Raw genomic sequence first — 72089 nt, 5'->3', positions numbered from 1 at the left:
ACGGCGGAAAAGATCTTAAGGAATACTCTTCCTCCTATCCAGGAGATCGCAAAAAGCGCTGCCTGACCAGGGCTCAGAAAATTTGCAAAGACTCCTCCCACCCCCACCAAGGACTGTTTTCACTGCTGGACTCTAGAAAGAGGTTCCGCAGCCTCCGAAGCAGAACCTCCAGCTTCTGTAACAGCTTCTTCCCTCAGGCCGTAAGACTCTTGAACGCATTATAATTAAATTATCCCCTCAACTCCCCTCGAAATGGATTAACTCGCTGGAATAAAAAAAAAACAATATAACATACACCCATAAACGTGGGCGCATGTGGAAAAAGTGCAATATATTTATCTGCACAGTAATCTTTTTATTTATTTATATATATTTAAGTATATTTATTTTAGGTATGTATTTATATATTTATATTTATTATTTATATATGCACCTTATTGCTTTTTTATCCTGCACTACCATGAGTTTATGTAACGACATTTTATCTGTGCTGTAAAGTTCAAATTTGAATGACAATAAAAAGAAAGTCTAAGTCTTTACTAGAATAATGGTCTTTTGTAAGGTTTGCAAAGACGCAAGTTAGTTGTTTTTTTTACTCAATATGACAGTATAACTGTCATACTAAATATGAAAGTTGTAAAAACATAACTCCAAAACCAAACCGGCAATCCGTCTAAAAATGCATGTAATATTGAATCTATGTGAGTTTTACCAGAATTAGGTATTTTGGTAAGGTTTACAATTACGAAAATTAGGTTTTACTAATGATAGTATACCTGCCACATTCAATTTGACATTTATTTAAACATAACTTCTAAACCACACATGCAAAATGGCTAATAATGCCTGTTGAAATGTATCTTTGTGAGTTTTACTGGGAAAAAATATATTTTGTAAGGTTTGTTAAGACACAAGTTAGTTTTTTTTACTCAATATAACAGTATAGCTGTCATACTATATATGAAAGTTATATAAACATTACTCCAAAACCAAACATGCATTATGTCTAAAAATGCCTGCAATATTGTATCTGTGTGAGTTTTACTAGAATCAGTTGTTTTTGAAAGGTTTGCAAATACAAAATGTAGGTTTTACTCACCAAGACAGTTATTTAAACATAACTCCTAAACAACAAATGCAAAATAGCTAATAATGCTTGGAGAGATGTATCTTTGTTATAGAGAGCCTGCTGACCAACAGCATCTCTGTCTGGACTGGAGCCTGCAGTGCCTCAGACTGGAAGTATCTCCAGAGAGTGGTGAGGACGGCGGAAAAGATCATCAGGACTCCTCTTCCTCCTATCCAGGAGATCGCAAAAAGTGCTGCCTGACCAGGGCTCAGAAAATTTGCAAAGACTCCTCCCACCCCCACCAAGGACAGTTTTCACTGCTGGACTCTAGAAAGAGGTTCCGCAGCCTCCGAAACAGAACCTCCAGCTTCTGTAACAGCTTCTTCCCTCAGGCCGTAAGACTCTTGAACGCATCATAATTAAATCATCTCCTCAACTCCCCTCAAAATGAATTATTTCGCTGGAATAAAAAAAACATAACATACACCCATAAACGTGGGAGCATGTGGAAAAAGTGCAATATATTTATCTGCACAGTAATCTATTTATCTATTTATATATATTTATATAAATAAATAAATGATAAATGGGTTGTACTTGTATAGCGCTTTTCTACCTTCAAGGTACTCAAAGCGCTTTGACACTACTTCCACATTTACCCATTCACACACACATTCACACACTATATATGTATTTATTATATATATATTATTTATATGTATTTATTTATATATGCACCTTATTGCTTTTTTATCCTGCACTACCATGAGCTTATGTAACGAAATTTTGTTATCTGTGCTGTAAAGTTCAAATTTAAATGACAATAAAAAGAAAGTCTAGGTCTTTATCAGAATAATGATCTTTTGTAAGGTTTGCAAAGACAAAAGTTAGTTTTTTTTTTACTCAATATGACAGTATAACAGTCATACTAAATATGAAAGTTGTAAAAACATAACTACAAAACCAAACCGTCTAAAAATGCATGTAATATTGAATCTATGTGAGTTTTACCAGATTCAGGTACTTTGGTAAGGTTTACAATTACAACAATTAGGTTTTACTCATGACAGTATACCTGCCACATTCAATTTGACATTTATTTAAACATAACTCCTAAACCACACATGCACAATGGCTAATAATGCCCGGAGAAATGTCTCTTTGTGAGTTTTACTGGAAAAATTTTTTTTCGTAATGTTTGTACCGACACAAGTTAGTTTTTTTTACTCAATATGACAATGTTACTGTCATACTAAATATGAAAGTTATATAAACATAACTCCAAAACCAAACATGCATTATCTCTAAAAATGCCTGTAATTTTGTATCCATGTGAGTTTTACTAGAATCAGTTGATTTTGTAAGGTTTGCAAATACAAAATATGGGTTTTACTCACAGTATACTGTCACACTCAATCTGTCAGTTATTTAAACATAACTCCTAAACCACACATGCAAAATGGCTAATAATGCCTGGAGAAATGTCTCTTTGTGAGTTTTGCAGGAAAAAAAATATTTTGTAAGGTTTGTAAAGACACAAGTTAGTTTTTATTACTCAATATGACAGTATTACTGTAATACTAAATATGAAAGTTATACAAACACAACTTCAAAATCAAACATGCATTATGTCTAAAAATAACTGCAATATTGTATCCATGTGAGTTTTACTAGAATCAGTTGTTTTTGTAAGGTTTGCAAATACAAAAATTAGGTTTTACTCACTATGACAGTTATTTAAACATAACTCCTAAACAACAAATGCAAAATGGCTAATAATGCTTGGAGACTGTTAGATTTACTAAAACAATGATCTTTTGTATGGTTTGCAAAGACACAAGTTTGTTTTTTGTACTCAATATGATAGTTGTATAAACATAACCCCAAAACCAAACACGTAATCTGTCTAAAAATACCTGTAATATTGAATCTTTGTGAGTTTTACCAGAATCAGGTATTTTGGTAAGGTTTAAAATTACAAAAATTAGGTCATAATGACAGTATTAATGCCACATTCAATATGACAGTTATTTAATTATAACTCCTAAACCACACATGTAAAATGGCTAATAATGCCTGTAGATATGTATTTTTATGAGTTTTACTAGAAAAAATATATTTTGTAAGGTGTGCAAAGACACAAGTTAGTTTTTTTTTACTTAATATGACAGTATAACTGTCATACTAAATCCATCCATTTTCTTCCGCTTATCCGAGGTCAGGTTGCAGGGGCAGCAGCCTAAGCAGAGAAGCCCGGACTTCGCTCTCCCCAACCACTTCGTCCAGCTCTTCTCGGGGGATCCCGAGGCGTTCCCAGCCCAGCCGGGAGACATAGTCTTCCCAATGTGTCCTGGGTCTTCCCCGCGGCCTCCTGCCCGTCGGACTTGCCCTAATGAAAAAAGCAATAAAAATGTATTCAAACACAACTCTAAACCAAACATGTAAAATGTCTAAAAATGCTTGTAATATTGAATCTATGTGAGTTTTACCAGAATCAGGTATTGTGGTAAGGTTAACATTTACAAAAATTAGGTTTTACTCATAATAACAGTATAACTGCCACATTCAATTTGACATTTATTTAAACATAACTCCTAAACCACATGTGCACAATGGCTAATAATGCCTGGAGAAATGTCTCTTTGTGAGTTTTACTGGAAAAAAATATTGTTTAAGGTTTGTACAGATACAAGTTAGTTTTTTTTATTCAATATGACAGTATTACTGTCATACTAAATATGAAAGTTATATAAACATTACTCCAAAACCAAACATGCATTATGTCTAAAATGCCTGTGATATTGTATCCATGTGAGTTTTAGTAGAATCATTTGTTTTCATAAGGTTTGCAATTACAAAGTATGGGTTTTACTCACTATGACAGTATATTGTCACACTCAATCTGACGGTTATTTAAACATATGTCCTAAACCACACATGCAAAATGGCTAATAATGCCTTGAGTTATGTATCTTTGTGAGTTTTACTAGAAAAAATATATTTTGTAATGTTTGCAAAGACACAAGTTAGTTTTTTACTTAATATGACAGTATAACTGTCATACTAAATCCATCCATTTTCTTCCTGCTTAACCGAGGTCAGGTTGCGGGGGCAGCAGCCTAAGCAGAGAAGCCCAGACTTTCTTCTCCCCAGCCACTTCGTCCAGCTCTTCTCGGGGGATCCCAGGCGTTTTCAGGCCAGCCAGGAGACATAAATAGATAGATAGATAGATAGATAGATAGATAGATAGATAAATAGATAGATAGATAGATAGATAGATAGATAGATAGATAGATAGATAGTACTTAATTGATTCCTTCAGGAGAGTTCCCTCAGGAAAATTTAAATTCCAGCAGTAGTGTACAAAATTTTAAAAAGTGAAAAGTAAATAATGGGGTTATACATTGAAACAAAATAGAAACATATTACAATAGAATAAAAAGAAAAAGCAACAATGAGAATAAAAATATATAACAGTAAAATAAGAATATAACATGAGAAACTAGGCAGTAGTGACCATGTTTTGAAAAAATATTGCACTCTTATTGATTTGCATCCCCTGTCATCCTAGTAGCCCCCTCCCCCCAGAGGAGAGTTGTACAGTCTAATGGCGTGTGGGACAAAGGACAACCGCCTCAGGAAGTACAGCTCTGTCCTTTCCTGTACAAGTGGTCTGTGTTAACAGTCCAGTCCAGCTTATTGTCCACCCACATCCCAAGGTACTTGAATGATAGTCTTCCCAATGTGTCCTGGGTCTTCCCCCTGGTCTCATGCCGGTCGGCCTTGCCCTAACAAAAATAGCAATACAAAATGTATTCAAACACAACTCCTAAACCAAACATGTAAAATGTCTAAAAATGCCTGTAAAATTGAATCTATGTTTTACTAGAATCAGTTGTTTTTATAAGGTTTGCAAATACAAAATTAGGTTTTACACATAATGACAGTATAACTGCCACACTCAATATGACAGTTATTTAAACATAACTCCTAAACCACACATGAAAAATGTCTAATAATGCGTGAAGAAATGTATCTTTGTGATTTTTATTAGAAACGTTTTCTTTTGTGAGGTTTGCAAAGACACAAGTTAGTTTTTTTACTCAATATGACAGTGTAACTGCCACACTCACTATGACAGTTATTTAAACATAACTCCTAAACTCATACTTGCCAACAATGAGACCTCCGATTTCAGGAGGTGGGGGTGGGGAAGGCGTGGTCGGGGGTGGGGTGGGGAAGTGGTTGGGGGTGTGGTTAAGAAGGGAGGAGTATATTTAGAGCTAAAATTCACCAAGTCAAGTATTTCATATATATATACATATATATATATATATATATATATATATATATATATATATATATATATATATATATATATATATATATATATATAAATATATATATATATATATATATATATATATATTAAATATATATATATATATATATATATATATATATATATATATATAAAAATATATATATATATATATACACACATATATAAGAAAAACTTGACTTTCAGTGAATTCTAGCTATATATATATATATATATATATATATATATATATATATACATATATATATATATATATATATATATATATATATATATATATATATATATATATATATATATATATATATATATATATATATATATATATATAAAATAAATACTTGAATTTCAGTTTTCATTTATTTACACATATACACACACATAACACTCACTTAACTCATTGTTGAGTTAAGGGTTGAATTGTCCATCCTTGTTCTATTCTCTGTCACTATTTTTCTAACCATGCTGAACACCCTCTCTGATGATGCATTGCTGTGTGGCACGCACAAAAGTGCTTTCATCAAATGCACGAGAGTCTGGAATTTTCCACCCCTCCTGAGCATGGCCAAAAACCGGTCAATCTTTGCTTCCTGAGGAAGATCTTCACTGCCAAGCACTTGGTACTCCACTACTTCTTCCCGGAGGCTATCCAGGTCCAATCGCAGCTGCGGCTTGGAACTTATAAGTGTGTTTCTTCATCTTACTCGTCGTCGGCGTCGCCATGGCTGTATCTTCCGCGTTCTTCTGCTCCGTCTCCTTGTTGTGTGCGCAGTTGTGCACTGCACTCTCTAAAAGCCCTGGATGTTATTGTCACATATGCATGTACAGTAGATTGCAGTATTGCCCTGTTTAAAGAGTGTCACAACATTGCTGTTTACGGCAGACAAACTGCTTTACGGTCGACGAAAACGTGATTGCTGTTGTTTAGTGTTGTTACCGCGCTGGGAGGACGTTAATGAAACTACCTAACAATAAACCCACATAAGAAACCAAGAACTCGCCCTCGATCATTCTACAGTTATAACGTGATTGGGCAGGCATGCTGTTTATATCGTGGGAAAGCAGACGTGAATACAGGCTGTCCTCACTCAGGTCAGCCTGAATTTCGGGAGATTTTCGGGAGAAAATTTGTCCCGGGAGGTTTTCGGGAGAGGCGCTGAATTTCGGGAGTCTCCTGGAAAATCCAGGAGGCTTGGCAAGTATACCTAAACTACACATAAAAAATGGCTAATAATGCCTGAAATAAGGCATTCTTGTGAGTTTTACTCGAAACATATGCTTTTTTAAGGCTTGCAAACACAAAAAGTATTTGTTTTCCTCAGTATGACAGTAAAGATCTTAAAATCCTGATATAATGCGAAATAAGCAATAACAATGTATTCCATCATAATTCCTACACCAAATAAGCAAAATGTCTAAAAATGCCTGTAAAATTGAATCTGTGTGAGTTTTACTAAAATCAGTTGTTTTGGTAAGGTTTACAAATACAAAAATGAGGTTTTACTCTTTATGACAGTTATTTAAACATAACTCCATCCATCCATCCATCCATTTTCTTCCGCTTATCCGAGGTCGGGTCGCGGGGGCTACAGCCTAAGCAGGGAAGCCCAGACTTTCTTCTCCCCAGCCACTTCGTCCAGCTCCTCCCGGGGGATCCCGGGGCGTTCCCAGGCCAGCCGGGAGAGATAAGCTTCCCGTTTCCTGGGTCTTCCTGGGCCTCCTACCGGTCGGACGTGCCCGAAACACCTCCCTAGGGAGGCGTTCGGGTGGCATCCTGACCAGATGCCCGAACCACCTCATCTGGCTCCTCTCAAAATGGAGGAGCAATGGCTTTACTTTGAGCTCCTCCCAGATGACAGAGCTTCTCACCCTATCTCTAAGGGAGAGCCCCGCCACCCGGCGGAGGAATCTCATTTCGGCCGCTTGTACCCGTGATTTTGTCCTTTCGGCCATGACACAAAGCTCATGACCATAGGTGAGGATGGGAACGTAGATCGACCGGTAAATCGAGAGCTTTGCCTTCCGGCTCAGCTCCTTCTTCACCACAACGGATCAATACAGCGTCCGCATTACTGAAGACGCCGCACCGTTCCGCCTGTCGATCTCACGATCCACCCGTCCCTCACTCGTGAAGAAGACTCTGAGGTCCTTGAACTCCTCCACTTGGGGCAAGATCTCCTCCCCAACCCGGAGATGGCACTCCACCCTTTTCCGGGCGAGAACCATGGACTCGGACTTGGAGGTGCTGATTCACATCCCAGTCACTTCACACTCGTCTGCGAACCGATCCAGTGAGGGCTGAAGATCTTGGCCAGATGAAGCCATCAGGACCACATCATCTGCAAATAGCAGAGACCTAATCCTGCAGACACCAAACCGGATCCCCTCAACGCCCTGACTGCGCCTAGAAATTCTGTCCATAAAGGTTATGAACAGAATCGGTGACAAAGGGCAGCCTTGGCGGAGTCCAACCCTCACTGGAAACGGGTCCGACTTACTGCCGGCAATGCGGACCAAGCTCTGACTCTTGCAAAGGGAGCGAACCGCCACAATAAGACAGTCGTTACCCCATACTCTCTGAGCACTCCCCACAGGACTTCCCGGGGTAAATGGTCGAATGCCTTCTCCAAGTCCATAAAGCACATGTAGACTGGTTGGGCAAACTCCCATGCACCCTCAAGGACCCTGCCGAGAGTATAAAGCTGGTCCGCAGTTCCACGACCAGGACGTAAACCACACTGTTCCTCCTGAATCTGAGGTTTGACTATCCGGCGTAGCCTCTTCTCCAGTACACATGAATAGACCTTACCGGGAAGACTGAGGAGTGTGATCTCACGATAGTTGAAACACACCCTCTGGTTCCCCTTCTTAAAGAGAAGAACCACCACCCCGGTCTCCCAATCCAGAAGTACCGCCCCCGATGTCCACGCGATGTTGCAGAGTCTTGTCAACCAAGACAGCCCCACAGCATCCAGAGCCTTAAGGAACTCCGGACGGATCTCATCCACCCCCAGGGCGTTGCCATTGAGGAGCTTTTTGACCTCAGCCCCAGAAATAGGAGAGCCCACCACAGATTCCCCAGGCACTGCTTCCTCATAGGAAGACATGTTGGTGGGAATAAGGAGGTCTTCGAAGTATTCCCTCCACCGATCAATAACAGCTGCAGTAGAGGTCAGCAGCGCACCATCCTCACCATACACGGTGTTACAGTGCACTGCTCCCCCCCCTTGAGCCGGCGGATGGTGGTCCAGAATCGCTTCGAAGCCGTCTGGAAGTCGTTTTCCATGGCTTCTCCAAACTCCTCCCATGTCCGAGTTTTTGCCTCTGCGACCGCTGAAGCCGCACTTCGCTTAGTCTGTCGGCTGCCTCTGGAGTCCCATGAGCCAAAAGGTCCCGATAGGCTCTTTCTTCAGCTTGACGGCATCCCTCACTGCTGGTGTCCACCAGCGGGTTCTAGGATTAGCGCCACGACAGGCACCAAACTCCTTGCGGCCACAGCTCCAATCAGCCGGCTCGACAAGAGAGGCACGGAACATGGTCCACTCAGACGCAATGTCCAGCGCCTCCCTCGTGACATGTTCAAAGTTCTTCCGGAGGCGTTCCCAGCAAACCCTCACAATGCGTTTGGGCCTGCCAGGTCTGTCAGGCATCCTCCCCCACCATCACAGCCAACTCACCACCATGTGGTGATCGGTAGAAAGCTCCGCCCCTCTCTTCACCCGAGTGTCCAAAACATGAGACCGCAAAGCCGATGGCACAACTACAAAATCGATCATGGAACTGCGGCCTAGGGTGTCCTGGTGCCAAGTGCACATATGGACACCCTTATGTTTGAACTTGGTGTTTGTTATTGACAATCTGTGACGAGCACAAAAGTCCAATAACAAAACACCACTCGGGTTCAGATCCGGGCGGCCATTCTTCCCAATCATGCCTCTCCAGGTTTCACTGTTGTTGCCAAGATGAGCGTTGAAGGCCCCCAGTAGAACGAGGGAATCACCCGGTGGAGCACTTTCCAGTACTCCCTCGAGTGAATCCAAAAAGGGTGGGTACTCTGAGCTGCCGTTTGGCGCGTAAGGCCAAACAACAGTCAGGACCCGTCCCCCCACCCGAATGCGGAGGAAAGCTACCCACTGGTCCACTGGGTTGAACTCCAATGTGCAGGCTTTGAGCCGGGGGGCAACAAGAATTGCCACCCGAGCCCGTCGCCTCTCAACGCAAGCATTATAACTCCAAAACAACAAATGCTAATAATGCTTGGAAAAATGTATCTTTGTTAGTTTTACTAGAATTATAATCTATTGTAAGGTTTGCAGACACAAGTTGTTTTTTTTTACTCAATATGACAGTATAACTGTCATACTAAATATGAAAGTTGTATAAACATATCTCCAAAACCAAACATGCAATCCATCTAAAAATGCCTATAATATTGAATCTATGAAAAATAGTTTTTTTACTCAATATGACAGTATAACTGTCATACTAAATCCATCCATTTTCTTCCGCTTATCCGAGGTTGGGTTGCGGGGGCAGCAGCCTAAGCAGAGAAGCCCAGACTTCCCTCTCCCCAGCCACTTTGTCCAGCTCTTCTCGGGGGATCCCGAGGCGTTCCCAGGCCAGCCTGAGACATACCGTATTTTCCGCACTATAAGGCGCACCTAAAAACCACAAATTTTCTCAAAAGCTAACAGTGCGCCTTATAACCCGGTGCGCTTTATTACGATTAATTTTCATAAAGTTTCGATCTCGCAACTTCGGTAAACAGCCGCCATCTTTTTTCCCGGTAGAACAGGAAGCGCTTCTTCTTCTACGCAAGCAACCGCCAAGGAAAGCACCCGCCCCCATAGAACAGGAAGCGCTTTAAGCAACCACCCGCCCCCGGAAGAAGAAGAAAAAACGCGCGGATATCACCGTACGTTTCATTTCCTGTTTACATCTGTAAAGACCACAAAATGGCTCCTACAAAGGACAAGGATCCGGTTCATAAAAAGACGCAATCTCTCCATCCGCACACGGATTACTACCGTATTTCACAGCAACTGATATTCCTGTGAACTGCACTGTGGAACGGGAGCACGTACGGTGAATAGTCGCACCACAGGGAATGAGAAGTCGTCCTTCACTGTGGTTCTAGCTTGCCATGCTAATGGCCAGAAACTTCCTCCCATGGTGATATTCAAAAGGAAGACCTTGCCAAAAGAGACCTTTCCAGCCGGCGTCATCATAAAAGCTAACTCGAAGGGATGGATGGATGAAGAAAAGATGAGCGAGTGGTTAAGGGAAGTTTACGCGAAGAGGCCGGGTGGCTTTTTTCACACAGCTCCGAAGGCGAACACACCTTCACTAAGACGGGCAGATAGCGCCGGTCGACATACGCCAACATCTGCCAGTGGATCGTAAATGCCTGGGCAGATAGTTTCGGTCACAACTGTGGTCCGAGCTTTCCGGAAGGCAGGATTCACAGAACTGCTGCACAACAACAGCGACACTGAATCCGATGACTTCGACGAGGCGGAGCCGGCCATTTTTGGATCCCACGCTTGCGCAACTTTTCAATTCGGACACCGAAGACGAAGAATTCGAAGGATTTACGAATGAAGAATAACTTCAGAAGGTGAGCGCTATGTTTATTTTGTGTGTTGTGACATTAACGTTCGAGCAACATTATGTTGCTATTTATTGCTCTACACCATTTTGAATTTTACTATGTTTGTGATTGCACATTTGCGTACATTTTGGGACAGAGTTGTTAGAACGCTGGTTTTCAATATATTATTAAAGTTTGACTGAACTATCTGACTGTTTTTTTGACATTCACTTTAGCGCAGCGTTTTTTTGACATTCACTTTAGCGCAGCGTAGGCGCGGCTTTTAGTCCGGGGCGGCTTATTGGTGGACAAAATTATGAAATATGTAATTCATAGAAGGTGCGGCTAATAATCCGGTGCGCCTTATAGTGCGGAAAATACGGTAGTCTTCCAAAATGTGTCCTGGGTCTTCCCCGTGGCCTCCTGCCGAGCGGACTTGCCCTAACGAAAAAAGCAATAAAAATGTATTCAAACATGTGAAATGTCTAAAAATGCCTGAAATATTGAATCTATGTGAGTTTTACTAGAATCAGTTGTTTTTGTAAGGTTTGCAAATACAAAAATTTGGTTTTACACATAATAACTGTATAACTGCCACATTCAATATGACAGTTATGTAAACATATTTCCTAAACCACACATGAAAAATGTCTAATAATGCCTGGAAAAAATTATTTTTGTGAGTTTTACGGGAAAAACATTGTTTGTAATGTTTGTAAAGACACAAGTTAATTTTACTCAAGATGACAGTATAACTGTCACAATACATATGAAAGTTATATAAACATAATTCCAAAACCAAACATGCATTATGTCTAAAAATATCTGTAAAATTGTATCCATGTGAGTTTTACTAGAATCATTTTTTTTTGTCGTTACTAAATCCATCCATTTTCTTCCGCTTAACCGAGGTCGGGTTGCGGGGGCAGCAGCCTAAACAGAGAAGCCCAAACTTTCCTCTCCCCAGCCACTTCTTCCAGCTCTTCTCGGGGGATCCTGAGGCGTTCCCAGGCCAGCCGGGAGACATAATCTTCCCAATGTGTCCTGGGTCTTCCCCGTGGCCTCCTGCCGGTCAGACTTGCCCTAAACTTCCTTTGGGAGGCGTTCGGGTGGCATCCTGAGCAGATGCCCGAACCACCTCACCTGGCTCCTCTCAATGTGGAGGAGCAGCGCTTTACTCTGAGTTCCTCCCGGGTGACAGAGCTTCTTATCCTATCTCTAAGGGAGAGACCCGCCACCGGCGGAGGAAACTCAATTTGGCCGCTTGTAGCCGTGATCTTGTCTTTTCGGTCAAAACCATGACCATGGGTGCAGGATGGGAATGTAGATCGACCGGTAAATTTAGAGCTTTTAATTCTGGCTCAGCTCCTTCTTCACCACAATGGATCGATATAGCGTCCTCATTACTGAAGACGCCGCACCGATCCGCCTGTGGATCTCATGATCCACTCTTCCCTCACTCGTGAACAAGACTCCTAGGTACTTGAACTCCTCCACTTGGGGCCATCTATGTATGTGCCATCGCCTCCTCAACCTGGAAATGGCACCCCACCCTTTACCGGGCGAGAACCATGGACTCGGACTTGGAGGTGCTGATTCTCATCCCAGTCGCTTCATACTCGGCCATCCAATGAGAGCTGGAGATCCTGGCCAGTTGAAGCCATCAGGACCACATCATCTGCAAAAAGCAGAGACCTAATCCTGCAACCCTCAAACCGGATCCCCTCAACGCCATGACTGCGCCTAGGAATTCTGTCCATAAAAGTGAACAACAGAATCGGTGACAAAGGGCAGCCTTGGCGGACCAAGGCTGCCCTTTGTGTGGTTTAGTCCAACCCTCACTGGAAAGAGGTCCGACTTACTGCCGGCAATGCGGACCAAGCTCTGACACTGATCATACAGGGAGCGACCCGCCACAATCAGACAGTCCGATACCCCATACTCTTGTCTTTGAGCCGGGGGGACAACAAGAATTGCCACCCCAGCCTCTCATTGCTTGCAACGCCATAGTGGAAGAGAGTCCAGCCCCTCTCGAGAGAACAGGTTCCTGTGCGTCGAAGTGAGTCCAACTATATCTAGCCGGAACTTCTCCACCTCGCACACCAGCTCAGGCTCCTTCCCTCCCAGCGAGGTGACATTTCACGTCAGAAGAGCTAGCTTATGTAGCCGAAGATCGGACCGCCAAGTGCCCTGCCTTCGGCTGCCGCTCAGCTCACACTGCACCCGACCTCTATAACCCAGCCCATGAGTGGTGAGCCCATTGGAGGAGGGAACCACGTTGCTTCATTGAGCTGAGCCAGCCAACAGGCCCTCGCCATCGTGCCCCACCTCTGGGCCTGGCTCCACAGGGGAGCCACGGTGACCCGCGTCCGGGCGAGGCAAAATCTAGGACCTCGATTTGTACTTTTTATAAAGGTCTTTGAGCTGCTCTTTGTCTGATCCCTCACCTAGGACCTATTTGTCTTGGGAGAGCCTACGAGGGGGCATAGAAGCCCACAGACAGCATAGCTCCTAGGATCAGTGGGACACGCAAACTCCTCTACCACGATAAGGTGGCGGCTCAGAAAGGAGGTTATATAAACATAACTCCTAAACCAAACGTGCATTATGTCTAAAAATGCCTAAAATATTGTATCTGTGTGACTTTTACTAGAATCGGTTGTTTTTGTAAGGTTTGTAAATACAAACATTTGGTTTTACTCATTATGGTAAATGGGTTATACTTGCATAGCGCTTTTCTACCTTCAAGGTACACAAAGCGCTTTGACACTATTTTTACATTCATCCATTCACACACACATTCACACACTGACGGCGGGAGCTGGCATGCAAGGCCCTAACCACAACCCATCAGGAGCAAGGGTAAATTGTCTCCCTCAAGGACACAACGGACGTGACGAGGTTGGTAGAAGGTGGGGATCGAACCAAGAACCCTCAAGTTGCTGGAACGGCCACTCTCCCAAATGCGTAAGGTTTGCAAAGACACAAGTCATACTAAATATGAAAAGTTATAAACCTAACTCCAAAACCAAACCTGCATTATGTCTAAAAATGCCTGTAATTTTGTATATTTGTGAATTTTACTAGAATCAGGAGGTTTATAAGGTTTAAAAATACAAAAATTAGGTTTACTCATAATGACAGTATAACTGCCACACGCAATATGACAGTTATTTAAAAACTCCTAATCCACACAAGCAAAATGGCTATTGATGCCTGAAATAATGCATCCTTGGGAGTTTTACTCAAAACATATGCTTTTTTAAATCTTGCAAACACAAAAAGTAGTTTTTTACTCAATATGACAGTAATGTTCTTAAAATCCTGAGATAATACGAAAAAAGCAAAAAAAAATGTATTCCATTATAATTCCTAAACCAAACATGCAAAATGTGTAACAATGCCTGTAATATTGAATCAATGTATGTTTTACTAGAATCAGTTGTTTTTGAAAGGTTTGCAAATAGAAAAATTAGGTTTTTTTCACCATGACAAAGTACACTCAATATGACAGTAAATTAAACATAACACCTAAACTACACATAAAAATGAGCTAATATTGCCTGAAATAATGCATTCTTGTGAGTTTTACTCGAAACATATGCTTTTTTAAGGCTTGCAAACACAAAAAGTAGTTTTTTACTCAATATGACAGTAATGTTCTTAAAATCCTGAGATAATGCGAAAAAAGCAATACAAATGTATTCCAACATAATTCCTAAACCAACAATGCAAAATGTCTAAAAATGCCTGTAATATTAAATCCATGTACGTTTTACTAGAATCAGTTGTTTTAGTAAGGTTTGCATTTACAAAAATTAGGTTTTACTCTGTCAAACTCAATATGACAGTTAATTTAATCATAACTCCTAAACTACACATGCAAAACGGCTAATAATGCTTGAAATAATGTACTTGGGAGTTTTCCTCGAAACCTATGCTTTTTTAAGGCTTGCAAACACAAAAAAATCAGAATCAGTTGTTTTTGTAAGGTTTGCAAATACAAAATTTAAGTTTTACTCATTATGACAGTATACTTTCACACTCAATATGACAGTTATTTAAAAATAACTCCTAACTACTTCTGCAAAAAGGCTAATGATGCCTCAAATAATGCATTCTACGGAGTTTTTCTCCAAACATGCTTTTTTAAATCTTGCAAACACAAAAAGTAGTTTTTTACTCAATATGTCAGTTATATTCCTAAAATCCTGAGATAATGCGAAAAAAGCAATAAAAATTTATTCAATCATATTTCCTAAATCAAACATGCAATATGTGTAAAAATGTCTGTACTATTGAATCCATGTGAGTTTTACTAGAATCAGTTGTTTTTGTAGGTTTTGCAAATACAAAAAATAGGTTTTACTCTATATGAGAGTATACTGTTACATTTAATATGACATTTTTTTAAACATAACTCCTAAACTACAAATGCTAAATGGCTAATGATGCCTGAAATAATGCATCCTTCGGAGTTTTCCTCGTAACATATGCTTTTTTAAGGCTTGCAAACAAAAAAAGTAGTTTTTTACTCAATATGACAGTAATATTCCTAAAATCCTGAGATAATGCGAAAGAAGCAATAAAAATGTCTTCCATCATAATTTCTAAACCAAACAGGCAAAATGTCTAAAAATAACTGTAATATTGAATGCATGTGAGTTTTACTAGAATCAGTTGTTTTTGTAAGGTTTGCAAATACAAAAAATAGGTTTTACTCTATATGAGAGTATACTGTTACATTTAATATGACATTTTTTTAAACATAACTCCTAAACTACAAATGCTAAATGGCTAATGATGCCTGAAATAATGCATCCTTGGGAGTTTTCCTCGAAACATATGCTTTTTTAAGGCTTGCAAACACAAAAAGTGTTTTTTTTACTCAATATGACGGTAATGTTGTTAAAATCCTGAGATAATGCGAAAAAAGCAATAAAAATGTATTTCATCATAATTTCTAAACTAAACATGCAAAATGTGTAAAAATGCCTGTATTATTGAATCCATGTGAGTTTTACTAGAATCAATTGTTTTTGTAAGGTTTGCAAATACAAAAATTAAGTTTTACTCCATGACAGTATACTTTCACACTCAACATGACAGTTATTTAAAAATAACTCCTAACTACTTATGTAAAATGGCTAATGATGCCTCAAATAATGCATTCTACGGAGTTTTACTCTAAACACATCCTTTTTTAAATCTTGCAAACACAAAAAGTGTTTTTTACTCAATATGACGATCATCTTCTTAAAATCCTGAGATAATGCGAAAAAAGCAATAAAAATGTATTCCATCATAATTTCTAAACTAAACATGCAAAATGTGTAAAAATGCCTGTATTATTGAATCCATGTGAGTTTTACTAGAATCAATTGTTTTTGTAAGGTTTGCAAATACAAAAATTAAGTTTTACTCCATGACAGTATACTTTCACACTCAACATGACAGTTATTTAAAAATAACTCCTAACTACTTATGTAAAATGGCTAATGATGCCTCAAATAATGCATTCTACGGAGTTTTACTCTAAACACATCCTTTTTTAAATCTTGCAAACACAAAAAGTGTTTTTTACTCAATATGACGATAATCTTCTTAAAATCCTGAGATAATGCGAAAAAAGCAATAAAAATGTATTCCATCATAATTTCTAAACTAAACATGCAAAATGTGTAAAAATGCCTGTAATATTGAATCCATGTGAGTTTTACTAGATTCAGTTGTTTTTGTAAGGTTTGCAAATAAAAAGAATAGTTTTTTTTCACAATGACAATGTACACTCAATATGACAGTAAATTAAACATTACTCCTAAACTACACATAAAAATGAGCTAATATTGCCTGAAATAATGCATTCTTATGAATTTTACTCGAAACATATGCTTTTTTAAGGCTTGCAAACATAAAAAGTAGTTTTTTTACTCAATATGACAGTAATGTTCTTAAAATCCTGAGATAATGCGAAAAAAGCAATCCAAATGTATTCCAACATAATTCCTTAACCAACAATGCACATTGTCTAAAAATGCCTGTAATATTAAATCCATGTGAGTTTCACTAGAATCAGTTTCTTTTGTAAGGTTTGCAAATACAAAAATTAAGTTTTACTCTATGACAGTATACTTTCACACTCCAATATGACAGTTATTTAAAAATAACTCCTAACTACTTATGCAAAATGGCTAATGATGCCTCAAATAATGCATTCTACAGAGTTTTACGCTAAACACATCCTTTTTTAAATCTTGCAAACACAAAAAGTGTTTTTTACTCAATATGACGGTAATCTACTTAAAATCCTGAGATAATGCGAAAAAAGCAATAAAAATGTATTCCATCATAATTTCTAAACTAAACATGCAAAAAGTGTAAAAATGCCTGTATTATTGAATCCATGTGAGTTTTACTAGAATCAGTTGTTTTTTCAAGGTTTGCAAATAAAAAAAATAGTTTTTTTCACCATGACAATGTACACTCAATACGACAGTAAATTAAACATAACTCCTAAACTACACATAAAAATGAGCTGATATTACCTGAAATAACTTATTCTTGTGAGTTTTACTCGAAACATATGCTTTTTTAAGGCTTGCAAACACAAAAAGTAGTTTTTTTAGTCAATATGACAGTAATGTTCTTAAAATCCTGAGATAATGCGAAAAAAGCAATACAAACGTTTTCCAACAAAATTCCTAAACCAACAATGCAAAATGTCTAAGAATACCTGTAATATTAAATCCATGTGAGTTTTACAAAAATCAATTGTTTTTGTAAGGTTTACAAATACAAAAATTAAGTTTTACTCACTATGACAGTATACTGTCACACTCAATATGACAGTTATTTAAAAATAACTCCTAACAACAGATGCAAAAAGGCTAATGATGCCTCAAATAATGCATTCTACGGAGTTTTACTCTAAACACATGCTTTTTTAAATCTTGCAAACACAAAAAGTAGTTTTTTACTCAATGGACAGTTATATTCCTAATGAGATAATGCGAAAAAAGCAATAAAAATGTATTCAATCATATTTTCTAAATCAAACATGCAATATGTGTAAAAATGCCTGTAATATTGAATCCATGTGAGTTTTACTAGAATCAGCTGTGTTTGAAATTTTTGCAAATGAAAAGAATAGTTTTTTTTCACCATGACAATGTACACTCAATATGACAGTAAATTAAACATTACTCCTAAACTACACATAAAATTGAGCTAATATTGCCTGAAAAAATGCATTCTTATGAGTTTTACTCGAAACATATGCTTTTTTAAGGCTTGCAAACACAAAAAGTAGTTTTTTTACTCAATATGACAGTAATGTTCTTAAAATCCTGAGATAATGCGAAAAAAGCAATAAAAATGTATTTCAACATAATTCCTAAACCAACAATGCAAATTGTCTAAAAATGCCTGTAATATTAAATCCATGTGAGTTTTACTAGAATCAGTTGTTTTTGAAAGGTTTGCAAATACAAAAATTAAGTTTTACTCTATGACAGTATACTTTCACACTCAATATGACAGTTATTTAAAAATAACTCCTAACTTCTTATGCAAAATGGCTAATGATGCCTCAAATAATGCATTCTACGGAGTTTTACTCTAAACACATCCTTTTTTAAATCTTGCAAACACAAAAAGTGTTTTTTACTCAATATGACGATAATCTTCTTAAGATCCTGAGATAATGCGAAAAAAGCAATAAAAATGTATTCCATCATAATTTCTAAACCAAACATGCAAAATGTGTAAAAATGCCTGTATCATTGAATCCATGTGAGTTTTACTAGATTCAGTTGTTTTTGTAAGGTTTGCAAATAAAAAAAATTGGTTTTTTTTCACCATGACAATGTACACTCAATATGACAGTAAATTAAACATAACACCTAAACTACACATAAAAAAGAGCTAATATTGCCTGAAATAATGCATTCTTGTGAGTTTTACTCGAAACATATGCTTTTTTAAGGCTTGCAAACACAAAAAGTAGTTTTTTACTCAATATGACAGTAATGTTCTTAAAATCCCGAGCTAATGCGAAACAAGCAATAAAAATGTATTCCAACATTATTCCAAAACCAACTATGCACAATGTCTAAAAATGCCTGTAATATTAAATCAATGTAAGTTTTACTAGAATCAGTTGTTTTAGTAAGGTTTGCAAATACAAAAATTAGGTTTTACTCTGTCAAACTCAATATGACAGTTATTTAATCATAACTCCTAAATTACACATGCAATATGGCTAATATTGCTTGAAATAATGCATCCTTGGGAGTTTTCCTCGAAACCTATGCTTTTTAAGGCTTGAAAACACAAAAAGTGTTTTTTACTCAATATGACCGTAATCTTCTTAAAATCCTGAGATAATGCAAAAAAGCAATAAAAATGTATTCCATCATAATTTCTAAACTAAACATGCAAAATGTGTAAAAATGCCTGTATTATTGAATCCATGTGAGTTTTACTAGATTCAGTTGTTTTTGTAAGGTTTGCAAATAAAAAAAATATTTTTTTTCCACCATGACAATGTACACTCAATATGACAGTAAATTAAACATTACTCCTAAACTACACATAAAAATGAGCTGATATTACCTGAAATAACGCATTCTTGTGAGTTTTACTCGAAACATATGCTTTTTTAAGGCTTGCAAACACAAAAAGTAGTTTTTTACTCAATATGACAGTAATGTTCTTAAAATCCTGAGCTAATGCGAAAAAAGCAATACAAATGTATTCCAACATAATTCCTAAACCAACAATGCAAAATGTCTAAAAATGCCTGTAATATTAAATCCATGTACGTTTTACTAGAATCAGTTGTTTTAGTAAGGTTTGCAAATACAAAAATTAGGTTTTACTCTGTCAAACTCAATATGACAGTTATTTAATCATAACTCCTAAATTACACATGCAAAACGGCTAATAATGCTTGAAATAATGTACTTGGGAGTTTTCCTCGAAACCTATGCTTTTTTAAGGCTTGCAAACACAAAAAAATCAGAATCAGTTGTTTTTGTAAGGTTTGCAAATACAAAATTTAAGTTTTACTCATTATGACAGTATACTTTCACACTCAATATGACAGTTATTGATTAACTCCTAACTACTTCTGCAAAAAGGCTAATGATGCCTCAAATAATGCATTCTACCGAGTTTTTCTCCAAACATGCTTTTTTAAATCTTGCAAACACAAAAAGTAGTTTTTTACTCAATATGTCAGTTATATTCCTAAAATCCTGAGATAATGCGAAAAAAGCAATAAAAATTTATTCAATCATATTTCCTAAATCAAACATGCAATATGTGTAAAAATGTCTGTACTATTGAATCCATGTGAGTTTTACTAGAATCAGTTGTTTTTGTAGGTTTTGCAAATACAAAAAATAGGTTTTACTCTATATGAGAGTATACTGTTACATTTAATATGACATTTTTTTAAACATAACTCCTAAACTACAAATGCTAAATGGCTAATGATGCCTGAAATAATGCATCCTTCGGAGTTTTCCTCGAAACATATGCTTTTTTAAGGCTTGCAAACAAAAAAAGTAGTTTTCTACTCAATATGACAGTAATATTCCTAAAATCCTGAGATAATGCGAAAGAAGCAATAAAAATGTCTTCCATCATAATTTCTAAACCAAACAGGCAAAATGTCTAAAAATAACTGTAATATTGAATGCATGTGAGTTTTACTAGAATCAGTTGTTTTTGTAAGGTTTGCAAATACAAAAAATAGGTTTTACTCTATATGAGAGTATACTGTTACATTTAATATGACATTTTTTTAAACATAACTCCTAAACTACAAATGCTAAAGGCTAATGATGCCTGAAATAATGCACCCTTGGGAGTTTTCCTCGAAACATATGCTTTTTTAAGGCTTGCAAACACAAAAAGTGTTTTTTTTACTCAATATGACGGTAATGTTGTTAAAATCCTGAGATAATGCGAAAAAAGCAATAAAAATGTATTTCATCATAATTTATAAACTAAACATGCAAAATGTGTAAAAATGCCTGTATTATTGAATCCATGTGAGTTTTACTAGAATCAGTTGTTTTTGTAAGGTTTGCAAATAAAATAATTATGTTTTTTTCAACATGACACCGTACACTCAATATGACAGTAAATTAAACATAACTCCTAAAATACACATAAAAATGAGCTAATATTGCCTGAAATAATGCATTCTTGTGAGTTTTACTCGAAACATATGCTTTTTTAAGGCTTGCAAACACAAAAAGTAGTTTTTTACTCAATATGACAGTAATGTTCTTAAAATCCTGAGATAATGCGAAAAAAGCAATAAAAATGTATTCCAACATAATTCCTAAACCAAACAGGCAAAATGTGTAAAAATGCCTGTATTATTGAAGCCATGTGAGTTTTACTAGAATCAGTTGTTTTTGTAAGGTTTGCAAATACAAAAAATAGGTTTTACTCTATATGAGAGTATACTGTTACATTTAATATGACATTTTTTTAAACATAACTCCTAAACTACAAATGCTAAATGGCTAATGATGCCTGAAATAATGCATCCTTGGGAGTTTTCCTCGAAACATATGCTTTTTTAAGAATTGCAAACACAAAAAGTGTTTTTTTTACTCAATATGACGGTAATGTTCTTAAAATCCTGAGATAATGCGAAAAAAGCAATAAAAATGTATTCCATCATAATTTATAAACTAAACATGCAAAATGTGTAAAAATGCCTGTATTATTGAATCCATGTGAGTTTTACTAGAATCAGTTGTTTTTGTAAGGTTTGCAAATAAAAAAATTATGTTTTTTTCACCATGACAATGTACACTCAATATGACAGTAAATTAAACATAACTCCTAAACTACACATAAAAATAAGCTAATATTGCCTGAAATAATGCATTCTTGTGAGTTTTACTCGAAACATATGCTTTTTTAAGGCTTGCAAACACAAAAAGTAGTTTTTTACTCAATATGACAGTAATGTTCTTAAAATCCTGAGATAATGCGAAAAAAGCAATAAAAATGTATTCCAACATAATTCCTAAACCAACAATGCAAAATGTCAAAAAATGCCTGTAATATTAAATCCATGTAAGTTTTACTAGAATCAGTTGTTTTAGTAAGGTTTGCAAATACAAAAATTAGGTTTTACTCTGTCAAACTCAATATGACAGTTATTTAATCATAACTCCTAAATTACACATGCAATATGGCTAATAATGCTTGAAATAATGCATCCTTGGGAGTTTTTCTCGAAACCTATGCTTTTTTAAGGCTTGAAAACACAAAAAGTGTTTTTTACTCAATATGACGGTAATGTTCTTAAAATCCTGAGATAATGCGAAAAAAGCAATAAAAATGTATTCCATCATAATTTATAAACTAAACATGCAAAATGTGTAAAAATGCCTGTATTATTGAATCCATGTGAGTTTTACTAGAATCAGTTGTTTTTGTAAGGTTTGCAAATACAAAAATTAAGCTTTACTCCATGACAGTATACTTTCACACTCAACATGACAGTTATTTAAAAATAACTCCTAACTACTTATGTAAAATGGCTAATGATGCCTCAAATAATGCATTCTACGGAGTTTTACTCTAAACACATCCTTTTTTAAATCTTGCAAACACAAAAAGTGTTTTTTACTCAATATGACGATAATCTTCTTAAAATCCTGAGATAATGCGAAAAAAGCAATAAAAATGTATTCCATCATAATTTCTAAACTAAACATGCAAAATGTGTAGAAATGCCTGTAATATTGAATCTATGTGAGTTTTACTAGATTCAGTTGTTTTTGTAAGGTTTGCAAATAAAAAAAATAGTTTTTTTCACAATGACAATGTACACTCAATATGACAGTAAATTAAACATTACTCCTAAACTACACATAAAAATGAGCTAATATTGCCTGAAATAATGCATTCTTATGAGTTTTACTCGAAACATATGCTTTTTTAAGGCTTGCAAACACAAAAAGTAGTTTTTTTACTCAATATGACAGTAATGTTCTTAAAATCCTGAGATAATGCGAAAAAAGCAATACAAATGTATTCCAACATAATTCCTTAACCAACAATGCACATTGTCTAAAAATGCCTGTAATATTAAATCCATGTGAGTTTCACTAGAATCAGTTTCTTTTGTAAGGTTTGCAAATACAAAAATTAAGTTTTACTCTATGACAGTATACTTTCACACTCAATATGACAGTTATTTAAAAATAACTCCTAACTACAGATGCAAAAAGGCTAATGATGCCTCAAATAATGCATTCTACGGAGTTTTACTCTAAACACATGCTTTTTTTAAATCTTGCAAACACAAAAAGTAGTTTTTTACTCAATGGACAGTTATTCCTAATATCCTGAGATAATGCAAAAAAAGCAATAAAAATGTATTCAATCATATTTTCTAAATCAAACATGCAATATGTGTAAAAATGCCTGTAATATTGAATCCATGTGAGTTTTACTAGAATCAGCTGTGTTTGAAATGTTTGCAAATACAAAAATTAGTTTTTTTTCACCATGACAATGTACACTCAATATGACAGTAAATTAAACATTACTCCTAAACTACACATAAAAATGAGCTAAATATTGCTTGAAATAATGCATTCTTATGAGTTTTACTCGAAACATATGCTTTTTTAAGGCTTGCAAACACAAAAAGTAGTTTTTTTACTCAATATGACAGTAATGTTCTTAAAATCCTGAGATAATGCGAAAAAAGCAATACAAATGTATTCCAACATAATTCCTTAACCAACAATGCACATTGTCTAAAAATGCCTGTAATATTAAATCCATGTGAGTTTCACTAGAATCAGTTTCTTTTGTAAGGTTTGCAAATACAAAAATTAAGTTTTACTCTATGACAGTATACTTTCACACTCCAATATGACAGTTATTTAAAAATAACTCAACTACTTATGCAAAATGGCTAATGATGCCTCAAATAATGCATTCTATAGAGTTTTACGATAAACACATCCTTTTTTAAATCTTGCAAACACAAAAAGTGTTTTTTACTCAATATGACGGTAATCTACTTAAAATCCTGAGATAATGCGAAAAAAGCAATAAAAATGTATTCCATCATAATTTCTAAACTAAACATGCAAAAAGTGTAAAAATGCCTGTATTATTGAATCCATGTGAGTTTTACTAGAATCAGTTGTTTTTTCAAGGTTTGCAAATAAAAAAAAAATAGTTTTTTTCACCATGACAATGTACACTCAATATGACAGTAAATTAAACATAACTCCTAAACTACACATAAAAATGAGCTGCTATTACATGAAATAACGCATTCTTGTGAGTTTTACTCGAAACATATGCTTTTTTAAGGCTTGCAAACACAAAAAGTAGTTTTTTTAGTCAATATGACAGTAATGTTCTTAAAATCCTGAGATAATGCGAAAAAAGCAATACAAACGTTTTCCAACATAATTCCTAAACCAACAATGCAAAATGTCTAAAAATACCTGTAATATTAAATCCACGTGAGTTTTACAAAAATCAATTGTTTTTGTAAGGTTTACAAATACAAAAATTAAGTTTTACTCACTATGACAGTATACTGTCACACTCAATATGACAGTTATTTAAAAATAACTCCTAACTACAGATGCAAAAAGGCTAATGATGCCTCAAATAATGCATTCTACGGAGTTTTGCTCTAAACACATGCTTTTTTAAATCTTGCAAACACAAAAAGTAGTTTTTTACTCAATGGACAGTTATATTCCTAATATCCTGAGATAATGCGAAAAAAGCAATAAAAATGTATTCATCATATTTTCTAAATCAAACATGCAATATGTGTAAAAATGCCTGTAATATTGAATCCATGTGAGTTTTACTAGAATCAGCTGTGTTTGAAATTTTTGCAAATACAAAAATTAGTTTTTTTTCACCATGACAATGTACACTCAATATGACAGTAAATTAAACATTACTCCTAAACTACACATACAATTGAGCTAATATTGCCTGAAATAATGCATTCTTATGAGTTTTACTTGAAACATATGCTTTTTTAAGGCTTGCAAACACAAAAAGTAGTTTTTTTACTCAATATGACAGTAATGTTCTTAAAATCCTGAGATAATGCGAAAAAAGCAATAAAAATGTATTTCAACATAATTCCTAAACCAACAATGCAAATTGTCTAAAAATGCCTGTAATATTAAATCCATGTGAGTTTTACTAGAATCAGTTGTTTTTGTAAGGTTTGCAAATACAAAAATTAAGTTTTACTCTATGACAGTATACTTTCACACTCAATATGACAGTTATTTAAAAATAACTCCTAACTACTTATGCAAAATGGCTAATGATGCCTCAAATAATGCATTCTACGGAGTTTTACTCTAAACACATCCTTTTTTAAATCTTGCAAACACAAAAAGTGTTTTTTACTCAATATGACGATAATCTTCTTAAGATCCTGAGATAATGCGAAAAAAGCAATAAAAATGTATTCCATCATAATTTCTAAACCAAACATGCAAAATGTGTAAAAATGCCTGTATTATTGAATCCATGTGAGTTTTACTAGATTCAGTTGTTTTTGTAAGGTTTGCAAATAAAAAAAATATTTTTTTTTCACCATGACAATGTACACTCAATATGACAGTAAATTAAACATTACTCCTAAACTACACATAAAAATGAGCTAATATTGCCTGAAATAATGCATTCTTATGAGTTTTACTCGAAACATATGCTTTTTTAAGGCTTGCAAACACAAAAAGTAGTTTTTTACTCAAAATGACAGTAATGTTCTTAAAATCCTGAGTTAATACGAAAAAAGCAAAAAGAAATTTATTCCATTATAATTCCTAAACCAAACATGCAAAATGTGTAAAAATGCCTGTAATATTGAATCAATGTATGTTTTACTAGAATCAGTTGTGTTTGAAAGGTTTGCAAATAGAAAAATTGGGTTTTTTTCACCATGACAATGTACACTCAATATGACAGTAAATTAAACATAACACCTAAACTACACATAAAAATGAGCTAATATTGCCTGAAATAATGCATTCTTGTGAGTTTTACTCGAAACATATGCTTTTTTAAGGCTTGCAAACACAAAAAGTAGTTTTTTACTCAATATGACAGTAATGTTCTTAAAATCCTGAGCTAATGCGAAAAAAGCAATAAAAATGTATTCCAACATTATTCCAAAACCAACTATGCACAATGTCTAAAAATGCCTGTAATATTAAATCCATGTAAGTTTTACTAGAATCAGTTGTTTTAGTAAGGTTTGCAAATACAAAAATTAGGTTTTACTCTGTCAAACTCAATATGACAGTTATTTAATCATAACTCCTAAATTACACATGCAATATGGCTAATATTGCTTGAAATAATGCATCCTTGGGAGTTTTCCTCGAAACCTATGCTTTTTTAAGGCTTGAAAACACAAAAAGTGTTTTTTACTCAATATGACCGTAATCTTCTTAAAATCCTGAGATAATGCAAAAAAGCAATAAAAATGTATTCCATCATAATTTCTAAACTAAACATGCAAAATGTGTAAAAATGCCTGTATTATTGAATCCATGTGAGTTTTACTAGATTCAGTTGTTTTTGTAAGGTTTGCAAATAAAAAAAATGTTTTTTTTCCACCATGACAATGTACACTCAATATGACAGTAAATTAAACATTACTCCTAAACTACACATAAAAATGAGCTAATATTGCCTGAAATAATGCTTTCTTGTGAGTTTTACTCGAAACATATGCTTTTTTAAGGCTTGCAAACACAAAAGTAGTTTTACTCAATATGACGGTTTAATTCCTAAAATCCTGAGATAATGTGAAAAAAGCAATAAAAAATGTATTCCATCATAATTTCTAAACCAAACAGGCAAATTGTCTAAAAATATCTGTAATATTGAATGCACGTGAGTTTTACTAGAATCAGTTGTTTTTGTAAGGTTTGCAAATACAAAAAATAGGTTTTACTTACTATGACAGTTATTTAAACTATCGTTGTGAGTTTTACTAGAAAAAATATATTTTGAATGTTTACAAAAACAAAAGTTTTTTTTTTTTTACTCAATATGGTAGTATAACTGTCATACTAAATCCATCCATTTTCTTCCGCTTATCCGAGGTCGTGTTGCGGGGGCTGCAGCCTAAACAGAGAAGCCCAGACTTCCCTATCCCCAGCTACTTCGTACAGCTCTTTTCGGGGGAGCCCGAGGCGTTCCCAGGCCAGCCAGCTGATATAATCTTCCCAATGTGTCCTGTATCTTCCCTGTGGCCTCCTGCCGTTTGGACTTGCCTTAACAAAAAAAGCAATACAAATGTATTCAAACACAACTCCTAAACAAAACATGTAAAATGTCTAAAATGCCTTTAGTATTGTAATATAGTAAAACGAGTTTTACTAGAATCAGTTGTTTTTGTAAGGTTTGCAAATACAAAAATTGGGTTTTACACTTAACTTTATAACTCAATATGTGTGGCAGTTATAATACCACACTCAATATGACAGTTATTTAAACATAACTCCTCAACTACACATGACCATTTTCTAATAATGCATGAAGAAATGTATCTTTATGAGTTTTACTAGTAACATTTTCTTTTGTAGGGTTTGCAAAGACACAAGTTAGTTTTTTTTTACTCAATATAACAGTATAACTGTCATACTATATATGAAAGTTATATAAACATAACTTCAAAACTACACATGAACATTTTCTAATAATGCATGAAGAAATGTATCTCTGTGAGTTTTACTCGTAACATTTTCTTTTGTAAGGTTTGCAAAGACACAAGTTAGTTTTTTTTACTCACTTTGACAGTATACTGTCACACTCAATATCAGTTATTTAAACATAACTCCTAAACCAAACATGCAAAATGGCTAATAATGCCTGTAAAAATGTATCTCTGTGAGTTTTACTGGGAAAACATATTTTGTAAGGTTTGTAAAGACACAAGTTAGTTGTTTTTTTTTACTGAATAAGACAGTATTACTGTAATACTAAATATGAAAGTTGTATAAACACAACTCCAAAACCAAACATGCATTATATCTAAAAATGCCTGTGATATTGTATCTGTGAGTTTTACTAAAATCAATTGTTTTTGTAAGATTTGCAAATACAAAATTTAGGTTTAACTCACTATGACAGTTATTTAAACATAAATCCTAAACAACAAATGCAAATAGCTAATAATGCTTGGAGAACTGTATCTTTGTTATAGAGAGCCTGCTGACCAACCATCTCTGTCTGGACTGGAGCCTGCAGTGCCTCAGACTGGAAGTCTCTCCAGAGAGTGGTGAGGACGGCGGAAAAGATATTCAGGAATCCTCTTCCTCCTATCCAGGAGATCGCAAAAAGCACTGCCTGACCAGGGCTCAGAAAATTTGCAAAGACTCCTCCCACCCCCACCGAGGACTGTTTTTTTTCACTGCTGGACTCTAGAAAGAGGTTCCGCAGCCTCCGAAGCAGAACCTCCAGCTTCTGTAACAGCTTCTTCCCTCAGGCCGTAAGACTCTTGAACGCACTATAATTAAATTATCCCCTCAATTCCCCTCAAAATGGATTAACTCGCTGGAATAAAACAAAACACAATATAACATACACCCATAAACGTGGGCGCATGTGGAAAAAGTGCAATATATTTATCTGCACAGTAATCTTTTTATTTATTTATTTATATATATTTAAGTATATTTATTTATTTTATATATATATTTATATTTATTTATTTATATATGCACCTTATTGCTTTTTTATCCTGCACTACCATGAGCTTATGTAACGAAATTTTGTTATCTGTGCTGTAAAGTTAAAATTGGAATGACAATAAAAAGAAAGTCTAAGTCTTTACCAGAATAATGATCTTTTGTAAGGTTTGCAAAGACACGTTAGTTGTTTTTTTTCTACCCAATGTGACAGTATAACTGTCATACTAAATATGAAAGTTGTAAAAACATAACTCCAAAACCAAACAAGCAATCCGTCTAAAAATGCATGTAATATTGAATCTATGTGATTTTTACCAGAATCAGGTATTTTGGTAAGGTTTACAATTACAAAAATTAGGTTTTACTCCTGACAGTATAACTGCCACATTCAATTTGACATTTATTTAAACATAACTCCTAAACCACACATGCACAATAGCTAATAATACCTGGGGAAATGTCTCTTTGTGAGTTTTACTAAAAAATATATATTTTATAAGGTTTTTAAAGACACGAGTTAGTTTTAGTATAGCTGTCATACTATATATGAAAGTTATATAAACATTACTCCAAAACCAAACATGTATTATGTCTAAAAATGCCTGTAATATTGTATCTGTGTGAGTTTTACTATAATCAGTTGTTTTTGTAAGGTTTTCAAATACCAAAATTAGGTTTTATTTACTTTGACAGTTATTTGAACATAACTCCTAAACAACAAATGCAAAATGGCTAATAATGCTTGGAGAAATGTATATTTGTTTGTTTTACTAGAATGATTATATTTTGTAAAGTTTGCAAAGACATAAGTTAGTTTTTTTTACTTAATATGACAGTATAACTGTCATCCTAAATCCATCAATTTTCTTCCGCTTATCCGAGGTCGGGTTGCGGGGGAAGCAGCCTAAGCAGAGAAGCCCAGACTTCCCTCTCCCAAGCCACTTCGTCCAGCTCTTCTCGGGGGATCCTGAGGCGTTCCCAGGCCAACTGGCTTACATAGTCTTCCCAATGTGTCCTCTGTCTTCCCCGTGGCCTCCTGCCGGTCGAACTTGCCCTAACGAAAAAAGCAATAAAAATGGATTCAAACACAACTCCTAAACCAAATATGTATAATGTCTAAAATGCCTGTAATATTGAATCAATGTGAGTTTTACTAGAATCAGTTGTTTTTGTAAGGTTTGCAAAAACAAAAATTAGGTTTAACACTTAATGACTGTATGACTGCCACACTCAATATGACAGTTATTTAAACATAACTCCTAAACTACACATGAACATTTTCTAATAATGCATGAAGAAATGTATCTTTGTGAGTTTTACTAGTAACATTTTCTTTTGTAAGGTTTGCAAAGACACAAGTTAGTTTGTTTTACTCACTATGACTTTACGGTCACACTCCATATGACAGTTATTTAAACATAACTTCTAAACCACACATGCAAAATGGCTAATAATGCCTGTTGAAAAGTATCTTTGAGAGTTTTACTGGGAAAAAATATTTTGTAAGGTTTGTAAAGACACAAGTTAGTTTTTTTTATTAAATATAACAGTATAGCTGTCATACATATGAAAGTTATAAAAACATAACTCCAAAACCAAACATGCATTATGTTTAAAAATGCCTGCAATATTGTATCTGTGTGAGTTTTACTACAATCAGTTGTTTTTGAAAGGTTTGCAAATACAAAATTTAGGTTTAAATCACTATGACAGTTATTTAAACATAACTCCTAAACAACAAATGCAAAATAGCTAATAATGCTTGGAGAGATGTATCTTTGTTATAGAGAGCCTGCTGACCAACAGCATCTCTGTCTGGACTGGAGCCTGCAGTGCCTCAGACTGGAAGTATCTCCAGAGAGTGGTGAGGCCGGCGGATAAGATCATCAGGACTCCTCTTCCTCCTATCCAGGAGATCGCAAAAAGTGCTGCCTGACCAGGGCTCAGAAAATTTGCAAAGACTCCTCCCACCCCCACCAAGGACCGTTTTCACTGCTGGACTCTAGAAAGAGGTTCCGCAGCTTCCGAAGCAGAACCTCCATGTTCTGTAACAGCTTCTCCCTCAGGCCGTAAGACTCTTGAACGCATCATAATTAAATCATCTCCTCAACTCCCCTCAAAATGAATTAACTCGCTGGAATGAAAAAGACAAGATAACATACATCCATAAACGTGGGTGCATGTAAAAAAGGGCAATATATTTATCTGCACAGTAATCTATTTATCTATTTATATATATTTATTATATATATATATATATATATATATATATATATATATATATATATATATATATATATATATATAGTATTTATATATTATTTATATATATTTATTTATCGAAATTTGCACCTTATTGCTTTTTTATCCTGCACTACATTTCGTTCTTATCTGTGCTGTAAAGTTCAAATTTGAATCACAATAAAAAGAAAGTCGAAGTCGAAGTCTAAGTCTTTACTAGAATAACGATCTTTTGTAAGGTTTGCAAAGACACAAGTTAGGTTTTTTTTACTCAATGGTAATAAACAGTATAACTGTCATACTAAATATGAAAGTTGTATAAACATAACTCTAAAACCAAACATGCAATCCGTCTAAAAATGCATGTAATATTGAAACTATGTGAGTTTTACCAGAATCAGATATTTTGGTAAGGTTTACAATTACAAAAATTAGGTTTCACTTATAATGACAGTATAACTGCAACATTCAATTTGACATTTATTTAAACATAACTCCTAAACCACACATGCACAATGGCTAATAATGCCCGGAGAAATGTCTCTTTGTGAGTTTTACTGGAAAAAAATTTTTTCGTAAAGTGTGTACCGACACAAGTTAGTTTTTTTTACTCAATATGACAGTGTTACTGTCATACTAAATATGAAAGTTATATAAACATAACTCCAAAACCAAACATGCATTATCTCTAAAAATGCCTGTAATTTTGTATCTATGTGAGTTTTACTAGAATCAGTTGATTTTGTAAGGTTTGCAAATACAAAATATGGGTTTTACTCACAGTATACTGTCACACTCAATCTGTCAGTTATTTAAACATAACTCCTAAACCACACATGCAAAATGGCTAATAATGCCTGGAGAAATGTCTCTTTGTGAGTTTTGCAGGGAAAAAAAATATTTTGTAAGGTTTGTAAAGACACAAGTTAGTTTTTATTACTCAATATGACAGTATTACTGTAATACTAAATATGAAAGTTAAACAAACACAACTCCAAAATCAAACATGCATTATGTCTAAAAATGCCTGCAATATTGTATCCATGTGAGTTTTACTAGAATCAGTTGTTTTTGTAAGGTTTGCAAATACAAAAATTAGGTTTTACTCACTATGACAGTTATTTAAACATAACTCCTAAACAACAAATGCAAAATGGCTAATAATGCTTGGAGACTTTGTTAGATTTACTAAAACAATGATCTTTTGTATGGTTTGCAAAGACACAAGTTTGTTTTTTGTACTCAATATGATAGTTGTATAAACATAACCCCAAATCCAAACATGTAATCTGTCTAAAAATGCCTGTAATATTGAATCTTTGTGAGTTTTACCAGAATCAGGTATTTTGGTAAGGTTTAAAATTACAAAAATTAGGTCATAATGACAGTATTATACTGCCACATTCAATATGACAGTTATTTCATTATAACTCCTAAACCACACATGTAAAATGGCTAATAATGACTGTAGATATGTATCTTTATGAGTTTTACTAGAAAAAATATATTTTGTAAGGTGTGCAAAGACACAAGTTAGTTTTTTTTACTTAATATGACAGTATAACTGTCATACTAAATCCATCCATTTTCTTCCGCTTATCCGAGGTCGGGTTGCAGGGGCAGCAGCCTAAGCAGAGAAGCCCGGACTTCGCTCTCCCCAACCACTTCGTCCAGCTCTTCTCGGGGGATCCCGAGGCGTTCCCAGCCCAGCCGGGAGACAAAGTCTTCCCAATGTGTCCTGGGTCTTCCCCGCGGCCTCCTGCCCGTTGGACTTGCCCTAATGAAAAAAGCAATAAAAATGTATTCAAACACAACTCTAAACCAAACATGTAAAATGTCTAACAATGCCTGTAATATTGAATCTATGTGAGTTTTACCAGAATCAGGTATTGTGGTAAGGTTAACATTTACAAAAATTAGGTTTTACTCATAATAACAGTATAACTGCCACATTCAATTTGACATTTATTTAAACATAACTCCTAAACCATATGTGCACAATGGCTAATAATGCCTGGAGAAATGTCTCTTTGTGAGTTTTACTGGAAAAAAATATTGTTTAAGGTTTGTACGGATACAAGTTAGTTTTTTTTATTCAATATGACAGTATTTTTCATACTAAATATGAAAGTTATATAAACATTACTCCAAAACCAAACATGCATTTTGTCTAAAATGCCTGTGATATTGTATCCATGTGAGTTTTAGTAGATTCATTTGTTTTCATAAGGTTTGCAATTACAAAATATGGGTTTTACTCACTATGACAGTATATTGTCACACTCAATCTGACGGTTATTTAAACATATGTCCTAAACCACACATGCAAAATGGCTAATAATGCCTTGAGTTATGTATCTTTGTGAGTTTTACTAGAAAAAAATATATTTTGTAATGTTTGCAAAGACACAAGTTAGTTTTTTACTTAATATGACAGTATAACTGTCATACTAAATCCATCCATTTTCTTCCTGCTTATCCGAGGTCAGGTTGCGGGGGCAGCAGCCTAAGCAGAGAAGCCCAGACTTTCTTCTCCCCAGCTACTTCGTCCAGCTCTTCTCGGGGGATCCCAGGCGTTTTCAGGCCAGCCAGGAGACATAAATAGATAGATAGATAGATTGATAGAAAGATAGATAGATAGATAGATAGATAGATAGATAGATAGATAGATAGATAGATAGATAGATAGATAGATAGATAGTACTTAATTGATTCCTTCAAGAGAGTTCCCTCAGGAAAATTTTAATTCCAGCAGTAGTGTACAAAATTTTAAAAAGTGAAAAGTAAATAATGGGGGTATAAATTGAAACAAAATAGAAACATATTACAATAGAATAAAAATAAAAAGCAACAATGAGAATAAAAATATAACAGTAAAATAAGAATATAACATGAGAAACTAGGCAGTAGTGACCATGTTTTGAAAAAATATTGCACTCTTATTGATTTGCATCCCCTGTCATCCTAGTAGCCCCCTCCCCCCAGAGGAGAGTTGTACAGTCTAATGGCGTGTGGGACAAAGGACAGCCGCCTCAGGAAGTACAGCTCTGTCCTTTCCTGTACAAGTGGTCTGTGTTAACAGTCCAGTCCAGCTTATTGTCCACCCACATCCCAAGGTACTTGAATGATAGTCTTCCCAATGTGTCCTGGGTCTTCCCCCTGGTCTCCTGCCGGTCGGCCTTGCCCTAACGAAAATAGCAATACAAAATGTGTTCAAACACAACTCCTAAACCAAACATGTAAAATGTCTAAAAATGCCTGTAAAATTGAATCTATGTTTTACTAGAATCAGTTGTTTTTATAAGGTTTGCAAATACAAAATTAGGTTTTCCACATAATGACAGTATAACTGCCACACTCAATATGACAGTTATTTAAACATAACTCCTAAACCACACATGAAAAATGTCTAATAATGCGTGAAGAAATGTATCTTTGTGATTTTTATTAGAAACGTTTTCTTTTGTGAGGTTTGCAAAGACACAAGTTAGTTTTTTTTACTCAATATGACAGTGTAACTGCCACACTCACTATGACAGTTATTTAAACATAACTCCTAAACTCATACTTGCCAACAATGAGACCTCCGATTTCAGGAGGTGGGGGTGGGGAAGGCGTGGTCGGGGGTGGGGTGGGGTCGTGGTTGTGGGTGTGGTTAAGAGGGGAGGAGTATATTTAGAGCTAAAATTCACCAAGTCAAGTATTTCATATATATATACATATATATATATATATATATATATATATATATATATATATATATATATATATATAAAAAAAAAAATATATATATATATATATATATTTATATATATATATATATATATATATATATATATATATATATATATATATATATATATATATATATACACACATATATAAGAAAAACTTGACTTTCAGTGAATTCTAGCTATACATATATATATATATATATATATATATATATATATATATATATATATATATATATATATATATATATATATATATATATATATAAATAAAATAAATACTTGAATTTCAGTTTTCATTTATTTACACATATACACACACATAACACTCATCTACTCATTGTTGAGTTAAGGGTTGAATTGTCCATCCTTGTTCTATTGTCTGTCACTATTTTTCTAACCATGCTGAACACCCTCTCTGATGATGCATTGCTGTGTGGCACGCACAAAAGTGCTTTCATCAAATGCACGAGAGTCTGGAATTTTCCACCCCTCCTGAGCATGGCCAAAAACCGGTCAATCTTTGCTTCCTGAGGAAGATCTTCACTGCCAAGCACTTGGTACTCCACTACTTCTTCCCGGAGGCTATCCAGGTCCAATCGCAGCTGCGGCTTGGAACTTATAAGCGTGTTTCTTCATCTTACTCGTCGTCGGCGTCGCCATGGCTGTATCTTCCGCGTTCTTCTGCTCCGTCTAAAAGCCCTGGATGTTATTGTCACATATGCATGTACAGTAGATGGCAGTATTGCCCTGTTTAAAGAGTGTCACAACATTGCTGTTTACGGCAGACAAACTGCTTTACGGTCGACGAAAACGTGACTGCTGTTGTTTAGTGTTGTTACCGCGCTGGGAGGACGTTAATGAACCTACCTAACAATAAACCCACATAAGAAACCAAGAACTCGCCCTCAGTTATAACGTGATTGGGCAGGCATGCTGTTTATATCGTGGGAAAGCAGATGTGAATACAGGCTGTCCTCACTCAGGTCAGCCTGAATTTCGGGAGATTTTCGGGAGAAAATTTGTCCCGGGAGGTTTTCGGGAGAGGCGCTGAATTTCGGGAGTCTCCTGGAAAATCCAGGAGGCTTGGCAAGTATGCCTAAACTACACATAAAAAATGGCTAATAATGCCTGAAATAAGGCATTCTTGTGAGTTTTACTCGAAACATATGCTTTTTTAAGGCTTGCAAACACAAAAAGTATTTGTTTTCCTCAGTATGACAGTAAAGATCTTAAAATCCTGATATAATACGAAATAAGCAATAACAATGTATTCCATCATAATTCCTACACCAAATAAGCAAAATGTCTAAAAATGCCTGTAATATTGAATCTGTGTGAGTTTTACTAAAATCAGTTGTTTTGGTAAGGTTTACAAATACAAAAATGAGGTTTTACTCTTTATGACAGTTATTTAAACATAACTCCATCCATCCATCCATCTATTTTCTTCCGCTTATCCGAGGTCGGGTCGCGGGGGCTGCAGCCTAAGCAGGGAAGCCCAGACTTTCTTCTCCCCAGCCACTTCGTCCAGCTCCTCCCGGGGGATCCCGGGGCGTTCCCAGGCCAGCCGGGAGAGATAAGCTTCCCGTTTCCTGGGTCTTCCTGGGCCTCCTACCGGTCGGACGTGCCCGAAACACCTCCCTAGGGAGGCGTTCGGGTGGCATCCTGACCAGATGCCCGAACCACCTCATCTGGCTCCTCTCGAAATGGAGGAGCAATGGCGGAGGAATCTCATTTCGGCCGCTTGTACCCGTGATTTTGTCCTTTCGGCCATGACACAAAGCTCATGACCATAGGTGAGGATGGGAACGTAGATCGACCGGTAAATTGAGAGCTTTGCCTTCCGGCTCAGCTCCTTCTTCACCACAACGGATCAATACAGCGTCCGCATTACTGAAGACGCCGCACCATTCCGCCTGTCAATCTCACGATCCACCCTTCCCTCACTCGTGAAGAAGACTCTGAGGTCCTTGAACTCCTCCACTTGGGGCAAGATCTCCTCCCCAACCCGGAGATGGCACTCCACCCTTTTCCGGGCGAGAACCATGGACTCGGACTTGGAGGTGCTGATTCACATCCCAGTCACTTCACACTCGTCTGCGAACCGATCCAGTGAGGGCTGAAGATCTTGGCCAGATGAAGCCATCAGGACCACATCATCTGCAAATAGCATAGACCTAATCCTGCAGATACCAAACCGGATCCCCTCAACGCCCTGACTGCGCCTAGAAATTCTGTCCATAAAGGTTATGAACAGAATCGGTGACAAAGGGCAGCCTTGGCGGAGTCCAACCCTCACTGGAAACGGGTCCGACTTACTGCCGGCAATGCGGACCAAGCTCTGACTCTTGCAAAGGGAGCGAACCGCCACAATAAGACAGTCGTTACCCCATACTCTCTGAGCACTCCCCACAGGACTTCCCGGGGTAAATGGTCGAATGCCTTCTCCAAGTTCATAAAGCACATGTAGACTGGTTGGGCAAACTCCCATGCACCCTCAAGGACCCTGCCGAGAGTATAAAGCTGGTCCGCAGTTCCACGACCAGGACGTATACCACACTGTTCCTCCTGAATCTGAGGTTCGACTATCCGGCGTAGCCTCTTCTCCAGTACACATGAATAGACCTTACCGGGAAGACTGAGGAGTGTGATCTCACGATAGTTGAAACACACCCTCTGGTTCCCCTTCTTAAAAAAAAGAACCACCACCCCGGTCCCCCAATCCAGAAGTACCGCCCCCGATGTCCACGCGATGTTGCAGAGTCTTGTCAACCAAGACAGCCCCACAGCATCCAGAGCCTTAAGGAACTCCGGACGGATCTCATCCACCCCCAGGGCGTTGCCATTGAGGAGCTTTTTGACCTCAGCCCCAGAAATAGGAGAGCCCACCACAGATTCCCCAGGCACTGCTTCCTCATAGGAAGACATGTTGGTGGGAATAAGGAGGTCTTCGAAGTATTCCCTCCACCGATCAATAACAGCTGCAGTAGAGGTCAGCAGCGCACCATCCTCACCATACACGGTGTTACAGTGCACTGCTCCCCCCCCTTGAGCCGGCGGATGGTGGTCCAGAATCGCTTCGAAGCCGTCTGGAAGTCGTTTTCCATGGCTTCTCCAAACTCCTCCCATGTCCGAGTTTTTGCCTCTGCGACCGCTGAAGCCGCACTTCGATTGGTCTGTCGGCTGCCTCTGGAGTCCCATGAGCCAAAAGGACCCGATAGGCTCTTTCTTCAGCTTGACGGCATCCCTCACTGCTGGTGTCCACCAGCGGGTTCTAGGATTACCGCCACGACAGGCACCAAACTCCTTGCGGCCACAGCTCCAATCAGCCGGCTCGACAAGACAGGCACGGAACATGGTCCACTCAGAGTCAATGTCCAGCGCCTCCCTCGTGACATGTTCAAAGTTCTTCCGGAGGCGTTCCCAGGAAACCCTCACAATGCGTTTGGGCCTGCCAGGTCTGTCAGGCATCCTCCCCCACCATCGCAGCCAACTCACCACCATGTGGTGATCGGTAGAAAGCTCCGCCCCTCTCTTCACCCGAGTGTCCAAAACATGAGACCGCAAATCCGATGGCACAACTACAAAATCGATCATGGAACTGCGGCCTAGGGTGTCCTGGTGCCAAGTGCACATATGGACACCCTTATGTTTGAACTTGGTGTTTGTTATTGACAATCTGTGACGAGCACAAAAGTCCAATAACAAAACACCACTCGGGTTCAGATCCGGGCGGCCATTCTTCCCAATCATGCCTCTCGAGGTTTCACTGTTGTTGCCAAGATGAGCGTTGAAGGCCCCCAGTAGAACGAGGGAATCACCCGGTGGAGCACTTTCCAGTACTCCCTCGAGTGAATCCAAAAAGGGTGGGTACTCTGAGCTGCTGTTTGGCGCGTAAGGCCAAACAACAGTCAGGACCCGTCCCCCCACCCGAAGGCGGAGGAAAGCTACCCGCTGGTCCACTGGGTTGAACTCCAACGTGCAGGCTTTGAGCCGGGGGGCAACAAGAATTGCCACCCGAGCCCGTCGCCTCTCAACGCAAGCATTATAACTCCAAAACAACAAATGCTAATAATGCTTGGAAAAATGTATCTTTGTTAGTTTTACTAGAATAATAATCTATTGTAAGGTTTGCAGACACAAGTTTGTTTTTTTTACTCAATATGACAGTATAACTGTCATACTAAATCCATCCATTTTCTTCCGCTTATCCGAGGTTGGGTTGCGGGGGCAGCAGCCTAAGCAGAGAAGCCCAGACTTCCCTCTCCCCAGCCACTTTGTCCAGCTCTTCTTGGGGGATCCCGAGGCGTTCCCAGGCCAGCCTGAGACATAGTCTTCCCAATGTGTCCTGGGTCTTCCCCGTGGCCTCCTGCCGAGCGGACTTGCCCTAACGAAAAAAGCAATAAAAATGTATTCAAACATGTGAAATGTCTAAAAATGCCTGAAATATTGAATCTATGTGAGTTTTACTAGAATCAGTTGTTTTTGCAAGGTTTGCAAATACAAAAATTTGCTTTTACACATAATAACTGTATAACTGCCACATTCAATATGACAGTTATGTAAACATATTTCCTAAACCACACATGAAAAATGTCTAATAATGCCTGGAAAAAATTATTTTTGTGAGTTTCACTGGAAAAACATAGTTTGTAATGTTTGTAAAGACACAAGTTAGTTTTACTCAAGATGACAGTATAACTGTCACAATACATATGAAAGTTATATAAACATAATTCCAAAACCAAACATGCATTATGTCTAAAAATACCTGTAAAATTGTATCCATGTGAGTTTTACTAGAATCATTTTTTTTTGTCGTTACTAAATCCACCTATTTTCTTCCGCTTAACCGAGGTCGGGTTGCGGGGGCAGCAGCCTAAACAGAGAAGCCCAGACTTTCCTCTCCCCAGCCACTTCTTCCAGCTCTTCTCGGGGGATCCTGAGGCGTTCCCAGGCCAGCCGGGAGACATAATCTTCCCAATGTGTCCTGGGTCTTCCCCGTGGCCTCCTGCCGGTCAGACTTGCCTTAAACTTCCTTTGGGAGGCGTTCGGGTGGCATCCTGAGCAGATGCCCGAACCACCTCACCTGGCTCCTCTCAATGTGGAGGAGCAGCGCTTTACTCTGAGTTCCTCCCGGGTGACAGAGCTTCTTATCCTATCTCTAAGGGAGGGACCCGCCACCCGGCGGAGGAAACTCAATTTGGCCGCTTGTAGCCGTGATCTTGTCTTTTCGGTCAAAACCATGACCATGGGTAGATCGACCGGTAAATTTAGAGCTTTTAATTCTGGCTCAGCTCTTTCTTCACCACAATGGATCGATATAGCGTCCTCATTACTGAAGACGCCGCACCGATCCGCCTGTGGATCTCATGATCCACTCTTCCCTCACTCGTGAACAAGACTCCTAGGTACTTGAACTCCTCCACTTGGGGCCATCTATGTATGTGCCATCGCCTCCTCAACCTGGAAATGGCACCCCACCCCCACGGGCGAGAACCATGGACTCGGACTTGGAGGTGCTGATTCTCATCCCAGTCGCTTCATACTCGGCCATCCAATGAGAGCTGGAGATCCTGGCCAGTTGAAGCCATCAGGACCACATCATCTGCAAAAAGCAGAGACCTAATCCTGCAACCCTCAAACCGGATCCCCTCAACGCCATGACTGCGCCTAGAATTCTGTCCATAAAAGTTAACAACAGAATCGGTGACAAAGGGCAGCATTGGTCCGCCAAGGCTGCCCTTTGTGTGGTTTAGTCCAACCCTCACTGGAAAGAGGTCCGACTTACTGCCGGCAATGCGGACCAAGCTCTGACACTGATCATACAGGGAGCGACCCGCCACAATCAGACAGTCCGATACCCCATACTCTTGTCTTTGAGCCGGGGGGACAACAAGAATTGCCACCCCAGCCTCTCATTGCTTGCAACGCCATAGTGGAAGAGAGTCCAGCCCCTCTCGAGAGAACAGGTTCCTGTGCGTCGAAGTGAGTCCAACTATATCTAGCCGGAACTTCTCCACCTCGCACACCAGCTCAGGCTCCTTCCCTCCCAGCGAGGTGACATTTCACGTCAGAAGAGCTAGCTTATGTAGCCGATGATCGGACCGCCAAGTGCCCTGCCTTCGGCTGCCGCTCAGCTCACACTGCACCCGACCTCTATAACCCAGCCCATGAGTGGTGAGCCCATTGAAGGAGGGAACCACGTTGCTTCATTGAGCTGAGCCAGCCAACAGGCCCTCGCCATCGTGCCCCACCTCTGGGCCTGGCTCCACAGGGGAGCCACGGTGACCCGTGTCCGGGCGAGGAAAAATCTAGGACCTCGATTTGTACTTTTTATAAAGGTCTTTGAGCTGCTCTTTGTCTGATCCCGCACCTAGGACCTATTTGTCTTGGGAGAGCCTACGAGGGGGCATAGAAGCCCACAGACAGCATAGCTCCTAGGATCAGTGGGACACGCAAACTCCTCTACCACGATAAGGTGGCGGCTCAGAAAGGAGGTTATATAAACATAACTCCAAAACCAAACATGCATTATGTCTAAAAATCCCTAAAATATTGTATCTGTGTGACTTTTACTAGAATCGGTTGTTTTTGTAAGGTTTGTAAATACAAACATTTGGTTTTACTCACTATGGTAAATGGGTTATACTTGCATAGCGCTTTTCTACCTTCAAGGTACACAAAGCGCTTTGACACTATTTTTACATTCATCCATTCACACACACATTCACACACTGATGGCGGGAGCTGGCATGCAAGGCCCTAACCACAACCCATCAGGAGCAAGGGAAAAGTGTCTCCCTCAAGGACACAACGGACGTGACGAGGTTGGTAGAAGGTGGGGATCGAACCAAGAACCCTCAAGTTGCTGGAACGGCCACTCTCCCAACTGCGCCACGCCTTCCCCATGTATACTGTCTCTGTCTCTGTATCTGACAGTTATTTAAAGATAACTCCGAAACCACACATGCAAAATGCCTAATAAGAGAAATTTTTCTTTGTGAGTTTTACTGGAAAAAAATATGTTGTAAGGTTTGCAAAAACACAAGTCATACTAAATATGAAAAGTTATAAACCTAACTCCAAAACCAAATCTGCATTATGTCTAAAAATGCCTGTAATATTGTATCTTTGTGAATTTTACTAGAATCAGGAGGTTTATAAGGTTTAAAAATACAAAAATTAGGTTTACTCATAATGACAGTATAACTACCACACGCAATATGACAGTTATTTAAAAACTCCTAATCCACACAAGCAAAATAATGCATCTTTGGGAGTTTTATTTAAAACATATGCTTTTTTAAATCTTGCAAACACAAAAAGTAGTTTTTTACTCAATATGACAGTCATGTTCCTAAAATCCTGAGATAATACGAAAAAAGCAAAAAAAAAAATGTATTCCATTATAATTCCTAAACCAAACATGCAAAATGTGTTAAAATGCCTGTAATATTGAATCAATGTATGTTTTACTAGAATCAGTTGTGTTTGAAAGGTTTGCAAATAGAAAAATTAAGGTTTTTTTCACCATGACAAAGTACACTCAATATGACAGTAAATTAAACATAACACCTAAACTACACATAAAAAAGAGCTAATATTGCCTGAAATAATGCATTCTTGTGAGTTTTACTCGAAACCTATGCTTTTTTAAGGCTTGCAAACACAAAAAGTAGTTTTTTACTCAATATGACAGTAATGTTCTTAAAATCCTGAGATAATGCGAAAAAAGCAATAAAAAAAATTTCCAACAAAATTCCTAAACCAACAATGCAAAATGTCTAAAAATACCTGTAATATTAAATCCATGTGAGTTTTACAAAAATCAATTGTTTTTGTAAGGCTTACAAATACAAAAATTAAGTTTTACTCACTATGACAGTATACTGTCACACTCAATATGACAGTTATTTAAAAATAACTCCTAACTACACTTGCAAAAAGGCTAATGATGCCTCAAATAATGCATTCTACGGAGTTTTACTCTAAACACATGCTTTTTTAAATCTTGCAAACACAACAAATAGTGTTTTACTCAATGGACAGTTATATTCCTAATATCCTGAGATAATGCGAAAAAAGCAATAAAAATGTATTCAATCATATATCCTAAATAAAACATGCAATATGTGTAAAAATGCCTGTAATATTGAATCCATGTGAGTTTTACTAGAATCAGCTGTGTTTGAAATTTTTGCAAATACAACAATTAGTTTTTTTTCACCATAACAATGTACACTCAATATGACAGTAAAATAAACATTACTCCTAAACTACACAGAAAAATCAGCTAATATTGCCTGAAATAATGCATTCTTATGAGTTTTACTCGAAACATATGCTTTTGTAATGCTTGCAAACACAAAAAGTAGTTTTTTACTCAATATGACAGTAATGTTCTTAAAATCCTGAGATAATGCGAAAAAAAGCAATAAAAATGTATTCCAACATAATTCCTAAACCAACAATGCAAATTGTCTAAAAATACCTGTAATATTAAATCCATGTGAGTCTTACTAGAATCAGTTGTTTTTGTAAGGTTTGCAAATACAAAAATTAAGTTTAACTCTATGACAGTATACTTTCACACTCAATATGACAGTTATTTAAAAATAACTCCTAACTACAGATGCAAAAAGGCTAATGATGCCTCAAATAATGCATTCTACGGAGTTTTACTCTAAACACATCCTTTTTTAAATCTTGCGAACACAAAAAGGGTTTTTTTCTCAATATGACGGTAATCTTCTTAAAATCCTGAGATAATGCGAAAAAAGCAATAAAAATGTATTCCATCATAATTTCTAAACTAAACATGCAAAATGTTTAGTTTTGCATGTTCGGGGGATCCCGAGGCGTTCCCAGTTTTACTAGAATCAGTTGTTTTTGTAAGGTTTGCAAATAAAAAAAATAGTTTTTTTTCACCATGACAATGTACACTCAATATGACAGTAAATTAAACATAACTCCTAAACTACACATACAAATGAGCTGATATTGCCTGAAATAATGCATTCTTGTGAGTTTTACTCGAAACATATGCTTTTTTAAGGCTTGCAAACACAAAAAGTAGTTTTTTACTCAATATGACAGTAATGTTCTTAAAATCCTGAGATAATGCGAAACAAGCAATAAAAATGTATTCTAACATAATTCCTTAACCAACAATGCAAAATGTCTAAAAATGCCTGTAATAATAAATCCATGTGAGTTTTACTAGAATCAGTTGTTTTTGTAAGGTTTTCAAATACAAAAATTAAGTTTTACTCACTATGACAGTATACTGTCACACTCAATATGACAGTTATTTAAAAATAACTCCTAACTACACTTGCAAAAAGGCTAATGATGCCTCAAATAATGCATTCTACGGAGTTTTACTCTAAACACATGCTTTTTTAAATCTTGCAAACACAAAAAGTAGTTTTTTACTCAATGGACAGTTATATTCCTAATATCCTGAGATAATGCGAAAAAAGCAATAAAAATGTATTCAATCATATTTCCTAAATCAAACATGCAATATGTGTAAAAATGCCTGTAATATTGAATCCATGTGAGTTTTACTAGAATCAACTGTGTTTGAAATTTTTGCAAATACCAAAATTAGTTTTTTTTCACCATGACAATGTACACTCAATATGACAGTAAATTAAACATTACTCCTAAACTACACATAAAAATGAGCTAATATTGCCTGAAATAATGCATTCTTGTGAGTTTTACTCGAAACAAAAGCTTTTTAAGGCTTGCAAACACAAAAAGTAGTTTTACTCAATATGACAGTTTAATTCCTAAAATCCTGAGATAATGTGAAAAAAGCAATAAAAAAATGTATTCCATCATAATTTCTAAACCAAACAGGCAAATTGTCTAAAAATAACTGTAATATTGAATGCATGTGAGTTTTACTAGAATCAGTTGTTTTTGTAAGGTTTGCAAATACAAAAAATAGGTTTTACTTACAATGGCAGTTATTTAAACTATATGTATCGTTGTGAGTTTTACTAGAAAAAATATATTTTGAATGTTTACAAAAACAAAAGTTAGTTTTTTTTTACTCAATATGGTAGTATAACTGTCATACTAAATCCATCCATTTTCTTCCGCTTATCCGAGGTTGTGTTGCGGGGGCTGCAGCCTAAGCAGAGAAGCCCAGACTTCCCTATCCCCAGCTACTTCGTCCAGCTCTTCTCGGGGGATCCCGAGGCGTTCCCAGGCCAGCCAGCTGATATAATCTTCCCAATGTGTCCTGTGTCTTCCCAGTGGCTTCCTGCCGTTTGGACTTGCCTTAACAAAAAAAGCAATACAAATGTATTCAAACACAACTCCTAAACAAAACATGTAAAATGTCTAAAATGCCTTTAATATTGAATCTATGTGAGTTTTACTAGAATCAGTTGTTTTTGTAAGGTTTGCAAATACAAAAATTAGGTTTTACACTTAACTTTATAACTCAATATGTGTGGCAGTTATACTACCACACTCAATATGACAGTTATTTAAACATAACTCCTCAACTACACATGACCATTTTCTAATAATGCATGAAGAAATGTATCTTTATGAGTTTTACTAGTAACATTTTCTTTTGTATGGTTTGCAAAGACACAAGTTAGTTTTTTTTACTCACTTTGACAGTATACTGTCACACTCAATTTCAGTTATTTAAACATAACTCCTAAACCACACATACAAAATGGCTAATAATGCCTGTAGAAATGTATCTTTGTGAGTTTTAATGGAAAACAATATTTTGTAAGGTTTGTAAAGACACAAGTTAGTTTTTTTTACTCAATATAACAGTATAACTGTCATACTATATATGAAAGTTATATAAACATAACTTCAAAACTACACATGAACATTTTCTAATAATGCATGAAGAAATGTATCTCTGTGAGTTTTACTCGTAACATTTTCTTTTGTAAGGTTTGCAAACACACAAGTTAGTTTTTTTTACTCACTTTGACAGTATACTGTCACACTCAATATCAGTTATTTAAACATAACTCCTAAACCAAACATGCAAAATGGCTAATAATGCCTGTAAAAATGTATCTCTGTGAGTTTTACTGGGAAAACATATTTTGTAAAGTTTGTAAAGACACAAGTTAGTTGTTTTTTTTTACTGAATAAGACAGTATTACTGTAATACTAAATATGAAAGTTGTATAAACACAACTCCAAAACCAAACATGCATTATGTCTAAAAATGCCTGTGATATTGTATCTGTAAGTTTTACCAGAATCAGGTATTTTGGTAAGGTTTACAATTACAAAAATTAGGTTTTACTCATGACAGTATACCTGCCACATTCAATTTGACATTTATTTAAACATAACTCCTAAACCACACATGCACAATGGCTAATAATACCTGGGGAAATGTCTCTTTGTGAGTTTTACTAGAAAAAATATATTTTGTAAGGTTTGTAAAGACACGTTAGTTTTTTTTTACTCATTATATCTAAAAATGCCAGCAATATCTGTGTGAGTTTTACTAGAATCAGTTGTTTTTGAAAGGTTTGAAATTACAAAATGTAGGTTTTACTCACTATGACAGTTATTTAAACATAACTCCTAAACAACAAATGCAAAATATCTAATAATGCTTGGAGAGATGTATCTTTGTTATTTGCTGACCAACAGCATCTCTGTCTGGACTGGAGCCTGCAGTGCCTCAGACTGGAAGTATCTCCAGAGAGTGGTGTGGACGGCAGAAAAGATCATCAGGACTCCTCTTCCTCCTATCCAGGAGATCGCAAAAAGTGTTGCCTGACCAGGGCTCAGAAAATGTGCAAAGACTCCTCCCACCCCCACCAAGGACAGTTTTCACTGCTGGACTCTAGAAAGAGGTTCCGCAGCCTCCGAAGCAGAACCTCCAGCTTCTGTTACAGCTTCTTCCCTCAGGCCGTTAGACTCTTGAACGCATCATAATTAAATTATCTCCTCAACTCCCCTCAAAATGAATTAACTCGCTGGAATGAAAAAAAACAATGTAACATACACCCATAAAAGTGGGCGCATGTGGAAAAAGTGCAATATATTTATCTGCACAGTAATCTATTTATCTATTTATATCTATTTATATTTATTTATTTATTATATATATATATATTTATATATTATTTATATTTATTTATTTATATATGCACCTTAATGCTTTTTTATCCTGCACTACCATGAGCTTATGTAACGACATTTTGTTATCTGTGCTGTAAAGTTCAAATTTGAATTAAATAAAAAGAAAGTCTAAGTCTTTACCAGAATAATGATCTTTTGTAAGGTTTGCAAAGACACAAGTTAGTTTTTTTTTACTCAATATGACAGTATAACTGTCATACTAAATATGAAAGTTGTAAAAACATAACTCCAAAACCAAACAAGCAATCCGTCTAAAAATGCATGTAATATTGAATTTATATGAGTTTTACCAGAATCAGGTATTTTGGTAAGGTTTACAATTACAAAAATTAGGTTTTACTCATGACAGTATACCTGCCACATTCAATTTGACATTTATTTAAACATAACTCCTAAACCACACATGCACAATAGCTAATATTACCTGGGGAAATGTCTCTTTGTGAGTTTTACTAGAAAAAATATATTTTATAAGGTTTTTAAAGACACAAGTTAGTTTTTTTTACTCAATATAACAGTATAGCTGTCATACTATATATGAAAGTTATATAAACATTACTCCAAAGCCAAACATGTATTATGTCTAAAAATGCCTGTAATATTGTATCTGTGTGAGTTTTACTAGAATCAGTTGTTTTTGTAAGGTTTTCAAATACCAAAATTATTTAAACATAACTCCTAAACAACAAATGCAAAACAGCTAATAATGCTTGGAGAGATGTATCTTTGTTATAGAGAGCCTGCTGACCAACAGCATCTCTGTCTGGACTGGAGCCTGCAGTGCCTCAGACTGGAAGTATCTCCAGAGAGTGGTGAGGACGGTGGAAAAGATCATCAGGACTCCTCTTCCTCCTATCCAGGAGATCGCAAAAAGTGCTGCCTGACCAGGGCTCAGAAAATTTGCAAAGACTCCTCCCACCCCCACCAAGGACAGTTTTCACTGCTGGACTCAAGAAAGAGGTTCCGCAGCTTCCGAAGCAGAACCTCCAGGTTCTGTAACAGCTTCTCCCTCAGGCCGTAAGACTCTTGAACGCATCATAATTAAATTATCTCCTCAACTCCCCTCAAAATGAATTAACTCGCTGGAATAAAAAAAAACAAGACAACATTCATCCATAAACTTGGGTGCATGTAAAAAAGTGCAATATATTTATTTGCACAGTAATCTATTTATCTATTTATATATATGTATTATATATATATATATATCTATATATATATATATATATATATATATATATATATATATATATATATATATATAGATATATATATATTATTTATATATTATTTATATATATTTATTTATCGAAATATGCACCTTATTGCTTTTTTATCCTGCACTACGACATTTCGTTCTTATCTGTGCTGTAAAGTTCAAATTTGAATGACAATAAAAAGAAAGTCGAAGTCTTTACTAGAATAACGATCTTTTGTAAGGTTTGCAAAGACACAAGTTAGTTTTTTTTTTACTCAATGGTAATATACAGTATAACTGTCATACTAAATATGAAAGTTGTATAAACATAACTCCAAAACCAAACATGCAATCCGTCTAAAAATGCATGTAATATTGAATCTATGTGAGTTTTACCAGAATCAGGTATTTTGGTAAGGTTTACAATTACAAAAAACTCATAATGACAGTATAACTGCCACATTCAATTTGACATTTATTTAAACATAACTCCTAAACCACACATGCACAATGGCTAATAATGCCTGGAAAAATGTCTCTGTGTGAGTTTTACTGGAAAAAAAATATTTCGTAATGTTTGTACCGACACAAGTTAGTTTTTTTAACTCAATATGACAGTGTTACTGTCATACTAAATATGAAAGTTATATAAACATAACTCCAAAACCAGAGGTGGGTAGTAACGCACTACATTTACTCCGTTACATCTACTTGTGTAACTTTTGGGATAAATTGTACTTCTAAGAGTAGTTTTAATGCAACATACTTTTACTTTTACTTGAGTATATTTATAGAGAAGAAACGCTACTTTTACTCCGCTACTTTTATCTACATTCAGCTCGCTACTCGCTACTAATTTTAATCGATCTGTTAATGCACGCTTTGTTTGTTTTGGTCTGTCATAGTGCCTGCGTTTCAACAAATACAGTCACTGGTGATGTTCACTCCGTTCCACCAATCAGATGCAGTCACTGGTGACGTTGGACCAATCAAACAGAGCCAGGTGGTCACATGACCTGACTTAAACAAGTTGAAAAACTTATTGGGGTGTTACCATTTAGTGGTCAATTGTACGGAATATATACTGTACTGTGCAATCTACTAATAAAAGTTTCAATCAATCAATCAAAAGTGTGAAGGAAAAAAGACCCTTTTTTATTTCAACCGTATATCTCGTCAAAAGCCTAAAGACTGACTGCACAGTTACTGTCTTCACAATAAAAGTGCCGCTCCATCACGCCTGCGCTTTCAAAACAAGAGTCTCCGAAAGCCAGCGCAAACAAGCTAGCAAGCTACGGAGTTTGCCGCCAATGTATTTCTTGTAAAGTGTATAAAAACGAATATGGAAGCTGGACAAATAAGATGCCAAAAACCAACCACTTTCATGTGGTATTAGACAGCAAGGAGGAACTTTATTTCTCCTCCATTTGAAAACGTGGACGCTATCAGCACTACTGTCTGATTACAGTCAATGCAAGTCATCAGAATCAGGTAATACACCAACTTATATTCTTGTCTTCATGAAAGAAAGGAATCTATATGTGTTAAACATGCATGTATATTCATTAAAACACCTTTAACATGTAAACAAAAACGGCAAAATAAATAAATATAAATTATATACTGTATGTATATATATATATATATATATATATATATATATATATATATATATATATATATATATATATATATATATATATATATATGTGTATATATATATATATATATATATATATATATTATAAATGTATGACCCTGGATTTCAGGAAACAGAGTGGACCGACACCAGCAGATGACATGGCACCCCAAACCATCACCCAACCATGCAAATTTTGCATTTCCTTTGGAAATCGAGGTCCCAGAGTCTGGAGGAAGACAGGAGAGGCACAGGATCCACGTTGCCTGAAGTCTAGTGTAAAGTTTCCACCATCAGTGATGGTTTGGGGTGCCATGTCATCTGCTGGTGTCGGTCCACTCTGTTTCCTGAGATCCAGGGTCAACGCAGCCGTCTACCAGCAAGTTTTAGAGCACTTCATGCTTCCTGCTGCTGACCTGCTCTATGGAGATGGAGATTTCAAGTTCCAACACGACTTGGCGCCTGCACACAGCGCAAAATCTACCCGTGCCTGGTTTAAGGACCATGGTATTTCTGTTCTAAATTGGCCCGCCAACTCCCCTGACCTTAGCCCCATAGAAAATCTGTGGGGTATTGTGAAAAGGAAGATGCAGAATGCCAGACCCAAAAACGCAGAAGAGTTGAAGGCCACTATCAGAGCAACCTGGGCTCTCATAACACCTGAGCAGTGCCAGAAACTCATCGACTCCATGCCACGCCGCATTAACGCAGTAATTGAGGCAAAAGGAGCTCCAACCAAGTATTGAGTATTGTACAAGCTCATATTTTTCATTTTCATACTTTTCAGTTGGCCAACATTTCTAAAAATCCCTTTTTTGTATTAGCCTTAAGTAATATTCTAATTTTGTGACACACGGAATTTTGGATTTTCATTTGTTGCCACTTCAAATCATCAAAATTAAATGAATTAAACATTTGAATGCATCAGTCTGTGTGCAATGAATAAATATAATGTACAAGTTACACCTTTTGAATGCAATTACTGAAATAAATCAAGTTTTTCAAAATATTCTAATTTACTGGCTTTTACCTGTATGTGTGTATGTATATATATATATATATATATATATATATATATATATATATGTGTGTGTGTGTGTGTGTGTGTGTGTGTGTGTGTGTGTGTGTGTGTGTGTATATATATATATATATATATATATATATATATATATATATATATATATATATATATATATATATATATATATGATATGTGTGTGTATGTTACTCATCAGTTACTCAGTACTTGAGTAGTTTTTTCACAACATACTTTTTACTTTTACTCAAGTAAATATTTGGGTGACTACTCCTTACTTTTACTTGAGTAATAAATCTCTAAAGTAACAGTACTCTTACTTGAGTACAATTTCTGGCTACTCTACCCACCTCTGTCCAAAACCAAACATGCATTATCTCTAAAAATGCCTGTAATTTTGTATCCATGTGAGTTTTGCTAGAATCAGTTGTTTTTGTAAGGTTTGCAAATACAAAATATGGGTTTTACTCACAGTATACTGTCACAGTCAATCAGACACTTATTTAAACATAACTCCTAAACCACACATGCAAAATGGCTAATAATGCCTGGAGAAATATCTCTTCGTGAGTTTTGCAGGAAAAAAAATATTTTGTAAGGTTTGTAAAGACACAAGTTAGTTTTTATTACTCAATATGACAGTATTACTGTAATACTAAATATAAAAGTTATATAAACACAACTCCACAATCAAAGATGCATTATGTCTAAAAATGCCTGCAATATTATATCCATGTGAGTTTTACTAGAATCAGTTGTTTTTGTAAGGTTTGCAAATACAAAAAATAGGTTTTACTCACTATGACAGTTATTTAAACATAACTCCTAAACAACAAATGCAAAATGGCTAATAATGCTTAGAGAAATGTATCTTTGTTAGATTTACTAAAACAATGATCTTTTGTATGGTTTGCAAAGACACAAGTTTGTTTTTTGTACTCAATATGATAGTATAACTGTTATACTAAATATGAAAGTTGTATAAACATAACCCCAAAACCAAACATGTAATCTGTCTAAAAATGCCTGTAATATTGAATCTTTGTGAGTTTTACCAGAATCAGGTATTTTGGTAAGGTTTACAATTACAAAAATTAGGTCATAATGACAGTTTTACTGCCACATTCAATATGACAGTTATTTAAACATAACTCCTAAACCACACATGTAAAATGGCTAATAATGCCTGTAGATATGTATCTTTATGAGTTTTACTAGAAACAATATATTTTGTAAGGTGTGCAAAGACACAAGATAGTTTTTTTTACTTAATATTACAGTATAACTGTCATACTAAATCCATCCATTTTCTTCCGCTTATCCGAGGTTGGGTTGCGGGGGCAGCAGCCTAAGCAGAGAAGCCCGGACTTCGCTCTCCCCAACCACTTCGTCCAGCTCTTCTCGGGGGATCCCGAGGCGTTCCCAGCCCAGCCGGAAGACATAGTCTTCCCAATGTGTCCTGGGTCTTCCCCGCGGCCTCCTGCCCGTCGGACATGCCCTAATGAAAAAAGCAATAAAAATTTATTCAAACACAACTCTAAACCAAACATGTAAAATGTCTAAAAATGCCTGTAATATTGAATCTATGTGAGTTTTACCAGAATCAGGTATTGTGGTAAGGTTAACATTTACAAAAAATAGGTTTTACTCATAATAACAGTATAACTGCCACATTCAATTTGACATTTATTTAAACATAACTCCTAAACCACATGTGCACAATGGCTAATAATGCCTGGAGAAATGTCTCTTTGTGAGTTTTACTGGAAAAATATATTTTTTAAGGTTTTTTTTATTCAATATGACAGTATTACTGTCATACTAAATATGAAAGTTATATAAACATTACTCCAAAACCAAACATGCATTATGTCTAAAATGCCTGTGATATTGTATCAATGTGAGTTTTAGTAGAATCATTTGTTTTCATAAGGTTTGCAATTACAAAATATGGGTTTTACTCACTCTGACAGTATACTGTCAAACTCAATCTGACGGTTATTTAAACATAAGTCCTAAACCACACATCCAAATGGCTAATAATGCCTTAGTTATGTATCTTTGTTAGCTTTACTAGAAAAAATATATTTTTTAATGTTTGCAATGACACAAGTTAGTTTTTTACTTAATATGACAGTATAACTGGCATACTAAATCCATCCATTTTCTTCCTGCTTATCCGAGGTCAGGTTGCAGAGGCAGCAGCCTAAGCAGAGAAGCCCAGACTTTCCTCTCCCCAGCCACTTTGTCCAGCTCTTCTCGGGGGATCCCAAGGCGTTTTCAGGCCAGCCAGGAGACATAAATAGATAGATAGATAGATAGATAGATAGATAGATAGTACTTTATTGATTCCTTCAGGAGAGTTTCTCAGGAAAATTTAAATTCCAGCAGTAGTGTACAAAATTGTAAAAAGTGAAAAGTAAATAATGGGGGTATAAATTTAAACAAAATAGAAACATATTACAATATAATAAAAATAAAAAGCAACAATGAGAATAAAAATATAACAGTAAAATAAGAATATAACAAGAGAAACTAGGCAGTAGTGACCATGTTTTGAAAAAATATTGCACTCTTATTGATTTGCATCCCCTGTCATCCTAGTAGCCCCCCTCCCCCCAGAGAAGAGTTGTACAGTCTACTGGCGTGTGGGACAAAGGACAGCCGCCTCAGGAAGTACAGCCTGTCCTTTCCTGTACAAGTGGTCTGTGTTAACAGTCCAGTCCAGCTTATTGTCCACCCACACCCCAAGGTACTTGAATGATCGTCTTCCCAATGTGTCCTGGGTCTTCCCCGTGGCCTCCTGCCGGTCGGCCTTGCCCTAACGAAAATAGCAATAAAAAATTTATTCAAACACAACTCCTAAACCAAACATGTAAAATGTCTAAAAATGCCTGTAAAATTGAATCTATGTTTTACTAGAATGAGTTGTTTTTATAAGGTTTGCAAATACAAAATTAGGTTTTACACATAATGACAGTATAACTGCCACACTCAATATGACAGTTATTTAAACATAACTCCTAAACCACACATGAAAAATGTCTAATAATGCGTGAAGAAATGTATCTTTGTGATTTTTATTAGAAACGGTTTTTTTTGTGAGGTTTGCAAAGACACAAGTTAGTTTTTTTTACTCAATATCTGTGACGAGCACAAAAGTCCAATAACAAAACACCACTCGGGTTCAGATCCGGGCGGCCATTCTTCCCAATCACCCCTCTCCAGGTTTCACTGTTGTTGCCAAGATGAGCGTTGAAGGTCCCCAGTAGAACGAGGGAATCACCCGGTGGAGCACTTTCCAGTACTCCCTCCAGTGAATCCAAAAAGGGTGGGTACTCTGAGCTGCCGTTTGGTGCGTAAGGCCAAACAACAGTCAGGACCCGTCCCCCCACCCGAAGGCGGAGGAAAGCTACCCACTGGTCCACTGGGTTGAACTCCAACGTGCAGGCTTTGAGCCGGGGGGCAACAAGAATTGCCACCCAAGCCCGTCGCCTCTCAACGCAAGCATTATAACTCCAAAACAAGAAATGCTAATAATGCTTGGAAAAATGTATCTTTGTTAGTTTTACTAGAATAATAATCTTTTGTAAGGTTTGCAGACACAAGTTGTTTTTTTTTAACTCAATATGACAGTATAACTGTCATACTAAATATGAAAGTTGTATAAACATATCTCCAAAACCAAACATGCAATCCATCTAAAGATGCCTGTAATATTGAATCTATGAAAAATAGTTTTTTTTACTCATTATGACAGTATAACTGTCATACTAAATCCATCCATTTTCTTCCGCTTATCCGAGGTCGGGTTGCGGGGGCAGCAGCCTAAGCAGAGAAGCCCAGACTTCCCTCTCCCCAACCACTTTGTCCAGCTCTTTTCGGGGGATCCCGAGGTGTTCCCAGGCCAGCCTGAGACATAGTCTTCCCAATGTGTCCTGGGTCTTCCCCGTGGCCTCCTGCCGATCGGACTTGCCGTAACGAAAAAAGCAATAAAAATGTATTCAAACATGTGAAATGGCTAAAAATGCCTGTAATATTGAATCGATGTGAGTTTTACTAGAATCAGTTGTTTTTGTAAGGTTTGCAAATACAAAAATTTGGTTTTACACATAATAACAGTGCAACTGCCACAATCAATATGACAGTTATTTAAACATATTTCCTAAACCACACATGAAAAATGTCTAATAATGCCTGGAAAAAATTATTTTTGTGAGTTTTACTGGAAAAACATAGTTTGTAATGTTTGTAAAGACACAAGTTAGTTGTACTCAAGATGACAGTATAACTGTCATAATACATATGAAATACCTGTAAAATTGTATCCATGTGAGTTTTACTAGAATAATTTTTTTTTTGTCGTTACTAAATCCATCCATTTTCTTCCGCTTAACCGAGGTCGGGTTGCGGGGGCAGCAGCCTAAACAGAGAAGCCCAGACTTTCCTCTCCCCAGCCACTTCTTCCAGCTCTTCTTGGGGGATCCTGAGGCGTTCCCAGGCCAGCCGGGAGACATAATCTTCCCAATGTGTCCTGGGTCTTCCCCGTGGCCTCCTGCCGGTCGGACTTGCCCTAAACACCTCCCTCGGGAGGCGTTCGGGTGGCATCCTGAGCAGATGCCCGAACCACCTCATCTGGCTCCTCTCAATGTGGAGGAGCAGCGCTTTACTTTGAGTTCCTCCCGGATGACAGAGCTTCTTATCCTATCTCTAAGGGAGAGACCCGCCACCCGGCGGAGGAAACTCAATTTGGCCGCTTGTACCCGTGATCTTGTATTTTCGGTCAAAACCATGACCATGGGTGCAGGATGGGAATGTAGATCGACCGGTAAATTTAGAGCTTTTAATTCTGGCTCAGCTCCTTCTTCACCACAATGGATCGATATAGCGTCCTCATTACTGAAGACGCCGCACCGATCCGCCTCACTCGTGAACATGACTCCTAGGTACTTGAACTCCTCCACTTGGGGCCATCTAGTATGTGCCATCGCCTCCTCAACCTGGAAATGGCACCCCACCCGAGAACCATGGAGGTGCTGATTCTCATCCCAGTCGCTTCATACTCGGCCATCCAATGAGAGCTGGAGATCCTGGCCACTTAAGCCATCAGGACCACATCAACTGCAAAAAGCAGAGACCTAATCCTGCAACCACCAAACCGGATCCCCTCAACGCCATGACTGCAATTCTGTCCATAAAAGTTAATAACAGAATCGGTGACAAAGGGCAGCCTTGGTCCGCCAAGGCTGCCCTTTGTGTGGTTTAGTCCAACCCTCACTGGAAAGAGGTCCGACTTACTGCCGGCAATGCGGACCAAGCTCTGACACTGATCATACAGAGAGCGACCCGCCACAATCAGACAGTCCGATACCCCATACTCTTGTCTTTGAGCCGGGGGGACAACAAGAATTGCCACCCCAGCCTCTCATTGCTTGCAACGCCATAGTGGAAGAGAGTCCAGCCCCTCTCGAGAGAACAGGTTCCTGTGCGTCGAAGTGAGTCCAACTTTATCGAGCCGGAACTTCTCCACCTCGCACACCAGCGCAGGCTCCTTTCCTCCCAGCGAGGTGACATTTCACGTCAGAAGAGCTAGCTTATGTAGCCGATGATCGGACCGCCAAGTGCCCTGCCTTCGGCTGCCGCTCAGCTCACACTGCACCCGACCTCTATAACCCAGCCCATGAGTGGTGAGCCCATTGGAGGAGGGAACCACGTTGCTTCATTGAGCTGAGCCAGCCAACAGGCGCTCGCCATCGTGCCCCACCTCTGGGCCTGGCTCCACAGGGGAGCCACGGTGACCCGCGTCCGGGCGAGGAAAAATCTAGGACCTCAATTTGTACTTTTCATAAAGGTCTTTGAGCTGCTCTTTGTCTGATCCCTCACCTAGGACCTATTTGTCTTGGGAGAGCCTACGAGGGCCCACAGAAGCCCACAGACAGCATAGCTCCTAGGATCAGTGGGACACGCAAACTCCTCTACCACGATAAGGTGGCGGCTCAGAAAGGAGGTTATATAAACATAACTCCAAAACCAAACATGCATTATGTCTAAAAATGCCTAAAATATTGTATCTGTGTGACTTTTACTAGAATCGGTTGTTTTTGTAAGGTTTGTAAATACAAACATTTGGTTTTACTCACTATGGTAAATGGGTTATACTTGTATAGCGCTTTTCTACCTTCAAGGTACACAAAGCGCTTTGACACTATTTTTACATTCATCCATTCACACACACATTCACACACTGCTGGCGGGAGCTGGCATGCAAGGCCCTAACCACAACCCATCAGGAGCAAGGGTAAAGTGTCTCCCTCAAGGACACAACGGACGTGACGAGGTTGGTAGAAGGTGGGAATCGAACCAAGAACCCTCAAGTTGCTGGAACGGCCACTCTCCCAACAGCGCCACGCCTTCCCCATGTATACTGTCTCTGTCTCTGTATCTGACAGTTAACTCCGAAACCACACATGCAAAATGGCTAATAAAAGAAATGTATCTTTGTGAGTTTTACTGGAAAAAAATATTTTGTAAGGTTTGCAAAGACACAAATCTTTTTTTTTTTTTTTTTACTTAATATGACAGTATAACTGTCATACTAAATATGAAAAGTTATAAACCTAACTCCAAAACCAAACCTGCATTATGTCTAAAAATACCTGTAATAGTGTATATTTGTGAATTTTACTACAATCAGGAGGTTTATAAGGTTTACAAATATAAAAATTAGGTTTTACTCATAATGACAGTATAACTGCCACACGCAATATGACAGTTATTTAAAAACTCCTAATCCACACAAGCAAAATGAGCTAATATTGCCTGAAATATTGCATTCGTGTGAGTTTTACTCGAAACATATGCTTTTTTAAGGCTTGCAAACACAAACAGTAGTTTTTTACTCAAAATGACAGTAATGTTCTTAAAATTCTGAGATAATGCGAAAAAAGCAAAAAAAACGTATTCCAACATAATTCCTAAACCAACAATGCAAAATGTCTAAAAATGCCTGTAATATTAAATCCATGTGAGTTTTACTGGAATCAGCTGTTTTAGTAAGGTTTGCAAAAACAAAAATTAGGTTTTACTCTTTATGAATGTAAACTGTCACACTCAATATGACAGTCATTTAATCATAACTCCTAAACTACTCATGCAAAATGGCTAACAATGTTTGAAATAATGGATCCTTGGGAGTTTTCCTCGAAACATATGCTTTTTTAAGGCTTGCAAAAACAAAAAGTATTTTTTTACTCAATATGACAGTAATAAATGATAAATGATGAATGGGTTGTACTTGTATAGCGCTTTTCTACCTTCAAGGTACTCAAAGCGCTTTAACACTACTTCCACATTTACCCATTCACACACACATTCACACACTGATGGAGGGAGCTGCCATGCAAGGCGCTACCAGCACCCATCAGGAGCAAGGGTGAAGTGTCTTGCTCAGGACACAACGGACATGACGAGGTTGGGGATTGAACCAGGGACCCTTGGGTTGCGCACGGTCACTCTCCCACTGCGCCACGCCGTCCCTAATGTTCTTAAAATCCTGAGATAATGCGAAAAAAAGCAATAAAAATGTATTCAATCATAATTTCTAAACTAAACATGCACAATGTGTAAAAATGCCTGTAATATTGAATCCATGTGAGTTTTACTAGAATCAGTTGTTTTAGTAAGGTTTGCAAAAACAAAAATTAGGTTTTACACTTTATGAAAGTAAACTGTCGCACTCAATATGACATTTATTTAATCATAACTCCTAAACTACAAATGCAAAATGTATAATGATGCCTCAAATAATGCATTCTACGCAGTTTTTTTCGAAACATTTGCTTTTTCAAATCTTGCAAACACAAAAAGTAGTTTTTTACTCAATATGACAGTAATATTCCTAAAATCCTGAGATAATGCGAAAAAAGCAATGGAAATATATTCAATCATATTTCCTAAATCAAACATGCAAAATGTGTAAAAATGCCTGTAGTATTGAATCCATGTGAGTTTTACTAGAATCGGTTGCATTTCAAATTTTTGCAAATACAAAAATTAGTTGTTTTTTTACCATGATAATGTACACTCAATATGATAGTAAATTAAACATAACTCCTAAACAACACTTAAAAATGAGCTAATATTGCCTGAAATAATGCATTCTTGTGAGTTTTACTCGAAACATATGCTTTTTTAAGGCTTGCTAACACAAAAAGGAGTTTTTTACTCAATATGACAGTAATGTTCTTAAAATCCTGAGATAATGCGAAAAAAGCAATAAAAATGTATTCCAACATAATTCCTAAACCAACAATGCAAAATGTGTAAAAATGCCTGTAATATTGAATCCATGTGAGTTTTACTAGAATCAGTTGTTTTAGTAAAGTTTGCAAAAACAAAAATTAGGTTTTACTCTTTATGAAAGTAAACTGTCACACTCAATATGACAGTTATTTAATCATAACTCCTAAACTACACATGCAAAATGGCTAATAATGCTGGAAATAATGCATCCTTGGGAGTTTTCCTCGAAACATATGCTTTTTTAAGGCTTGCTAACACAAAAAGGAGTTTTTTACTCAATATGACGGTAATCTTCTTAAAATCCTGAGATAATGCGAAAAAAGCAATAAAAATGTATTCCATCATAATTTCTAAACTAAATATGCAAAATGTGTAAAAATGCCTGTATTATTGAATCCATGTGCGTTTTACTAGAATCTGTTGTTTTTGTAAGGTTTGCAAATACAAAAATTAAGTTTTACTCACTATGACAGTATACTTTCACACTCAATATGACGTTATTTAAAAAAAACTCCTAACTACTTATGCAAAATGGCTAATGATGCCTCAAATAATGCATTCTACGGAGTTTTACTCTAAACACATGCTTTTTTAAATCTTGCAAACACAAAAAGTAGTTTTTTACTCAATATGACAGTTATATTCCTAAAATCCTGAGATAATGCGAAAAAAGCAATAAAAATGTATTCAATCATATTTCCTAAATCAAACATGCAATATGTGTAAAAAAGCCTGTAATATTGAATCCATGTGAGTTTTACTAGAATCAGCTGTGTTTGAAATTTTTGCAAATACAAAAATTAGTTTTTTTTTCACCATGACAATGTACACTCAATATGACAGTAAATTAAACATACTCCTAATCTACACATAAAAATTAGCTAATATTGCCTGAAATAATGCATTCTTGTGTTTTACTCGAAACATGCTTTTTTAGGCTTGTAAACACAAAAAGTAGTTTTTTACTCAAAATGACAGTAATGTTCTTAAAATCCTGATATAATACGAAAAAAGCAATAAAAATGTATTACAACATAATTCCTAAACCAACAATGCAAAATGTCTAAAAATGCCTGTAATATTAAATCCATATAAGTTTTACTAGAATCAGTTGTTTTAGTAAGGTTTACAAATACAAAAATTGGGTTTTACTCTGTCAAATTCAATATGACAGTTATTTAATTATAACTCCTAAACTACACATGGAAAATGGCTAATAATGCTTGAAATAATGCATCCTTGGGAGTTTTCCTCGAAACCTATGCTTTGTAAAGGCTTGCAAACACAAAAAGTGTTTTTTACTCAATATGACGGTAATCTTCTTAAAATCCTGAGATAATGCGAAAAAAGCAATAAAAATGTATTCCATCATAATTTCTAAACTAAACATGCAAAATGTGTAAAAATGCCTGTATTATTGAATCCATGTGAGTTTTACTAGAATCAGTTGTTTTTGTAAGGTTTGCAAAAAAAAAAAAAAAGATTTTATTCACCATGACAATGTACACTCAATATGACAGTAAATTAAACATTACCTCTAAACTACACATAAAAATGAGCTAATATTGCCTGAAATAATGCATTCTTGTGAGTTTTACTCGAAACATATGCTTTTTTAAGGCTTGCAAACACAAAAAGTAGTTTTTACTCAATATGACTTTAATGTTCCTAAAATCCTGAGCTAATGCGAAAAAAGCAATAAAAATGTATTCCAACATAATTTCTAAACCAACAATGCAAATTTTCTAAAAATGCCTGTAATATTAAATCCATGTGAGTTTTAGTAGAATCAGTTATTTTTATAAGGTTTGCAAATACAAAAACTAAGTTTTACTCACTATGACAGTATACTTTCACACTCAATATGACAGTTATTTAAAAAAACTCCTAACTACTTATGCAAAATGGTTAATGATGCCTCAAATAATACATTCTACGGAGTTTTACTCTAAACATATGCTTTTTTAAATCTTGCAAACACAAAAAGTATTTTTTTACTCAATAGACAGTTATATCCCTAAAATCCTGAGATAATGCAAAAAAAGCAATACAAATGTATTCAAACATAATTTCTAAACTAAACATGCAAAATGTGTAAAAATGCCTGTATTATTGAATCCATGTGAGTTTTACTACATTCAGTTGTTTTTGTAAGGTTTGCAAAAGATTTTTTTCACCATGACAATGTACACTCAATATGACAGTAAATTAAACATTACTACTAAACTACACATAAAAATGAGCTAATATTGCCTGAAATAATGCATTCTTGTGAGTTTTACTCGAAACATATGCTTTTTTAAGGCTTGCAAACACAAAAAGTAATTTTTTACTCAATATGACAGTAATGTTCTTAAAATCCTGAGATAATACGAAAAAAGCAATAAAAATGTATTCCAACATAATTCCTAAACCAACAATGCAAATTGTCTAAAAATGCCTGTAATATTAAATCCATGTGAGTTTTACTAGAATCAGTTGTTTTTGTAAGGTTTGCAAATACAAAAATTAAATTTTACTCACTATGACAGTATACTTTCACACTCAATATGACAGTAATTTAAAAATAACTCCTAACTACACATGCAAAATGGCTAATGATGCCTCAAATAATGCATTCTACTGAGTTTTACTCCAAACACATGCTCTTTTAAATCTTGCAAACACAAAAAGTAGTTTTTTACTCAATATGACAGTTATATTCCTAAAATCCTGAGATAATGCGAAAAAAGCAATACAAATGTATTCAATCATATTTCCTAAGTCAAACATGCAATATGTGTAAAAAATGCCTGTAATATTGAATCTATGTGAGTTTTACTAGAATCAGCTGTGTTTGAAATTTTTGCAAATACAAAAATTAGTGTTTATTCACCATGACAAAGTACACTCAATATGACAGTAAATTAAACATTACTCTTAAACTACACATAAAAATGAGCTAATATTGCCTGAAATAATGCATTCTTGTGAGTTTTACTCGAAACATATGCTTTTTTAAGGCTTGCAAACACAAAAAGTAGTTTTTTACTCAATATGACTTTAATGTTCCTAAAATCCTGAGCTAATGCGAAAAAAGCAATAAAAATGTATTCCAACATAATTCCTAAACCAACAATGCAAATTTTCTAAAAATGCCTGTAATATTAAATCCATGTGAGTTTTACTAGAATCAGTTGTTTTGGTAAGGTTTGCAAATACAAAAATTAAATTTTACTCACTATGACAGTATACTTTCACACTCAATATGACAGTAATTTAAAAATAACTCCTAACTACTTATGCAAAATGGTTAATGATGCCTCAAATAATACATTCTACGGAGTTTTACTCTAAACATATGCTTTTTTAAATCTTGCAAACACAAAAAGTAGTTTTTTACTCAATGGACAGTTATTCCTAATATCCTGAGATAATGCGAAAAAAGCAATAAAAATGTATTCAATCATATTTTCTAAATCAAACATGCAATATGTGTAAAAATGCCTGTAATATTGAATCCATGTGAGTTTTACTAAAATCAGCTGTGTTTGAAATTTTTGCAAATACAAAAATTAGTTTTTTTTCACCATGACAATGTACACTCAATATGACAGTAAATTAAACATAACTCCTAACATACACATACAAATGAGCTAATATTGCCTGAAATAATGCATTTTTGTGAGTTTTACTCGAAACATATGCTTTTTTAAGGCTTGCAAACACAAAAAGTAGTTTTACTCAATATGACAGTTTAATTCCTAAAATCCTGAGATAATGCGAAAAAAGCAATAAAAAATGTATTCCATCATAATTTCTAAACCAAACAGGCAAATTGTCTAAAAATAACTGTAATATTAAATGCATGTGAGTTTTATTAGAATCAGTTGTTTTTGTAAGGTTTGTAAATACAAAAAATAGGTTTTACTTACTATGACAGTTATTTAAACTATGTGTACCTTTGTGAGTTTTACTAGAAAAAATATATTTTGAATGTTTACAAAAACAAAAGTTAGTTTTTTTTTACTCAATATGATAGTATAACTGTCATACTAAATCCATCCATTTTCTTCCGCTTATCCGAGGTCGTGTTGCGGGGGCTGCAGCCTAAGCAGAGAAGCCCAGACTTCCCTATCCCCAGCTACTTCGTCCAGCTCTTCTCGGGGGATCCCGAGGCGTTCCCAAGCCAGCCAGCTGATATAATCTTCCCAATGTGTCCTGTGTCTTCCCCGTGGCCTCCTGCCGTTTGGACTTGCCTTAACAAAAAAAGCAATACAAATGTATTCAAACACAACTCCTAAACAAAAGATGTAAAATGTCTAAAATGCCTTTAATATTGAATCTATGTGAGTTTTACTAGAATCAGTTGTTTTTGTAAGGTTTGCAAATACAAAAAATAGGTTTAACACTTAATGACAGTATAACTGCCACACTCAATTTGAAAGTTATTAAAACGTAACTCCTAAACTACACAAGAACATTTTCTAATAATGCATGAAGAAATGCATCTTTTGTGAGTTTTACTAGTAACATTTTCTTTTGTAAGCATTGCAAAGACACAAGTTAGTTTGTTTTACTCACTATGACTTTACTGTCACACTCAATATGACAGTTATTTAAACATAACTCCTAAACCGCACATACAAAATGGCTAATAATGCCTGTAGAAATGAATCTTTGAGTTTTACTGGGAAAAATATTTTGTAAGGTTTGTAAAGACACAAGTTAGTTTTTTTTTTTTTTACTCAATATGACAGTAAATGATAAATGGGTTGTACTTGTATAGCGCTTTTCTACCTTTGCGCTTTGACACTACTTCCACATTTACCCATTCACACACACATTCACACACTGATGGAGGGAGCTGCCATAACCAGCACCCATCAGGAGCAAGGGTGAAGTGTCTTGCTCAGGACACAACGGACATGACGAGGTTGGTACTAGGAGGGGATTGAACCAGGGACCCTCGGGTTGCGCACGGCCACTCTCCCACTGCGCCATGCCATAATTAGTATTACTGTAATACTATTTATGAAAGTTATATAAACACAACTCCAAAACCAAACCATTATGTCTAAAAATGCCTGTGATATTGTATCTGAGTTTTACTAGAATCCATTTTTTTTGTAAGGTTTGCAAATACAAAATTTAGGTTTTACTCACTATGACAGTTATTTAAACATAAATCCTAAACCTCACATGCAAAATGGCTAATAATGCCTGTAGAAATGTATCTTTGTGAGTTTTACAGGGAAAAATATTTTGTAAGGTTTGTAAAGACACAAGTTAGTTTTTTTTTTTTTACTCAATATGACAGTATTACTGTAATACTAAATATGAAAGTTATATAAACAGAACTCCAAAACCAAATATGCATTATGTCTAAAAATGCCTGTGATATTGTATCTGTGTGAGTTTTTTAGAATCAATTGTTTTTGAAAGGTTTGCAAATACAAAATTTAGGTATTACTCACTATGACAGTTATTTAAACATAAATCCTAAACAACAAATGCAAATAGCTAATAATGCTTGGAGAACATCTTTGTTATAGAGAGCCTGCTGACCAACAGCATCTCTGTCTGGACTGGAGCCTGCAGTGCCTCAGACTGGAAGTCTCTCCAGAGAGTGGTGAGGACGGCGGAAAAGATCTTCAGGAATCCTCTTCCTCCTATCCAGGAGATCGCAAAAAGCGCTGCCTGACCAGGTCTCAGAAAATGTGCAAAGACTCCTCCCACCCCCACCAAGGACTGTTTTCACTGCTTGACTGTAGAAAGAGGTTCCGCAGCCTCCGAAGCAGAACCTCCAGCTTCTGTAACAGCTTCTTCCCTCAAGCCGTAAGACTCTTGAACGCATTATAATTAAATTATCCACTCAACTCCCCTCGAAATGGATTAACTCGCTGGAATAAAAAAACAAACAATATAACATACACCCATAAACGTGGGCGCATGTGGAAAAAGTGCAATATATTTATCTGCACAGTAATCCTTTTATTTATTTATGTATATATATTTAAGTATATTTATTTTATATATATATTTATATATTTATATTTATTATTTATATATGCACCTTATTGCTTTTTTATCCTGCACTACCATAAGTTTATGTAACGACATTTTGTTATCTGTGCTGTAAAGTTCAAATTTGAATGACAATAAAAAGAAAGTCTAAGTCTTTACTAGAATAATGATCTTTTGTAAGGTTTGCAAAGACGCAAATTAGTTTTTTTTACTCAATATGACAGTATAACTGAAAGTTGTAAAAACATAACTCCAAAACCAAACAGGCAATCCGTCTAAAAATGCATGTAATATTGAATCTATGTGAGTTTTACCAGAAATAGGTATTTTGGTAAGGTTTACAATTACAAAAATTAGGTTTTACTAATGACAGTATACCTGCCACATTCAATTTGACATTTATTTAAACATAACTCCTAAACCACACATGCACAATGGCTAATAATACCCTGGGGAAATGTCTCTTTGTGATTTTTACTAGAAAAAATATATTTTGTAAGGTTTGTAAGGACACAAGTTAGTTTTTTTTACTCAATATAACAGTATAGCTGTCATACTATATATGAAAGTTATATAAACATTACTCCAAAACCAAACATGTATTATGTCTAAAAATGCCTGTAATATTGTATCTGTGTGAGTTTTACTAGAATCAGTTGTTTTTGTAAGGTTTTCAAATACCAAAATTAGGTTTTATTTACTTTGACAGTTATTTGAATATAACTCCTAAACAACAAATGCGAAATGGCTAATAATGCTTGGAGAAATGGATCTTTGTTTGTTTTACTAGAATGATTATATTTTGTAAAGTTTGCAAAGACACAAGTTAGTTTTTTTTACTTAATATGACAGTATAACTGTCATACTAAATCCATCCATTTTCTTCCGCTTATCCGAGGTCGGGTTGCGGGGGCAGCAGCCTAAGCAGAGAAGCCCAGACTGCCCTCTCCCAAGCCACTTCGTAAGGCTCTTCTCGGGGGGATCCTGAGGCGTTCCCAGGCCAGCCGGCATACATAGTCTTCCCAATGTGTCCTCTGTCTTCCCCGTGGCCTCCTGCCGGTCGGACTTGCCCTAACGAAAAAAGCAATAAAAATGGATTCAAACACAACTCCTAAACCAAATATGTATAATGTCTAAAATGCCTGTAATATTGAATCAATGTGAGTTTTACTAGAATCAGTTGTTTTTGTAAGGTTTGCAAAAACAAAAATTAGGTTTAACACTTAATGACTGTATGACTGCCACACTCAATATGACAGTTATTTAAACATAACTCCTAAATTACACATGAGCATTTTCTAATAATGCATGAAGAAATGTATCTTTGTGAGTTTTACTAGTAACATTTTCTTTTGTAAGGTTTGCAAAGACACAAGTTAGTTTGTTTTACTCACTATGACTTTACGGTCACACTCCATATGGCAGTTATTTAAACATAACTTCTAAACCACACATGCAAAATGGCTAATAATGCCTGTTGAAATGTATCTTTGAGAGTTTTACTGGGAAAAAATATTTTGTAAGGTTTGTAAAGACACAAGTTAGTTTTTTTAATTAAATATAACAGTATAGCTGTCATACATATGAAAGTTATAAAAACATAACTCCAAAACCAAACATGCATTATGTTTAAAAATGCCTGCAATATTGTATCTGTGTGAGTTTTACTACAATCAGTTGTTTTTGAAAGGTTTGCAAATACAAAATTTAGGTTTAAATCACTATGACAGTTATTTAAACATAACTCCTAAACAACAAATGCAAAATAGCTAATAATGCTTGGAGAGATGTATCTTTGTTATAGAGAGCCTGCTGACCAACAGCATCTCTGTCTGGACTGGAGCCTGCAGTGCCTCAGACTGGAAGTATCTCCAGAGAGTGGTGAGGACGGCGGAAAAGATCATCAGGACTCCTCTTCCTCCTATCCAGGAGATCGCAAAAAGTGCTGCCTGACCAGGGCTCAGAAAATTTGCAAAGACTCCTCCCACCCCCACCAAGGACCGTTTTCACTGCTGGACTCTAGAAAGAGGTTCCGCAGCTTCCGAAGCAGAACCTCCATGTTCTGTAACAGCTTCTCCCTCAGGCCGTAAGACTCTTGAACGCATCATAATTAAAATATCTCCTCAACTCCCCTCAAAATGAATTAACTCGCTGGAATGAAAAAGACAAGATAACATACATCCATAAACGTGGGTGCATGTAAAAAAGGGCAATATATTTATCTGCACAGTAATCTATTTATCTATTTATATATATTTATTATATATATATATATATATATATATATATATATATATATATATATATATATATATATATATATATATATATATATATATATATATATATAGTATTTATATATTATTTATATATATTTATTTATCGAAATATGCACCTTATTGCTTTTTTATCCTGCACTACATTTCGTTCTTATCTGTGCTGTGACAAAAATTAGGTTTAACACTTAATGACTGTATGACTGCCACACTCAATATGACAGTTATTTAAACATAACTCCTAAACTACACATGAACATTTTCTAATAATGCATGAAGAAATGTATCTTTGTGAGTTTTACTAGTAACATTTTCTTTTGTAAGGTTTGCAAAGACACAAGTTAGTTTGTTTTACTCACTATGACTTTACGGTATCACTCCATATGACAGTTATTTAAACATAACTTCTAAACCACACATGAAAAATGGCTAATAATGCCTGTTAAAATGTATCTTTGAGAGTTTTACTGGGAAAAAATATTTTGTAAGGTTTGTAAAGACACAAGTTAGTTTTTTATATTAAATATTACAGTATAGCTGTCATACATATGAAAGTTATAGAAACATAACTCCAAAACCAAACATGCATTATGTCTAAAAATGCCTGCAATATTGTATCTGTGTGAGTTTTACTACAATCAGTTGTTTTTGAAAGGTTTGCAAATACAAAATTTAGGTTTAAATCACTATGACAGTTATTTAAACATAACTCCTAAACAACAAATGCAAAATAGCTAATAATGCTTGGAGAGATGTATCTTTGTTATAGAGAGCCTGCTGACCAACAGCATCTCTGTCTGGACTGGAGCCTGCAGTGCCTCAGACTGGAAGTATCTCCAGAGAGTGGTGAGGACGGCGGAAAAGATCATCAGGACTCCTCTTCCTCCTATCCAGGAGATCGCAAAAAGTGCTGCCTGACCAGGGCTCAGAAAATTTGCAAAGACTCTTCCCACCCCCACCAAGGACCGTTTTCACTGCTGGACTCTAGAAAGAGGTTCCGCAGCTTCCGAAGCAGAACCTCCATGTTCTGTAACAGCTTCTCCCTCAGGCCGTAAGACTCTTGAACACATCATAATTAAATTATCTCCTCAACTCCCCTCAAAATGAATTAACTCGCTGGAATGAAAAAGACAAGATAACATACATCCATAAACGTGGGTGCATGTAAAAAAGGGCAATATATTTATCTGCACAGTAATCTATTTATCTATTTATATATATTTATTATATATATATATATATATATATATATATTTATATATATATATATATATATATATATATATATATATATATATATATATATATATATATATAGTATTTATATATTATTTATATATATTTATTTATCGAAATATGCACCTTATTGCTTTTTTATCCTGCACTACATTTCGTTCTTATCTGTGCTGTAAAGTTCAAATTTGAATCACAATAAAAAGAAAGTCGAAGTCCAAGTCTAAATCTTTACTAGAATAACGATCTTTTGTAAGGTTTGCAAAGACACAAGTTAGTTTTTATTACTCAATATGACAGTATTACTGTAATACTAAATATGAAAGTTATACAAACACAACTCCAAAATCAAACATGTATTATGTCTAAAAATGCCTGCAATATTGTATCCATGTGAGTTTTACTAGAATCAGTTGTTTTTGTAAGGTTTGCAAATACAAAAATTAGGTTTTACTCTCTGTGACAGTTATTTAAACATAACTCCTAAACAACAAATGCAAAATGGCTAATAATGCTTGGAGACTTTGTTAGATTTACTAAAACAATGATCTTTTGTATGGTTTGCAAAGACACAAGTTTGTTTTTTGTACTCAATATGATAGTTGTATAAACATAACCCCAAATCCAAACATGTAATCTGTCTAAAAATGCCTGTAATATTGAATCTTTGTGAGTTTTACCAGAATCAGGTATTTTGGTAAGGTTTAAAATTACTAAAATTAGGTCATAATGACAGTATTACTGCCACATTCAATATGACAGTTATTTAATTATAACTCCTAAACCACACATGTAAAATGGCTAATAATGCCTGTAGATATGTATCTTTATGAGTTTTACTAGAAAAAATATATTTTGTAAGGTGTGCAAAGACACAAGTTAGTTTTTTTTACTTAATATGACAGTATAACTGTCATACTAAATCCATCCATTTTCTTCCGCTTATCCGAGGTCGGGTTGCAGGGGCAGCAGCCTAAGCAGAGAAGCCCGGACTTCGCTCTCCCCAACCACTTCGTCCAGCTCTTCTCGGGGGATCCCGAGGCGTTCCCAGCCCAGCCGGGAGACATAGTCTTCCCAATGTGTCCTGGGTCTTCCCCGTGGCCTCCTGCCCGTCGGACTTGCCCTAATGAAAAAAGCAATAAAAATGTATTCAAACACAACTCTAAACCAAACATGTAAAATGTCTAAAAATGCTTGTAATATTGAATCCATGTGAGTTTTACCAGAATCAGGTATTGTGGTAAGGTTAACATTTACAAAAATTAGGTTTTACTCATAATAACAGTATAACTGCCACATTCAATTTGACATTTATTTAAACATAACTCCTAAACCACATGTGCACAATGGCTAATAATGCCTGGAGAAATGTCTCTTTGTGAGTTTTACTGGAAAAAAATATTTTGTTTAAGGTTTGTACAGATACAAGTTAGTTTTTTTTATTCAATATGACAGTATTACTGTCATACTAAATATGAAAGTTATATAAACATTACTCCAAAACCAAACATGCATTATGTCTAAAATGCCTGTGATATTGTATCCATGTGAGTTTTAGTAGAATCATTTGTTTTCATAAGGTTTGCAATTACAAAATATGTGTTTTACTCACTATGACAGTATATTGTCACACTCAATCTGACGGTTATTTAAACATATGTCCTAAACCACACATGCAAAATGGCTAATAATGCCTTGAGTTATGTATCTTTGTGAGTTTTGCTAGAAAAAATATATTTTGTAATGTTTGCAAAGACACAAGTTAGTTTTTTACTTAATATGACAGTATAACTGTCATACTAAATCCATCTATTTTCTTCCTGCTTATCCGAGGTCAGGTTGCGGGGGCAGCAGCCTAAGCAGAGAAGCCCAAACTTTCTTCTCCCCAGCCACTTCGTCCAGCTCTTCTCGGGGGATCCCGGGCGTTTTCAGGCCAGCCAGGAGACATAGATAGATAGATAGATAGATAGATAGATAGATAGATAGATAGATAGATAGATAGATAGATAGATAGATAGATAGATAGATAGATAGATAGTACTTAATTGATTCCTTCAGAAGAGTTCCCTCAGGAAAATTTAAATTCCAGCAGTAGTGTACAAAATTTTAAAAAGTGAAAAGTAAATAATGGGGTTATACATTGAAACAAAATAGAAACATATTACAATAGAATAAAAATAAAAAGCAACAATGAGAATACAAATATAACAGTAAAATAAGAATATAACATGAGAAACTAGGCAGTAGTGACCATGTTTTGAAAAAATATTGCACTCTTATTGATTTGCATCCCCTGTCATCCTACTAGCCCCCTCCCCCCAGAGGAGAGTTGTACAGTCTAATGGCGTGTGGGACAAAGGACAGCCGCCTCAGGAAGTACAGCTCTGTCCTTTCCTGTACAAGTGGTCTGTGTTAACAGTCCAGTCCAGCTTATTGTCCACCCACATCCCAAGGTACTTGAATGATAGTCTTCCCAATGTGTCCTGAGTCTTCCCCCTGGTCTCCTGCCGGTCGGCCTTGCCCTAACAAAAATAGCAATACAAAATGTATTCAAACACAACTCCTAAACCAAACATGTAAAATGTCTAAAAATGCCTGTAAAATTGAATCTATGTTTTACTAGAATCAGTTGTTTTTATAAGGTTTGCAAATACAAAATTAGGTTTTACACATAATGACAGTATAACTGCCACACTCAATATGACAGTTATTTAAACATAACTCCTAAACCACACATGAAAAATGTCTAATAATGCGTGAAGAAATGTATCTTTGTGATTTTTATTAGAAACGTTTTCTTTTGTGAGGTTTGCAAAGACACAAGTTAGTTTTTTTTACTCAATATGACAGTGTAACTGCCACACTCACTATGACAGTTATTTAAACATAACTCCTAAACTCATACTTGCCAACAATGAGACCTCCGATTTCAGGAGGTGGGGGTGGGGAAGGCGTGGTCGGGGGTGGGGTGGGGAAGTGGTTGGGGGTGTGGTTAAGAGGGGAGGAGTATATTTAGAGCTAAAATTCACCAAGTCAAGTATTTCAAATATATATACATATATATATATATATATATATATATATATGTATATATATATATATATATATTTATATATATATATATATATATATATATATATATATATATATATATATATATATATATATATATATATATATATATATATATATATATATATATATAAATAAAATAAATACTAGAATTTCAGTTTTCATTTATTTACACATATACACACACATAACACTCATCTACTCATTGTTGAGTTAAGGGTTGAATTGTCCATCCTTGTTCTATTCTCTGTCACTATTTTTCTAACCATGCTGAACACCCTCTCTGATGATGCATTGCTGTGTGGCACGCACAAAAGTGCTTTCATCAAATGCACGAGAGTCTGGAATTTTCCATCCCTCCTGAGCATGGCCAAAAACCGGTCAATCTTTGCTTCCTGAGGAAGATCTTCACTGCCAAGCACTTGGTACTCCACTACTTCTTCCCGGAGGCTATC

Source organism: Nerophis lumbriciformis, linkage group LG02 (assembly GCF_033978685.3).
Source record: "Nerophis lumbriciformis linkage group LG02, RoL_Nlum_v2.1, whole genome shotgun sequence".
NCBI lineage: Eukaryota > Metazoa > Chordata > Actinopteri > Syngnathiformes > Syngnathidae > Nerophis > Nerophis lumbriciformis.
This window is presented reverse-complemented; position numbering follows the sequence as displayed.